At 38.5% G+C, this 72089-nt stretch overlaps 3 protein-coding genes across 11 annotated transcripts in view; 2 read left to right on the top strand and 1 right to left on the bottom strand.

Moving 5' to 3' along the window:
* The window catches only part of LOC121387840 (thyroid hormone receptor beta-A-like), an 18399-nt gene extending 12049 nt beyond the window's left edge, over positions 1–6350 (top strand). Inside the window, exon 6 of the mRNA XM_041519068.1 lies at positions 6100–6350. Within this exon, the coding sequence (XP_041375002.1) occupies positions 6100–6350 (251 nt within the window). The remainder of the gene's footprint in view (positions 1–6099) is intronic.
* Positions 6351–24294: 17944 nt separating this feature from the next.
* LOC121387324 (zinc finger protein 493-like) lies at positions 24295–44444 on the top strand. Of its 9 annotated transcripts, none has more exons than XM_041518349.1 (4): positions 24295–24334; positions 29946–30500; positions 32300–32600; positions 40616–44444. In XM_041518349.1, exon 4 carries the CDS (start codon positions 40641–40643, stop codon positions 43998–44000), a length of 3360 nt encoding a protein of 1119 aa, XP_041374283.1. In that variant the 5' UTR covers positions 24295–24334; positions 29946–30500; positions 32300–32600; positions 40616–40640; the 3' UTR covers positions 44001–44444. The 9 variants fall into 9 exon arrangements, with proteins under 9 accessions (XP_041374283.1, XP_041374288.1, XP_041374281.1 ...); XM_041518347.1 differs by lacking the exon at positions 24295–24334 and adding an exon at positions 24447–24562; XM_041518348.1 differs by lacking the exon at positions 24295–24334 and adding an exon at positions 24508–24557.
* A 17445-nt stretch (positions 44445–61889) lies between these two features.
* The window catches only part of LOC121387326 (zinc finger protein 11-like), a 13744-nt gene continuing 3544 nt past the window's right edge, over positions 61890–72089 (bottom strand). The window contains exon 2 of the mRNA XM_041518357.1: positions 61890–65241. Coding sequence (XP_041374291.1) covers positions 62025–65225 — 3201 coding nt within the window. The 5' untranslated portion in view covers positions 65226–65241 and the 3' untranslated portion in view covers positions 61890–62024. The remainder of the gene's footprint in view (positions 65242–72089) is intronic.

The raw sequence follows: 72089 nt of genomic DNA on the forward strand, positions 1-72089 counted from the left end.
AAACCTATTAACGAGTCCCTATTCTGAAAAAAGGTTCAGGCACGTCCGCCCTGGGCATAACATCTGACGTCGCCAGTGACTGAATCCATGGGCGGTAGTCTGCCAATGGACACTGCGGTTTTAAATGTTTATGCATTGATTATAACTGTTGTTAATCTTTTTATTTCAAAATCAAGTTACGTCCAGGTTTTGTGGTCAGAAATAATGGACATGTATGGAGCTGCGGTGTATGTTATTCAAACTATTAAAAACACGACCAAACAAAAAGTTAAAAAATATGTTTTGTTTAACAGTACCACTAGAGCACGTTGATTTATTAATCAAGTGCTATTGAATGTCAAACATTTGGTCATTTTGAAAAATAGTCTTTTATATGTACCATCCCACAGTCAGAATAACATATACCACGGCTTTTAATATACCATTCGTGGCCCACCGATGGGGATCGATCAAACATTGACCTAGAATTATTCATTCTTTCTTTCATTCATTTATTTTCAAACCAAGTTGCTTGTTGACATATACAGTCAATTGTACAATATTCCAATATTACTATGGCAACAGTTGCAATTAAAAGACCAACATGTCTTCATTAAAGCTATATGAGTACAAGTACATTTTTAAACAATAGGCCTACTTGGGATGGACACAATTGTTTGTAAAACATTAACGATAGAAACAAATAGTTGGAGTTATTGCAATTAAGGTGGCATCATTATAAACTGGCCAATTTTCTACGACTAATTAAGCAACCATCTGAAATGTATAGGCTATAATATATGCGATTGGTCGTATATAGACTATACAATGGACAGATATACATATACGTATAACAGAACTTATTTTTAAAACTTTTAAGAAGTTCTGATAATATAGTGATGTTCAAGGTAGTACTAAACCAAATAACTTCCGGCTGGGTCAAAGTTCGAGGTGCACCCAACTTTTGAATAAGAAGTGAACACCACAAGTCCTGTGATTGGTTATAAATGTGAGTGTGTTGGTTGTAAAATATAATAGTTCCATCTGGGTAAAACAAATATGCAATTTTATTTAATCTAGTACCAATGTGTCAAGTAGCCTTGTGCTTGAAACATGTATGGGGTACCTGTAAAAAAAAGTACTTGAATTTTGTGCGGAACTAGGGTAGTCATAGACGCTACCCGTTATCTCAGAAAGAAGCAATTTTTTCTGATTCACTACAAGTGTGAGGGGTGGTAGTATTTATATCCGTGGCGTTTATGTCGATTGATACGCTGCAGGTAGGAGTTTTAGCCACATATGTTACTATTGTCATCTATGGGATTTGATTTGGTAGTATACACCCTCAAGTGATCGATTATAATCGAAAATAGATTAGCTGGGCTTTGCCAATATGATGATAGGTTATAGATATCTATACTCGATTGTCGGGAAAATTGCCCCCATGGTTTAAATGATGGAATACACAATAATAGGCAAGGGTTTGGGTTAGCGCGAGTGTTCTCCAGCCCAGCCCTGTTTATATGTTATATGATGTAAACAGGGCAGGGCTTGAGGATATTCGATGTAGATTTGGGCTTGTTTCCATGTATGCATTGTATAATGATTTTTAGGTTCTCTCCCGGTAAAAGCCACATAATCCCAATGATGTGTTACACATTAGGCGTATCATTTTCATGTAATTCTAACCGAAAGTTGACTGGTTGTAGCAAAGCAGTTATAACCGATGATCGATCATGAAATATCACTAAGATATATATTTTCGTGTTGTTAATTCACAATTCTATATCTCAGGGATGTGAATTTTTAGCTTTTTATCCGATTTCAGCTTCATTGTTTTGTTTTGTTTTGGGGTTTTTTGGGGATGGGAGGGCTAAAGTACTTTTCAAAAAGTAGACTGGACAGGTCCGTATCAACTGGGGAGACCGATAGCCAGTGTGCCCCCCCCCCCCCCCCCCCCCCCCCCATATTTAAGGACGAACACTATTTTGCAATACTCTATAGATAAATATAAAAAGGTGGCTTGGGCCCCACCCCACTAAACGTTGTGCCCCTCTTCACTAGATAATCCCACCCCCCTCCATTCCGGATATCGTTCCTCCGGGCCTGCAGGTTATGAATTGAAATGCTGAAAAATTACCATTATTTGACTGTGGTTTATAGTTTTCAGCTTGTTGAAGGTCATTAAAGCGTGTTTTTAATGGGTATTATGGCACTCCTGACAAACGCCACTCGGATGTGTTTCTGTTTTGTTGTCGAGTTTGAACTCATCCTATATAATTTCAAAATCATTTGGTAATGTTCCCACGAACAGATCACAAATTATACACCATGTTCTTATTCAAAAGGACTGAGCTTGGCCAGTTCCGGTGGAATATTAGGTCACGCTTCTTTTGTACCCCCGTCCCTAACACCTGGCGCACTAAACTATTAGCAGGCTAGAGGGCATTGCTCTAGTTCGCAATCTGTAATGGTTTTCATCGAACGTTTCACAAGAAAGAAAGAAAAAACAACATTATAGTTGATTTATCTAGCTACGCGTCTGACGCTTTGCAGACAGATGCATTTTTGCCAAAAATCAATATGTCTAAAATTATTTTAGGATGTAAAAATATATTATTTAAAGGGACAGACCCTAGTTTCAACCCGTGAAAATTAAAAATTTAATCTACAAACCTGTAACACATTTGGATAAAGTTAAAATTGACTTTGATATGGTGAAATACCCTCTAAAACTCGACTTCATAAATGTTACTTCTTAGACGCAGGTGCGTTTTTAAAAATTATAAATGCATTTTGTGATATGCAGACCAAACACACTTCGAATGTACGGAAATTGATAATCTAAACCATTAAAACCTCAGTTATCAAAAACGGCTATAATAGTAAAAGAAATAAACTTTAGTGTTTAAAAACTGGGGTATGTCCCTTTTAGATGACGTATGACAAATCGTCAAAACGAGACTTTAAGTTGAACCAGGTTCTGGCAAATTGATTTTATTATTAGATCACCAAAATGTTAATTCGAAAATGAAGTTTTATAAAGTGACTTGATTGTGTTGTATTTGTTTTGCTAACTTAAACATTAATTTGGTTACAGAGTTTTATTATATTTTAGCTCAAATTTTTCAAACTGCTAAAAATATGTTTCACTCAGCGTAGGTTAAGTTGAGTCATAGGGGTTAACGTGCACATTCAAAGCAAGGTTTTGTAGCGCACGCCTGCCCTGGGCGCAAGTTCTTGCCTGAGCAGTCCCTTCCGTACAAGACAGGAAAGGGGTGGGGAAGGGGAATGCGGGACTCTCGTTTACGACTTTAGCAATTTAGGAGCACCACCCACCTTAAATCTCACACAAATTTACAGACAGCTTGCGAAATGTTTTAGTTGATTTGGTATGCAGTACAGGAAGTGTTGACTGTAATAATTAGTAACCTTTTTGTCAACTTTTTTTTTCCTGCGGTCAGCCTAAAAGTCGTTTATATGCTAACCGGAAGCTTCGTCGGCAGTCGTCTATACCAAACGAACAGCTACGGAATGAAATTCCATTAGCGACCATTCTAGCATTTACGTTTCTGATGGTAGACCTTTTTCCTTATTCCTAGTCAGCGGGTTGATAAAATCGTAATTATTGATCTTTTGTTGGTATTTTTGTACCATTCAGTGTATATGTTATGCAGCTAAATCAGGCAAACTGTATTTATTTGGAGTCCGATTGTGAGGTAGGCAATATTACAAGGATTACGAGGAACAAAAACTGTCAGTACGAATTCTTCTCTTTTGATTCACCGTTTGTTTTTATGATTTGATTTTTGCCATAAAATTGTATTCGTTAGGAACGTCGCATTACCTTTTGCCCTTGAATACTAAACAAAATGTATACTTATTTATAATAGTATTTAACCAAATAGAGTTATATAATTGAACCTAGGATAATATTAGTAGAAATGTATTGAAGAAGGTGTATATATATAATTATATATATATTCATGCCTCTCTCTCTCTCTCTCTCTCTCTCTCTCTCTCTCTCTCTCTCTCTCTCTCTCTCTCTCTCTCTCTCTGTATATATGCTCGCGAAAAAAATTTTCCAGTGCACTAAATAATTGCATATAGAGTATAATTTACTAGAAATCTGGTCATTAACAATTCAGTAAATAAACGTGTAACCACTTCCTTCCATATCCCAGCAGTGCCCAGTCAATTGCACGAGCTATTCATGCTTTGTGATCATAAGTTGCATTACTAGCATTCTCGGTCACGTGCTCCTCTTTGACGTCATTGTTCTTATTATTGGACTCTAAAACTATTGTATGGATTCTCATCACTCAGAAAAATACTTTTGTTGGTATCTGATCGTCGTCAGTGTGATGTCACGCCTCCAAGAAAATTAACTTCTTCGAAAGATGGGCATGATTGCAGTTAGAATGGCACAAACGTTGTTGCTAATCATTTTGGTGTTCATTGGTGTTCATCAGAAAACTATGCAGTGTCTCGACAGTTTAGGAATACTAGAAATCTTCCATGTTTAGTGAGTCGACACGTGACGTCACGTTAACTAATCGTCAATATCAAGCGGGTACACATGTGGAATCATTTGGAAATGACAAGTTTAACATCCCAATACATCCCTGTGTTAAGGCCAATCAGTGGAAGAACTATACGCAACCGATTAGGTGATCACAAAGTACGACCATGACATGACGTCAATACGTCACCGACGGCGCACCAAGCGTTGTAGGCTCAGAAGACAGGAGGATCACTGTACCTTTGATAGATAAATAGTACATCTATGTAAAACATAATATTTTAAAATTTTATAAATATACGTCTCACTGAAATTTTAATGATGCACAGGAACATTTTTCTGTAAGTTTATATATATATATATATATATATATATATATATATATATATATATATATATATATATATATATATATATTCGTACTTACCAATATACATATATATTTACCAATATACATAAGTATCTACCTACTAATATACTAACATAGAAACAAACATAAACAAAGATGCATACATACTGTATGATACATACTGTATGATACATACATACATACATACATACATACATACATACATACATACATACATACATACATACATGCATGCATACATACATAAATACATACCTGACTCGATAGCTCAGAACGTATCGTGGCAAGTCTGCAAGTTGCGGGCGATGCGATGTCACAGATTCGAGTCCCAGCAACGACATGAGACAAGTGCGTTAATATCTATGTAATAACCAAATCCGACATACATACAATATATAGATATCCATTCAACGCTAAATACACACACACACACACGCACGTACATATTATAGGTGTGCATGGGTACACACAATCTCTCTCTCTCTCTCTCTCTCTCTCTCTCTCTCTCTCTCTCTCTCTCTCTCTCTCTCTCTCTCTCTCTCTCTCTCTCTCTCTCTCTCTCTCTCTCTCTCTCTCTCTCTCTGAAACACACATACACATTTATAATCCTACAAACATTTGGCCGAATTTACGAAGCCTGTTTGCGAGGCAGGTGTGTTTATGCATAGTAAATGTATGTAGTTACACGCATGTATGACATAAACATCCTTTGTAAATTCGGCCGATAATATTTATTATTTTACGTGTAATAAAACTTAATAAAATAATATACCGGCCGTCGTGGTTAGGCCACCGGTCAACAGGCTAGTAGGTACTGGGTTCGGATCCCAGTCGAGGCATGGGATTTTTAATCCAGATACCGACTCCAAACCCTGAGTGAGTGCTCCGCAAGGCTTAATGGGTAGGTGTAAACCACTTGCACCGACCAGTGATCCATAAATGGTTCAACAAAGGCCATGGTTTGTGCTATCCTGCCTGTGGGAAGCGAAAACAAAAGGTCCCTTGCTGCTAATCGGAAAGAGTAGCCCATGAAGTGGCGACAGCGGGTTTCCTCTCAAAATCTGTGTGGTCCTTAACCATATATCTATAACCGTAAATAAAATGTGTTGAGTGCGTCGTTAAATGAAACATTTCATTCTTTCTAATAAAATAATAATAATAATAATAGTTTAATTTATAGTCGTACTCATTATGTTACGGTTGTTATATATATTTTTTTTCTTTTCAGATCGCTCTGGTCTCATGGAAGCAGAAAAAGTTGAGAAGCTTCAAGACGCCATCTTGGGGGCGTACAAGAGATACATTGCCGAGAACCGACCCCATCAGCCCGTGCATTGGGCCAAGGTGCTCATGAAGGTCACTGACCTCCGCACGATCAGCACGCGCCACGCGGAGCGTGTGCTGTGTGTGAGGCTGGACTCTACCGGTGAAATTCCTCCTCTGTTTCTCGAGATGTTTGGTGAAACTGGAAAGTCATAAAGTTTACTATGTTGATATCAATATTGTCAAATAGGACGTAATTTATAGAAATAAGTATTCCATGTTTTTTGTGCATGGTTCAGATATAACGTAGGTGAAACCGGTAATGGTTAGGCATGTTGCTTGAGAATATCCGTTAGCAGAAGTCAATTTGAAACGATATACTACTTTCATTAAAGAGATTACAATTAAATATAGCATGAAATATCTTCATGCATTACGTGGTATATTTAAAGTTTAATGAAGTCTGGTTTTTTTCCAGACAAAACCATTTGATAAACTGATGTATTCAGTGATCAATAATAGCTTTTATCCAGAAAAGAAACCGAACATTTCTAAATCATATTGATGTCTTCAACGGTCAGTAATATTTAGCCGTATTTAGACCAAACTATTCGATAAACTATAATATATATATAATTTTAGAACTATTTTTTCTTGCGACCGAAGTATGTTATATTTATGTTTATTCATGATCTCATTCACGGTGCAAGGATTTCCGAATGATCTCCCTTGCTAGGAACAAATTAACGTAATGTCCCAACATTGTGTATCCAACGAGTGTCTCCCTTGCTAGGAAAAGTTATCGTAATTTCCCACCATTGTGTATCCTATGATTGTGTGGTGATTGATAAAAAAAAGTATGTATCTATCCAGTTTGCTTGATGTGAAATCCCGATGTTGCCAAATGGTGAATACGATTGTGTGAAAAGCAAAACTACGGTTTGAAGTTCACTCGACCAATGCAAATGTTTGTATGTACAACCAGAAAAAGAAATACAAAACTGACAGTGATTGGGTAATTCCCACCAAAATCCCCGTGCCGCCTAATGGCGAATTAGAGATACTACATTCTAAAAACCGCCCAGATATAGCCTTGAAAAGTACAACCGGTGTCTTACGAAACGAATGAACAGTCATGTGCATGCGATATATTAATTGATATCTGACTTCTAGAAAATGGTACAAATGATAACTGTTTTATATATGTTGTAAGGACGTTTGTCATGAGGGTTGTTCACAAAATGATAACGCATTCTATACGGGTTTTTTTTTTCATTTAAAATACCCTCTAGAAAAATGGTTCAAATGATATTGATTTATTTATGTTGTATGGACTTTTGCCACGAGGTCTGTTTTTAAATTGAAAACACATGCTATGCTGGGGTTTTGTGTCATTTTAAAATACCCATCTAGTTTCCAACATGTGTACTGATGGAATGACATAAAGGAACACATAGTACGTCTGTATGTAATGTAATGTTATATGTAACGTGGAATTGAATGTCAGGACTGTGGAATTGACTGTCTGTAAAACGGTTAACTTCCTCAGGGCCTCTAGATTATGGTAGCCCCACTCCCATGGCTAGTGATATTTAATATTGGGCTAATAAATAATTACTATCGCCATACCCGATGGCTAGTGATTTTTTTAAAGTCAAATGCTGCATTTAAGTCTATTTTGCACATGTTAATATCCTACCCCTTCCTCCCCTCAAATCGAAGGCTTTCTAAGCTCTATCTCCTTTAGGTGACATATCCAATTATTCCTATTAGTAACATTGTATTTACTTAAAGTAGGTCTAGTGAATTTTTAATCATGGCTAGTAATTTTTTGTAATCACTGCTAGTGGATTGTTATAACAATTCTAGAAGCCATTTTTCCTGAATCTCAGGACTGTGGAATTGACTGTCTGTGAAACTGTTTAACTTCCTGATACTGTTTCCTGAATGCCAGGACTGGAATTGACTGTCTGTGAAACTGTTTAACTTCCTGATACTGTTTCCTGAATCTCAGGACTGTGGAATTGACTGTCTGTGAAACTGTTTAACTTCCTGATACTGTTTCCTGAATCTCAGGACTGTGGAATTGACTGTCTGTGAAACTGTTTAACTTCCTGATACTGTTTCCTGAATCTCAGGACTGTGGAATTGACTGTCTGTGAAACTGTTTAACTTCCTGATACTGTGCGTGAGTGTTTTAGTTAACTGGCACTATGTATGTGTTCCTTTCTTTCTGTCTGTCAGTATATTTACAAAATATAAATGCATTTTCTTCAGATTTATCAGGTAGACATTTTGTTAATGTATTAAACATTTTTTTAACGTATATTCTTTTTCTTTAAGTCGATGTCTCCTCACTATTATCCCATGCATTTAGATGTCATAATTTTAGAACAGTCAAAGGTGTGTGAAAAAAATATCACCTAAACATGTTATTAATTAATTTATCCTATATCACAATGCATGTAGTGTATAAACATATTATTAATTATCCTATACCACAATACATGTAATGCAGGTCTCTGAAAATTGCGAGAGCGATAGTTTCGTTCGCGCGTCGATCACGTATGTATAGTTTCGTTCGCGCGTCGATCACGTATGTATAGTTTGCGTAACCGATTTTTCGTTCGCGCATTAAATTTATGACATCATTTACATGGTCATGGTGGGTTACCTAAAAACAAAATGGGTTACTTGAATTTGTTTTTGCGTAACCGATAAATGGTTCACGCAAATTTACAATTCTCACAGGCCTGTAATGTTGTAACTGTGTGATTTTCACACACTCGTCATCAGTCTTTCTTGTAAATCAAGAAGGTGAATTTTGTGTCCTGATTGTTTTAAGTTTAATTATGGCAAAGCTAAAGACACCCAATTCTACCAGACTCTTCATTGTTCAATAAAAGATTTAAAACAAATTGAATAATATGAAAAAAACCCTCAGTGAGTTACTGTACTGTATAATTTCAAACATGGCGCCGTCATGAAAAACAGTAACAGACCAGCCCCGGTGGTTAACTTAAGGCATTGAACATAAGGTTTGTAGGTATTGGGTTAAATTCCTGGTACCAGTTCCCAACTAGACCAAGTTTAATGACTCGGTGGGTAGGTATAAGAGTTACAAAATATTTACCTTTTTTTTTGGCACCCAGTATATTTGTGTGTGTGAGTGTGTGTGAGTGTGGTGTGTGGTGCGTGCGTGCGTGTGTGTTTGTGTGTATGTGTGTGTGTGTTGTGCGCTGTGTTTGTGTGTTGTGTTTGTGTGTTGTGCGCTGTGTGTGTTGTGCGCTGTGTTTGTGTGTTTGCGTGTGTGTTTGTGTGCGTGGCTGGGATGTCGTTAAACATTCATTAATTTACTCATACATCAAAAAGATATTTGTCTGTTTTATGTTTAGTGCTTTAAGCAGTATTGTATTTAGAAATTGCTCTGGAAGGTTACCGTAAGTCTTGTTGGCAGTTTCAGTGAGTTTCTCCAAAATGGAAATATAGTCAGTTCTTGGTATATTAGACATTCATTCATTTATACTTATTTCTGTGCTTGTATCCAGTTACGGTTCAAGCACGCTGTCCTGGACATACAGCTCAGCTACCTGGGCTGTGGCCAGGACAATAAGTTAGTTGTTCGTGATTATTGAGAGAGATGTCGGTGTAGTGGCCTTAACACCTACCCATTGAGTCGTTAAACTCTTTCTATGGGGGGGGGGGGGGGGGGAGAGACGGTACCAGGATGCGAACCCAGTACCTGACGGCTTTAAATCCGATGTCTTAACCACTGCACCACTACTAATAGACACAAACTGTTACAGACAGTATGGCCAACTGAACTGTTTGTCACACTGACTGCATTCGATCTTTGAAGGGACATACCCTAGTTTTTAAACACTAAGGCATATTTTGTACTATTATATCTGTTTTTGATAACTGAAATCATACTTTACTTAGATTTTATTGTTTAGATTATCAATTTCCGTACATTCGAAGTGTTTTTGGTCATTCTGGTGTTTTTAATATCACAAAATGCATTTCTCATATTTTTAAAAACGCACGTCCGTCTGAAAAGTAACAGTTATGAAGTTGAGTTTTTAATCTATTTATACAGGGTATTTCACCATTTAAAAGTCACAGACTCATGTTTCACTCAGTTTGTAACGTTATCCAAATGTTTTACAGGTTTGTAGATTAACTAAACGTAGTGTTAATCTTCACGGGTTGAAACTAGGGTCTATCCCTTTAAAAGTCCACTAGGCTTATTTACCATAACGTAATGTCAGAAAAAAATATGGATTTTAAATGTCTGATTCCATTCAGAATGAGAATCACGTTATAAAAGAAACACATTAAAAAGGCGCTTCATTAAAACTAGTCAGCTGAAACAAATAAGCATATGTATATATAAGCATTGTTTACAAAAATAAATATTTTGTTTGTTATATTTTCACAATAGCTATGTGATACATGACACGTGAAAAGTCATACTTCAATCCAAAGACTTTTGTTCATAGATATAGAATGAATGGCATTTATTTGCGGTTGATGTAAATAGTAGTTACAAAATACTGTATGTGATATATATTTTTGATGCTATTTAAAATGTTCTATATTGTTCGGAAAGTATCTGTAAAACGATGCGCAATAGCAGGTCCGCGTTGAAAACGACAAATCCGAGCGCTGAGTTTGTACAACGCTGGCCTTTGCCATATTCAGAACTCCTCGGTTATGATTCGTGATACCCTAAATTCCATAATCGGTCGATGTGTTCCGAATTATAACGGATATAATCGCAATCGGCCGATGTGTTCCGAATGATACCGGATAAATCGTAATCGGCCGAAGTGTTCCGAATGACAGTTTTCATCTTTTTGTTTCGAACAAAGGGTGTGAGTCTGACTAAGGAACTACATACATGCTATATTTAGCAAAACCAAAATCAAAATTTTGAATTCTGGATTAGGCGAATCCGGAAGGTAATATAACTTAATATATATTTATGTGACGAGCACGGAAACATTTCAGTGTCCTTGTCTTTCAAACGCACACCAATTAGTCAAGTGTATAATCACAATTTTTTAACTTGGAATATGAGAGTACTGATCCGTGTTCAGGAGGCCGAATACTTGCGGACGCTTATTAGACCGGTGTTTGCGCCTAACGTTAAATGAATGTGATTTGATAACGTAAGACTGAAACCAGTTTAGTTGTTCGCCAAATTCGCACTCCTGAACACGCCACTGGTTAATTTAATTTAATTTGTTTATTTAAAAGCGGAGGCGAAATGAACTTTAAATGTTGTTTCTTGGTTTTTTTTTGCCTTTTATTGTATCATTTTATTTTTTAAAATGTGTTTATAGCCCCAATCTCATCTGCTGTACATTGATTATATTGATTACCTATACGGTCTTTATATATGCACCCCACCAAAAAGACACACAGACAGACAGGCACACACACACACACACACATAGACATATACAGACACAAACACCCACCACACACACACACACACACACACACATATATATGTATATATATATATATATATATAATATATATATATATATATATATATATATATATATATATACCTGTAAGTGTTGAGGAAGAAACGTTAGCGGATTGAGCTAGTCTAAACACTTAAAACATTAAGCTTATACTGGAGATTGGGGCTTTCAAAAATGTTTATCAAATTTCATTTTGTTTTCAATGTGTACCCAGTGACTAATGATTTTTTATTTATTAAATGTACAAGTATTTCGACAGTTTCAGTATTAAGTAGGTAACGTTGTGTCGATGTTGTAACAGTATCATATCAATACATGTACGTGTATGTAATAATTACAAATCATGTTTATGAAAAATAATATTTTACGATACCTTTTTGCTTTAATTAATATAATAAATACAACAGCGAATATCGATAGAGCGACAACAGGGGCGGATCCACTAATGTTCTTAGAGGGGGTGCTGCTAAAAAAAAAAAAGCGCACATGCCTGGTTATCATATCCTGCAAATTGATAATATAATATATTATTAATTGTGCGGTAGAGTATTTACAGCACTCGTAGGTCGTTGTAACAAGTTGTAAAATTCTGGTTGACAAAGCTTTGACGGACGCAGATTTACGGAAACCAAAGAACAAATTCAGCAATTTCTGATACAGTTCTATTGTTAAAACGTTTTTGTGTGTCAATTCCAAGATTAGCTAGAGAGGAAGAGGGGATGGGGGCAGAGGATTTGTTTTTACTAAATACGTTTTTCAAGTAACGAAAGCAAGCACTTGCGGCACGAGAAGTCATAAAATAATGTTTTAAAATATCCAAATTTCAATATATTTTGTTCTTATATCTTCACAGAAGGCACTTTGCTGCAGGCTTTCTCAATACACCTCAGTGGAAATACATTGCCGTCCCCAGAAATTTATTTTGCTCTCAACATTGATATCAGTGCATTTATTTAAGACTTCTTAATCTGTGTTTGAATATACCAAGCACTCTGTGCCGAATTTACAGTGTGCTTTGTCTCAAACGCATGTAACTACATATATTTACAATGCTTAAGCACGTCTGTTTAAGAAAAGCATGTTTCGTAAATGTGGCCCACATTTTGTAAAACAGAACGAGCAACAATCAAAACTTCGCATTTCGTTTCCGTGGGGATATAACAATCTTGTTTTTATATGTTATTGTTAATTCGTTTTGTGATGTAGTCGAAATGAAAGTTGTCTCTTACAATTAATTATGTATATAGCTGTCATTTTAACAAATTTGTATTCTTTGCATTAATATATACGTATAAATTGATGCCTATACATAATAATTTCTATTTTGTGCAGTTCGTTTCATACTAGATATGATAAAACTATACGCCGACTCTACCTCATACTGTACTTACGTGTGTGTGTGGTATGCATGTGAATGTATGTTTGTCAAGTCTAAAATGCGAAGAGTTTTGTGCAGATTACGTAATATTCATATCAAATATAGGTGGGGCTTGTTTATTGTGACCCTATTTAAATCACGTCGGTGCTATGTTCAGTATTTCCTGTCCTGGACAGAGGAGCCGACCAAGGCTGGCACCTGCGCCCATGACAGGCGTGCACTACAACAGCTTGTTCTGAATGTGCACGTAAAACCCTATGACCTGACCTGACCAATGTTCATTATTACCTGTCTTGAACAGAACTCCCAGGCGAAAAAACCCGGGCTTTTCGTTATTGTAACAGTAAATAAAACGTTATGTCCACTAGTATTAGAACATGAATATTAAGTGACTTAAAATAGAACATGCGAGTTTTTTTCACTTAATATTCATGTCACACATTACCGTGGCTTCCTTCGTGATTACATTACTAATTTAAAGTATTAGCTCATGAATATTAAGTGACCTACATGCCTCGTTGCCGTTTAGCAAGTACGATGTATGTGATGCTTGGCATCTGTTGTATATTAAATCGGATATATGTTGAATATTTGTGAACCTGTAATAAATTGTTATGTCAGTTCGTCAATTTCCGTATTGTGCCAACATTCGTGGTGGAACATAAATCAATACCGATGATGTTATTGATCTCTACTATGAAAACAGTAACTTACGAAAATGGTGAATTGACAGTATTATTTTTTTATGAACGCAAAAGTCAAATCTTTGTGGCCTTGGACCCGAATAATAATAATATGAGATTAAAAGAGAATAGTTGGTAATTGTCATAATTGCTTCAAACTACTAGTATTTTGAAATGGAGAAAACATAAATTTTGATGTCAAAACTGCACACCGATATTTAATACGGAGAAAAAGGCCTACATACTTTTAGATCGAATATTTCTAACGCACTATATAATGTTCTTTACAGAATTATATTTTTCTTTTATTTATGGACTTTAATGGACAGATTGAATGTCAGAATTTAATACATATATACAGAACTCTATGCTCTATGTCAATTTAATAATTTAGCAAAAAACTAATTATAGTTCTGTTGTTTGAGATCTTGTCCGTAATTTTACGGACCCAGGTTTCTTATTTAAATATATATGTTAACACCTTTGACTGCATAGTCAGTAGTCAATTGTGAATCCATAAATTTGAAATGGTGGTGGGCACCTTAGTACATTCCTCCTTTTGTTGGAGAACTCACTACTTTTAGTAGGTCTGTATTTCAGGAACAACAAAAGTCTGGCAGATATCTCAACCTACTCCAAATTCTCCAGTGGCATTGTCCTCACACCTTTGTCTTTTGCGTTCCTAGTGTATAAATGTATTTTGAATGTTGTAGGTAGCTAATCAAAAGTTCTTTACGGGTATGTGTGTCTGGACAACGTCTACCTCAGTACTAGTCGTTGGCAGGAAATAAATGTTTGTTTCTGTGATTGGAGTTTTGTTCCTCTTGTTTAGCGCACCAGTTCAAAGAACAGGCTGGGCTGGTTTTATAAAAGAAGTATTTTATTTAGCGACACACCACTCAATACATTTTTATTTACGGTTACATGTATATTGTGCTGGACATAATGGTTAAGGGCTACAGAGATAATGACAGGAAACCCGATACCTCCACCCCATCCAAGTTGTACTAATCTGTTCGAATAACAGCAGGAATTTGTTTTTTTACATGTACTATCCCACAGACAGGATAGTACATACCACGGCCTTTATTATCCCAATTATAGAGCATTGGTTGATTCGGTGCACTCGCCATATTCGCCATATATAAAATTTAAAAACAATTGGCTAATTTTATTTTAATTTGGCGAAATAAATTCATGTAGTAAGGGATATTTTGTTACAAAATAACTAGGATTCTGCGGCTTTTTGAGTCTAATAGATAATTTGGCGATGTTTTGTTTTTTCACCTAGAGCTTGCCCTGGCCATTCAATTTTTGGACCAGTATCATTTCAAGAAACACGCTTTATCACTGGGTTTCGTCCCGCACCCTTCGTTTAATAATATTGATGTCATTTCAGAATTGTTCAAACCTTCCCTGCTTGTATCCCATAAAGGTGCAAGCACGCGTGCCTTGGCACACACCTCTGCCATCTAAGCTGTTTGTGCAGGGAAGTGGCTAATGGCTAGTTGTTGGCTGGGATGCAAGACACATTACCTGTCAGCTTTAAGTTCAATGGCTTTACCAATGTCTGTCCCTCATTTGAAAAAAAACAAAGGATCAAAATATGACGTTGATTTAATAGTTTCGGTGGTTCTTTTTTTTTTGAATTTTTGGTGATTTGATTATTGGAAAATGATGACCTGGTATTTTAGTGTTTGATTGAAAACATATATATTTTATTGCATAAACAACAAGCCGCTACATTTCTCCATCTCCATCAGTAGTAAGAGATATTCTACATATACTTTCTCGCACAAGGGACAAAGCATATACAATAGCTTTTAGTGTGTATACCACCAAATCAAATTACATAGATGACAATAGTAACACGTGTGGCTAAAACTCCTACACACAGCGTATCAATTGACTTATACACCACGGATATAAATACAACCACTGCTCACCCTTAAACTAAATCAGAAAATAATGGGGGTTAAGCTGGTAATTTCAGACATAACAAAAACATGCAGTGTATCAATCAACAAGTGCACCATGTGTATAAATGCTACCAGCCATCACCATTAAAGTAAATCAGAAAATAATGGGGGTTAAGCTGGTAATTTCAGACATAACAGGTAGCGTCTATGACTACCTAGTTCCGCACAAAAACAGTCATGCTATTTTTAGTAGGACCCCGCACATGTTTCAAGCACAATGGCAGTTGGTACACTGACATTAGTTTAAATTAAATTACAAAGCTGCCCTCTCTTCTAAAACATAAGGCAAACCATATGGCCAGAAGAAAAGAGCATCAAAGAAAAACTATGGGGCAGCCCTGGTGAGTTCCAACTGACGATCCAGTTCATTGATGCAGCACATTTCAGGGTTTAGTGAGCATATGAAACCGAACGAGAAGAAGAAGAAATTAAACTTCAGCAATTTACTGGCCATATGAAGCAACACTTTATCACAACAAGCACTCTAACGTTTATCACCAATGGCAGGACTGATAGCCTCAACTGTGGGATCAAAAGTCGGATGCACCTCGATCTTTGACCCACTCAGATACTTTTGGTGTACGGCTACCTTTAACACATCCGTCGTCGCGTTCTGTTTGGGACGCGGGAAAATCCAGTTGGTCCGGCGAGGAGGACCGATCCTACAATTACGGCACCTCAGGCAATTCTATTAACGAAAGAAATGTTTTATTTAACGACGCACTCAACACATTTTATTTACGGTTATATGGCGTCAAGCATATGGTTAAGGACCACACAGATTTTGAGAGGAAACCCGCTGTCGCCATTACATGCGCTACTCTTCCGATTGGCAGCAAGGGATCTTTTATTTGCGCTTCCCACAGGCAGGATAGCACAAACCATGGCCTTTGTTGAACCAGTTATGGATCACTGGTCGGTGCAAGTGGTTTACACCTACCCATTGAGCCTTGCGGAGCACTCACTCAGTGTTTGGAGTCGGTATCTGGATTAAAAATCCCATGCCTCGACTGGGATCCGAACCCAGTACCTACCAGCCTGTAGACCGATGGCCTGCCACGACGCCACCGAGGCCGGTTTCTATTAACGTGCCCATATCCCCTAGGTTCAGGCACGCCCACCCCGATTTAATCTCTGACATCGCCAGTGACCAAAGCCGGGGCAAGCCGACCACTCTACAGACTGGCCTCGTGTTTTGGCGACTGAAGCTTTTAAACAAAACATTTCTTTATTTTCCTTTTCAATTTAGATTCCCTCACAGCTGGGATATAAATAATAAACAGTTTGGTGCAAAACAAACAGGCAGTAGACTCGAACTGGTTGAACTTTCGACCATTTCTGAAGTTAATCAAAACAAGACAGGTACGTGCCGCTGTGCACCAACAGCTTTTCGACATACACATAACAAAAACTAGGCCATTGTTGTGTACATCCAGCATCCTTCCCGACTCCACGCGAGACTGAGAGACATCGTAATCTTTGGGTTACAGTAGGGTCAGTGTATCTGGACGAGGAGAGAAAAGGGGCTTTATCGACACCTTAACACGTCTTAATCTACAACTGTTTGATGCGTAACAGTGGGAAGGAGGGAGGGAGGGACAGACAGACATACAGACAGACAGACAGAGAGAGAGAGAGAGAGAGAGAGAGAGAGAGAGAGAGAGAGAGAGAGAGAGAGAGAGAGAGAGAGAGAGAGAGAGAGAGAGAGAGAGAGAGAGACAGAGAGAGAGACAGACAAATAGACAGAGAGACAGACAGACAGACAGAGAGAGAGAGAGAGAGAGAGAGAGAGAGAGAGAGAAGAGAGAGAGAGAGAGAGAGAGACAGAGACAGAGACAGAGACAGAGATAAACAGACGACCAGAGAGAGACAGAGAGAGAGAGAGAGAGAGAGAGAGAGAGAGAGAGAGAGAAATAAACAGACAGACAGAGGTAGAGAGCCAGAGAGAGAAAAGGGGGGGGGGCGGTGAAAGAGATGTGGAGAGAGACACGAGGGGGAGAGGTGACAACAGGCAAAGAGGTGGAGAGAACGTGGGCCAGACATGGAGAAAAAGAAAGAGGAAAGAGAGACAGACAGAGTTAGTTTGTTTGTGCTGTTTAACGACACCACTAGAGCACATTGATTTATTAATAATCGGCTACGGGAGTAAGTGCATCCGAACAAATGCATGACGTTTTAAACTTAAAAGGGCCCGTATGATATTAATTTCAATAATACAGAATTATTCACACGAACCGCCCACATATCACTATTTGGTTGGCCGGGATTATATCCGCAGGAGTAGTGTGTTGTTTGCCTGTGATTACTTTATGGCAGACACCTTTGTAATGACAATCATTAGACTCAAGTTTGAATATGGGCACGTTAATAGAGCTCCCATTCCCATTAGACTCAAGTTGATAGGGTAAAGTGTGTAGTTGACAAACATGTAACTTGTTAGTTAACAGGGAATACTTCCTTTTGATTGTTCCATTCCGTGCAAATGTAGTAATTTTAGGTTACACACCACCTTTACCTACTCCGTGCAGTGCACCACGACTGGTACATCAAAGGCCGTGGTATGTGCTACCCTGTCTATGGGATGGTGCATATAACATAATCGAAAAGAGTAGCCCATGAAGTGGCGACAGCGGGTTTCCTCCCTCGATAGCTGTGTGGTCCTTAACCATATGTCCGACGCCATATAACCGTAAAGTGTTGAGTGCGTCGTTAAATAAAACATGTCCTTCCTTTCTTCCTTCCGTGCAGTTCAATTCAATTTCTATGGCAGAATATATTCTGTGAAAAATACACTATCGAGAGAAAGAAAGAAATGTTTTATTTAACGACGCACTCAACACATTTTGTTTACGGTTATATGGCGTCAGACATATGGTTAAAGGAATGCTAAAGCAAGGCTTTTGGACTGGTGTGCATAATCAACGATACATAATGCACAGTATTGCTTAATATCAACAAGTATAATCGTATAGTTAATTAATAAAACAGTTAAATATGACGGCTATTATATATAACGGGCGCAGCCATTTTGTACCATCCCAGTGAATACGCCCCCTGGCGAGCTGGTGGTTACGTCAAGTCGTGTCACGTCAGGAATTAGTCTTCGAACTGAAGAAACAAAACATACCTGATTTTTGCGGATAATAATATCCATCCCAGTAACACAGCAACGTGTATATGTGGTTTATTTTTCAAAACAAAATAAACCACCATTGTCAAAGTGTTGAAATAACTGTATTATATTTTGTATATAAATTAACCAACATACTGAAATAATAGTCGGAGTGTTTTCTTGCTTAATTGGTCTTTTCTTTCCGTGGCCTATACCTGTGGTTCTTGATTGGCAGGTGTATATTTAGACGGTCCCTAGACACTGTGTCTAGACACACTAAAAAGACGTGCCTCTTTATTAAGATCACAGGGTATTGTGTGATAACCTCAAATCGTAATGGACTTTACCAGCTTTATTACTGTAAGTAATTCTGTAAAATCCTTGATTAAGTGGACTTTCCCATCTAAAATCACAAAACTGACCAATTACGTAGTCCTAGAGAAAAGAAAATTATTACTTGTATTGTGAGTGGTCGTTTTTGCTCAAACGTATCCTACCAATAGGCCTAATAATATGCATTTTTACTTTGGATTTTTTAAAAGAAAAAAATACTATAACTCCATTTCGTTATATTGATGCAAATTGAAATATATTTAGTTAAATAGTTTATTACACTATCAAGTCATTTATGTTGTTTTACAAGTCAGGTTGATGAAAGCGAATCACCTTGTCGTAAATTAGAGTATTTGTTTACACTGTGCATAACAGAGAAGTTGGACCTGAGCTGACGTCACTTCGCCCCAAGCTATACCACCGGACATCACAAAAACGAAACACAATGGCTGCCTCCAGTTAGCAGGAATAATCATGTTTTTTTATTAATTCTAAAATTACGCGTTTTTCATTTGTTAAAATGTCAGTATGTGTTGGTGGTCCGGGTATGCATCTTTCCAACACATAATGCTCTTATTGGAGTTTAGTCTACCTTTAAGGACCACACAGATTTTGAGAGGAACCCCGCTATCGCCACTACATGGGCTACTCTTTCCGATTAGCAGCAAGGGATCATTTATTTGCGCTTCCCACGGGCAGGATAGCACAAACCATGGCCTTTGTTGAACCAGTTATGGATCACTGGTCGATGCAAGTGGTTTACACCTACCCATTGAGCCTTGCCGAGCACTCACTCAGGGTTTGGAGTCAGTATCTGGATTAAAAATTATATGTCTCGACTGGGATCCGAACCCAGTACCTACCAGCCTGTAGACCGATGGCCCAACCACGACGCCACCGAGGCCGGTCAATATCGAGAGGGTCATGTGATTACTAATTTTAGGGAGTGATCTCAACTGACAAGTACCGTGTAAAAGATCAACATAGGTCGAGCACGACGTTTTTCAGTTAACAGCCCCTATGTCTTGGTACCGCCTCGTGTTGCTGTTTTACAAGTGCTACTATACCACTTGCACAGTTGTTATCAATTAGTACTACATATAACAAGTAACTTCACGCCAATGGGTTACTTAAATACTACAGATGTCAACCTAAATGTAATCACCAAACAAATATTTCAAAAAGCATACCATAATTTTGTAGTAGGGGGAGGAATTACAAGCTATGGCTTTAAATTTCCGATAAAAAAAATTAAAAATTAATTAAAAATGAATAAAAAATACGTTCCGGAATTAGTCACTGGCGAAGTCAGAGGTTAAGTTCGGGACGGGCGTGCCTGAACCTTCAGTGGATATCGGCACGTTAATATCGTTCCCATCCCAATGAATAAAAAATAGATATACATGCATAACAAAAGAGAGAGGGAGGAGAGAGAGAGAGAGAGAGAGAGAGAGAGAGAGAGAGAGAGAGAGAGAGAGAGAGAGAGAGAGAGAGAGAGAGAGAGAGAGAGAGGAGAGAGAGAGAGAGAGAGAGAGAGAGAGAGAGAGAGAGAGAGAGAGAGAGAGAGAGAGAGAGAGAGAGAAAACTATGTGAGATACCCCTATACCACTAAGGTTTCGGGCATTGGGGGAAAAAAATGTTTTATTTAATGACGCACTCAACACATTTTATTTACGGTTATATGGCGTCAGACATGTGGTTAAGGACCACATAGATTTTGAGAGGAAACCCGCTGTCGCCACTACATGGGCTACTCTTTCCGATTAACAGCAAAGGATCTTTTATTTGTGCTTCCCACAGGCAGGATAGCACAAACCATGGCCTTTGTTGAACCAGTTATGGATCACTGTTCGGTGCAAGTGGTTTACACCTACCCATTGAGCCTTGCGGAGCACTCACTCAGGGTTTGGAGTCGGTATCTGGATTAAAAATTCCATGCCTCGACTGGGATCCGAACCCAGTACCTACCAGCCTGTAGACTGATGGTCTAACCACGACGCCACCGAGGCCGGTTCGCGCATTGGAGTTCTGGAGACTGTTCTAAAAGAGTTTTCAACAAATTCCAAGAAAAGCAAAATGAGAACATGTTTGGTCCCCATATTTAAAATGGGTGTATAATGTGTGGGTACGTTTTGGCATGTTTGCATGATAGAACTGGTCAAGTACGCCTGTCGTAGGCACAACCACTGACTTCGCCAGAGAGTTCTGTCCCAAGAAAGGGAGGGAAACAGGTGTACTCTGATCAGGTCTAATATGTGTATTTATTTAAACCGGAAACAACGCCTGCGCATGTCCGATCTCCTTTCTTTTTTTCAGGTCGAGTTGAGTTCGTCAACATGGGTTGTCATCAATTAGAAAGTGGTGATGACTACTAGACCGTGATCGGTGAAATATGCGACAGCCCTGCACGGTCGTTGCCTTCGGGGGCGTCACGCCTGGTATGGTGACCAAAGCGTGTCGGTCAATGTCCTGACTCCTGAGTTACAACAGCCGGTTTTTGGTAATCGGCTCAGGATAGAGATGGAGTTATCAAGGGTGTTGGAGAGTCACATTGGTGCAAACAGACGCACTGTAAGCGGGATCCTTAATATACAAGCTGTTCTTGAAATGTAGGTTACATCCAGCGTAATAAATTATATAACATACAAAATGAGAACAAGTTTAAGCTGGTGCGTTGGGTTCTCTGACACCGACCTTGTTGGAGCAATGGTCAAGTCATTGGCCTTATGTCTGATAGGTACTAGGTTCGTATCCCCGTACCGACTCAGGGGCGAGACGTAGCCTAGTGGTAAAGCGTTCGCTTGATGCGCGGTCGGTCTAGGATCGATCCCCGTTGGTGGACCCATTGGGCTATTTCTCAGCCAGTGCTCCACAACTGGTGTAACAAAGGCCGTGGTATGTACTATCATGTCCGTGGGATGGTCCATATAAAAGATCCCTTGCTGCTAATCGGAAAGAGTAGCCCATGAAGTGGCGACAGCGGGTTTCCTCTCTCAATATCTGTGTGGTTTTTAACCATATGTCCGACGCCATATAACCGTAAATAAAATATGTTGAGTGCGTCGTTAAATAAAACATTCCCTTCCTTCCCCGTACCAGCTCGAACCCAAAGTTTAAATATCTGACAGTGGATAGGTATAAAGCCACGATGCTGGGTTTACTGACACATGCCTTGTTGGAGCGATGGTCAAGACACGACTGGTTTTATTGCTGATAGGTACTGGGTTCGCATCCCCGTACAGTATCCATCCCAAAGTTTTAATGACAGTGAATAGGTATAAGGGCACTAAATCGACTTCTTGCATACACAAAAAAAACATACATTGTAGTAGTGGCAATTGCGATCTAGGGGATGTGCACCTCTCGTTCAAATTACCACGAAAAATGTAGTGTAGCAAACAAGTACAATGAATTTATTTATGTTTGGTGGGGGATGTATAGGCCGCATAGGCCTATAATGCATACTTTTTAGCATTGCACCCTCCCCCTGAATAGGCTACCGTAGACGCTCTTTTAAAAATAATACACCCGCCCTACTTCAACAACGTCAGCTCGACTGGAAAATATTTCTGGATGGTGCAATGACTGGACATGTTGACGTGTGTGGGGGCGGGGGGCGGGAAGTGGTGGTGGCAGTCGGGCGTTTGCGGTTTTGGTCGTAGGGATTAGCTAGGTTGAATTGGCTTCCTCTCCCCTCCCACCCATTTCGCAACACTGAAACCCCGAATACGATTGGTACTTATCATACTTTTGTCAGAACACCCCTTCCATCACTCCACGTCCAACTCTTTCAATCCTTAACCCGCATAAGGTAGATAAAATTACATTATTTTTAATCTAAATATAATTTTGTATTTATTTTTAGATCGTGGCTGATCAAAAGTTCGTATCCTAGTAATTGAATTGAAGCTATATATATATATATATATATATATATATATATATATATATATATATATATATATATATGTTTATTTTAAATACCCGTGTGTTTCATGTCCAGCCACTGGTCGTGCGAGAGACTGAGCGTGGGGTGGACGTACTTGACCCTTCATTGGATATAGGCACGTAAATAGAATTTATACTTTATAATTTATACATATGCGTTACGAAACGTTATGGGAGTGGAAAGAGAATTGGGTTGTTTGTTTGTTTTTGTATGTTTTTGTGTTGTGTTGTGTTGTTGTTGTTGTTGTTTTGTTTTTGGTGTGGAGTTTTTTTCAACTGACTGTTTTTATCTCGTTCCAACCATTGAACCACAATTGGTCAAAGACCGTGGTATGTGCTTTCCTGTTTGTGGGAAAGTGCATATAAAAGATCCCTTGCTTCTAATAGAAAAAATGTAGCGGGTTTCTTCTGATGACTACGATTCATAATTACCAAATGTTTGACATCCAATAGCCGACTTTTAATTAATCAATGTGCTCTAGTGGACCGGCCTCGGTGGCGTCGTGGTTAGGTTATCGGTCTACAGGCTGGTAGGTATTGGGTTCGGATCCCAGTCGAGGCGTGGGATTTTTAATCCAGGTACCAACTCCAAACCCTGAGTGAGTGCTCCGCAAGGCTCAGTGGGTACCCACACATACCCACACATGTACACCCATTTTAAATATGGGGACCAAACCGACAATTTGTTGAAAACTCCATAGAACAGTCTCCAGAACTCAATGCAACCGGCCATGGCGTCGTGGTGCCATCAGTCTGGCTGGTAGGTAAGGGTTCGGATCCCAGTCAGGCATGGAATTTTTAAAGATACCGACTCCAAACCCTGAGTGAGTGCTCCGCAAGGCTCAGTGGGTAAAACCACTTGCAGTCCATACCTAACAAAGGCCATGTGGCTATCCTGCCTGAGGGAAGCGCAAATAAAAGATTCCTTGCTGCCTGTCGTAAAAGAGTAACCTATGTGGCGACAGCGGGTTTCCTCTAAAAAACAGTGTCAGAATGACCATATGTTTGACGTCCAATAGCCGATGATAAGATAAAAAATCAATGTGCTCTAGTGGCGTCGTTAAATAAAACAAACTTTACTTTTTTATGTGCTCTATTGGTGTCGTTAAACAAAACAAACTTTGGATACGCCATACGCTCTTGTTGAAAATTCATCAAGTAAGGGAAGCAACTACAGTGGACATTTTGAACTAAAGATTTACAGAGTTATGCCAATGCATTACTCAGCTGATGTTTGCACTGTACGAAGTCAAAAAGGTTCGTGTGGAAGTAAGTTGAAAGTGAACTCTTAAATATTTACATAAATGAAACATGTTATTACTTTAGTAGTAAAACAACTTAAATTAATTTAATCTTATGCTCTGTTATGAACAAAACAACTGTTTCTATGGCTTGGGCAACTGGGGCTAGTTTCTACGATGCTCAAAAAAGGAGGGCGGAAAAGAAAACCTACGCTCACTTGATCATGAATGCAAACGAAGAGTTATCTACGGTACGGTAAGAGTTATTATTATGAAACTGTCACGCATATTTTGGATTTTTTTTCTTTTTTGTATTTCTACAAATATAAGATCTCCGCTCACCCTATCAGTCGCGGTTTTCACTTGGTTATAAAACGAATAGATCTACTGGGCACCGAGTGATTACAGTCGTTTCGACCCAAGCGAGTGTCGTCCCAAGTCTTTTCGCCCCATCCCTTCGGTTTGCGGGTTTGTCTTGATTGTCCCACATGTCCGTACGCCCGTAGCTATCTGTTTGACCAGGGCTTCTAGAGTATGGTAGCCCCACTACCATGGCTAATGATATTCAATGTTGAGCTAGTAAATAACTACTGTTGCCATGCCAGACAGGGCTTCTAGATTATGGTAGCTCCACTCCCATGGCTAGTGATATTTAATGTTGATGTTGAGCTAGTAAATAACTACTATTGCCATGCCTAACGGCTAGTAAAAAAACACAAAAAAACAGTCAAATGTTGTAGTTAAAGGGACATCCCTAGTTTTTAAACACTAACGCATATTTTTTACTATTATAACCGTTTTTTATAACTGAAATCATACTTTACTTAGATTTTATTGTTTAGATGATCAATTCCGTATATTCAAAGTGTTATTGGTCATTCTGGTGTTTTTAATATCACAAAATGTATTTCTCATATTTTTAAAATCGCACGTGCGTCTGAGAAGTAACACTTATGGGAGTTAAGTTTTAGTCTATTTTTAGAGAGTATTTCACCATTTCAAAGTCACAAACTTATGATTCATTCTATTGTAACTTTATCCAAATGTGTTATAGGTTTGTAGATTAACTAAACTTAGTGTTAATTTTCACAGGTTGAAATTAGGGTATGTCCCTTTAAGTCTGTTTGTAAATATGAATATCCTGCCCCCACCTCAATGCCCTAATGTGAGTGTTTTTAAGCTGTATCTCACCCTTTAGTGACATATCTGATTTTTACTATTATTTAGTAAAATTGTATTAACTAAGTTACTTAAAGTAAAGTAGGGCTATTGAATTTTTGGCTAGTAAATTTTTAAAATCACTAATCCCATGGCTAGTGGATTTTATGAAATTTTGTTGACTGCACACCTGTTAAATACAACTGATGTTGTCTGTCTTGACTGAAGCTATGGAAACGTGTTCTTAAAGGGACATTCCTGAGTTTGCTGCAATTTTTAAGATGTTATTGACTAACAGACTTTTTACAATAGTAATTACATATCGAATATATTTTTGTTTGCATAAAATACTAGTGGCTGTATATTAAATGTGTTTCTGATAGTTATAATATTTGTACTAGGTTAAATTTCATTTTATTTCCTAAAATATATTTTTTCGTACATACGAAATTATTTGAAGACAAAATCCATTTTGGGCTTCTTACAAATATTAAGATGACCAGAAACACATTGAATATACAGACACTGATATTGTAAACAAGAAAATATATTTAATATGTAAGTTTAAGCTAATTGTAAAAATATTTTATTAGTCAGAAACATCTTACAATGCAGCAAACTCAAGAATGTCCCTTTAAGCTGTTATTTCCGGAAGAAGAAAAAAAATGGACTCATGGATTTTGAGAATGGACTCATGGAAATGAGCCAATTCAGGAGCAAATGAGTCCACTGGAAAAAAAATGGATTCCTGGGAAAAAATCCTTAAAGGAAGGGACAATTATAGCATTTGGCCTGGTATGCATATTCAACAATATATAATGCACATTATTGCTTAATATCAACAAGTATAATCGTATAGTTAATTAATAAAACAGTTAAATGTGATGGCTATTATATATAACTGGTGCAGCCATTTTGTACCATCTCAGTGAGTACGCCTTCTGGCGAGCTGGTGGTTACATAATACTTAACGCGTAACATCAGGAATGAGCCTTAGAATTAGAGAAACATAATCTACCTGTTTTTTGCGGGATGATAAATAGTCATACATTGCAATGTTTTGTAATAATACACATCCCAGTAAGCCAGCAATAAGTATATCCAGCACTATATATATTATTTTTCATATACAAAATAAAATAACCATTGTCAAAGTGGCTACACAATAAGTCTAAATAATTAACAATGTTTTGTCCACGCATTAACCTACGTACTGAAATGATACATGGAGTGTTTTCTTAGTCAGCTGATTGTGTTTCTTCTCATTCTCATGCACCACAACTGGACAAAGGCCATTGTATATGTGCTTTTCTACCTGTGTGAAAGTGCATATATAAAAGACCCTTTGCTGCATTAGGAACAATATAGCGAGTTTTCTCTGATGACTACGTGTCAGAATCACCAAATGTTAGACATCCTGTAGTCCATGATTAGTTAATCAATGTACTCCAGTGGTGTCATTAAACAAGATAAACTTTTTTTTTTTTTAACTTGACGTACATTATACTGCGCTACATGGAATTAAATAATTAAATGCAACCACAGTCAACAGCTGGGGGGTATGGGGGGGGGGGGGCTCCCCAAGAAAGAAAATGATTTACGTTTAGCATTAGGGTTTTAAAAAGTAATTAATTTTGTCAAAAGGTTAACTTTAAAAAAAAAATCTGAAAAACAGTTTGGGTGTGGTGCCATAGCCATTTTACCTTCTGGCAGAAACCCTGGCTTCCTAGGCAAGTGTAGAGTTACAGGAAGCAAGGAAATGTTTTATTTAACGATACACTCAACACATTTTACTTACAGTTATATGGCATCGATCTGTAGAGTTGCAGATCAGCTTTGACGTTTATTGGGTTTCAGGGCGACCAACTTTCCGAGAGTTTTCATCCAGTATGATCTGGAAATCCAGATTTTTGTTTTCTTTACTATAAAATGTTAATATTTAGTACATCATATTCTGTGGACAACAGAGCTGTATTATGGAACTTTTTGGTTGTAGTTATTTTGTAAATATACTTTGTAAAATGTCATTTTCACGTGCTTTGAAATTAAGTTTGGGACAATGGTGCTTTCACACACTGTACCTTGTATATTTCTTTTGGTAACAATCAAGTGTTACTGTGTTTAAAACTGAAGATATCCTAAAATTTAGGATTTTTTTCTCCATTAAAGGGACATACCCTAGTTTCAACCCATGAAAATTAACACTAAGTTTAGTTAGTCTATAAACCTGTAACACATTTGTATACAGTTACAATTGAGTGAAACATGAGTCTGTGACTTTGAAATGGTGAAATACCCTCTAAAGATAGACTAAAACTCGACTCCATAACTGTTACTTCCTAGACGCACGTGCGTTTAAAAAAATACGAGCAATGCATTTTGTGATTATAAAAACACCAGGATGACCAAAACCACTTCGATTGTATGGAAATTGATAATCTAAACAATAAAAGTAAAGTATGATTTCAGTTATCAAATACGGTTATAATAGTCACAAATGTGTTAGTGTTCAAAAACTAGGGTATGTCCCTTTAAGAGAAAGAAGAAATGTTTTATTTAACGACGCACTCAACACATTTTATTTACGGTTATATGGCGTCGGACATATGGTTAAGGACCACACAGATATTGAGGGAGGAAACCCGCTGTCACCACTTCATGGTCTACTCTTTTCAATTAGCAGCAAGGGATCTTTTATATGCACCATCCCACAGACAGGATAGTACATACCACGGCCTTTGATATACCAGTCATGGTGCACTGCAGGGCTTCTAGATTATGGTAGCCCCACTCCCATGGCTATTCAATGTTGGGCTAGTAAATAACTACTATCGGCATGCCCAACGGCTAGTGAAATTGTTTTTGGGTCAGATGTTGCAGTTAAGTCTTTGTAAATATAAATATCCTGACCCCACCCCAACCCCCAATTTTAGTGTTTTTAAGCTCTAGCTCCCTCTTTAGGTGACATATCTGATTATTACTATTATTTAGTAAAATTGTATCAACTTAAAGTAAAGTAGGGCTAGTGAATTTTTAATCATGGCTAGTAAATTTTTTAAATCACTGATCCCATGGTTAGTGGATTTAAAAAAAAATTCTACAAGCGCTGCACTGGCTGGAATGAGAAATAGCCCAATGGGCCCACCGACGGGGATTGATCCCAGACCGACCGTGCATCGAGCGAGCACTGTACCACTGGGCTACATCCCACCTTTTTTTTTCTCCATTAAGTTAGTCGCCCTGGGGTTTTGACCCTGATTGACAGTTATAGCAAATATTGCCCTTTCAAAAATGATATATTCATATACATGATGATGTCCAGGGTTCACACACATCCTGGAAAACCCTGGAAAGTGCTTAAATTTTATTTTCATCCTGAAAAGTGCTTAAAATGCCTGGAAAAATGAATTAACCCCCAGGAAAGCCCTGGAATTTTACTCTCTGTTTTTTTTCATTTAATAATAATTATTTGGAAAATATATTTATAAATAATCGCATTTGACGTCTGGTTCCAAACTATATATTTCATGCAACAGTAATTATAAGAGGTTAACTGCCATTGGTCAACTGTTAAAATGTATACACAGTAAGAAGGCGTGGACGTAAATGAAAACAACTTGTGATTGGTTGGATAAATTATGTAACTGTATGCAGTCTTGTTTCTGACGTTTGTGAGTTCGAAACTACTGTCAAAGATAAATAATTTAGATAGCCGTAACCAGTGCCTTCCAACAAAACAAATACTCCTAAGGCTTATGTCTGCTATGCTTCTGTGCAGTGAGACACATGCAAAAGTTGACAACTTGTAGTTGACACATGTACTACATTCCCATGAATGTTGTTATTGTCAGGCAGAGGTTGTCTCACACACTATCTCTCCCCCTCCCTGTGTTTCTGTGGTGGGGGAGGTTGAGGTTAGAAATTATGATTATTTTTTCTTAGTAGATTATGCAAGACAACAAATCTGTCATTTTCCTCCCCTAGCCATTAAAATAGTATGATTTGATGCTGGATGTTGTTTCAAAATGGGGCAGGATGTAGCCCAGTGGTAAAGTGCTCGCTCAATGCGCGGTCAGTTTGGGATCAATCCCCGTCGGGCTATTTCTCGTTCCAGCCAGTGCACCATGACTGGTATATTAAATGCTGTGGTATGTGCTATCCTGTCTGTGGGATGGTGCATATAAAAGATCCCTTGCTACTAATGGTAAAACATAGCAGGTTTCGTTTCTAAGACTGTATATCAAAATAACCAAATGTTGGACATCCAATAGCTGATGATTAATAAATCAATCTGCTCTAGTGGTGCTGTTAAACTAAACAAAGAAACTTTGTTTTTAAATAGTATTTAAGAAATAAAATAAAAATTAGAATTATTTTAAACATCTTTTAAATTAAATTAATTAAATACTATATAATAATGGTTTAATAATTCTAACGAGCATTTTTAGTAATCAAATTAAAACATTTTTGTTTCTTTACAGACTTGAAAGATGTCGACACTGAACAATATGGCAGATATTACACTGGTAGCCACAGATCATAATTATTTTAATTTCGTAGATGCAAATACCACACAGCAAATTCAGGATGATATCAGTGTAGTCAAAACTTCGTCACAGACTGAGTACTCAGAAAATCCTGATGCTGTTGTAGGAGTTGATACAGTATCACAGACACAGACAAAAAATCAAGATGGTGACAATGATGATGCAGTGGATTTTGAAAATCATGTTACAACACTGGCTATTGATGAAGTCACAACAGTCGTTGCCTGTTATAGGAATAGCTTTGCAACCGATACAGTTTTGAAACCAGGAGCTGAAGTTGATGCAGATACACAGAACCCTTCCATAGAGATAGATTATGCGGAGCAAAATGGCGATGATGTCATGCAGCACAATCATCTGTTAGACTCCGAGACACCACTTGAGGAAGAGGACGAGAATGATGCTGAAGAAGTTAGCAGTGCTTTCGACCTGTTAAGGCAAGCAGCACTGGCAGAAGAAAAGAAAAATTCCAAGAACAGGACCAGAAAGGTATTCTTAATTTATTTGGTGTGATCCACAGTATTAGAATGGCAACCGGCCTCAGTGGTGTCGTGGTTAAGCCATCGGACTTAACTGATAAGGCTGGTAGGTACAGGGTTTGCAGCCCAGTATCGGCTCCCACCCAGAGTGAGTTTTAACGACTCAATGGGTAGGTGTAAGACCACTACACCCTGTTCTCTCTCACTAACCACTAACAACTATTAACTAACCAACTGTCCTGGACAGATAGCTGAGGTGTGTGCCCAGGACAGCGTACTTGAACCCCAATTGGATATAAGTATGAAAATAAGTTAGACGCACTCAACACATTTTATTTACGGTTATATGGCGTCAGACATATGGTTGAGGACCACACAGATATTGAGATAGGAAACCCGCTGTCGCCACTTCATGGGCTACTCTTTTCGATTAGCAGCAAGGGATCTTTTATATGCACCATCCCATAGACAGGATAACACATACCATGGCCTTTGATGTACCAGTCGTGGTGCACTGGCTGGAGCGAGAAAAAACTCAATGGGCCCACCGACGGGGATCGATCCCACACCAACCACACATCGCGCAGGAGCCTTACCACTTGGCTACGTCCCGCCCTTAAGAAAGAATAAAAGAAAGAATGGTAGCAAAGCCGATGAGGATATTGATGTTATAGTGATCAACTACAATTTAAAAAAAATGACTTATGAAAATATGATTATCGATTGAGAGATCCAGCCAGCCTTAAAAACAAGTAGATTATCTGTGGGAATGTGCTTATAAAATATCCCTTGCTGCTAATGTAAAACTAGCAGGTTTCCTCTGAAGAACTGGCCTTTGATACGTCAGTCGTGGTGCACTGGCTGAAATGAGAAGTAGCCCAATGGAACCCATAGTTGGAGATCAATCCTAGACTGACCGTGCATCAATCAAGTGCTTCACCACTGGGCTATATTTCAACATTGTCGAATCAAACTTTTGACTCAAGATTCTTTGTGCAAAGATACAGTTTTAAAAATGCTAAATAAGTTTTGTTAACACATTTATATCCGGAAGTTTTGGTGTTTGTTTGTTTTGGGGGTGGGGTTTTCATGTTTTTGTTGTTGTTTTTTGGTCAGAAGATTACCAACGGTTTATAGAACATATATATGAGAAATGCACCCCAACCTGAATTATACTTTTTAAAAATATAATAAAATAAAAATTACCATCAGATCACCAAACGTTAACAGTATTAATTTTGCAATTTAGCTGTCGGTTGAGTGCTTGCCTGAGGTGCTTGTGTCACAGGATCAAACCACCTCAGTGGATCCATTGACCTGATTCGTTTTTTTCTCGTTCCAACTAGTGCACCACAACTGGTCAAAGGTCGTGGTATGTGCTATCCTGTCTGTGGGAAAGTGCATATAAAAAATCCCTTTCTGCATTAGGAAAAATGTAGCGGGTATTCTCGGATGACTGAATTACCAAATGTTTGACATCCAATAGCCAGTGATTAATTAATCAGTGTGCTCCAGTGGTGTCGTTAAACAAAACAAACTTTTTTAATTAGTCAGTATTACCAAATGTTTGACATCCAATAGCCGATGATTAATTACTCAATGTGCTTTAGTGGTGTCGTTAAACAAAACAAACTTGTTTAACTAGTCAGAATTACCAAATATTTAACATCCAATAGCCGATCATAGATTAATTAACCAATGTGCTCCAGTGGTGTCATTAAACAAAACAAACTTTAACACTTTGGTAACCTCAAACATTTTTCCAACCTGATTTACACTGATCTTTTAATTCTTTTTCTGTTTTTTCAGAAGATCTCCAAAAGTTTTGAGTACAAATGTGACGAGTGCGACAGCGAAACGTATCCCAGCCTCATGCATCTAAAGCTGCACCTCCTCACCCACACCGGGGAAACCCCGTTCAGATGTCACCTGTGTAGTGAGCGCTACTCCACGTCCTCCGAACTCGGGCAACACGTTCTAGGCCACGTGGAAAGGACACCATTTCAGTGCGCCATCTGCTCGGATTCGTTCGCAACTGCCGGCGAGCTTGTGCAACATGTCACCAAACACAGACGACAAAAATCTGATAAAAGTTGATTTGCAAATAGATGTACATGTGTATTTGGTTCTTTCCAGTGGTATAGCGCTCGCCTGATGCGCAGTCAAGTCTCAGGGTTTCTAGATCATGGTAGCCCCACTCCCATGGCTTGTGATACTCAATTTTGGGCTAGTAAATAACTACTATCACCATGCCCGACGGCTAGTGAAATTAAAGTTTGCATTAAAGTCTTATTTTGTAAATATGAATACCCCACCCATCAATCTAAGGGATTTTAAGCTCTCTCTGTCTCTTTAGGTAACATATCTCATTACTACTAGTAGTAAAATTATATTTACTTAAAATAGGGCTAGTTCATTTTCAATCCTGGCTAGTAAATTTTTAAAATCTCTAATCCCATGGCTAGTGGATTTAAAAAAAATTCTAGAAGCCCTGTTCAACTCTAAGATCGATTCCTGTCTGTAGCCTACTGGAATTTAGACGATTTGGGCTATATCTTGTCACGGCCAGTGCACCACGACTGGCATATCAAAGGCTGTGGTATGTGCTACCCTGTCTATGGATTGGTGCATATTAAACATCCCTTGCTACTAATTTAAAAATGTAGCGGATTTCCTTGAAGAATTATATATCAAAACTACCAAATGTTTAACATTAATACATTAATTAATAAATCAATGTGCTCTAGTGGTGTCGTTAAACAAAAGCAAACTTTAAACTTGTTTCTTTTCTTTATGGGTGGGATCAAACTCAATCAGAGCCGTATTAGTGCACAGACCAACTAGGCCCAGGCCTAGGGTGCAAAATATGTTGGTGGTGGTGGTGGTGGTGGTGGTGGGGGGGGGGGGGGGTTGTCAGGATTTTATTAATCATGGTTAGGTTTTAACTAAAATATGGATATGTTCTTGTTTGTGCATTGCACTAGGTAAGTTATAGTATGAGTGCATTTCAGTTGGTGGTGGTTTAATTTAATGGGGAGCTGGTCAATATGATTGACTTTTAAGTTTGCGGTACCGTATGAAGTGACAAGTAAGCAAATAACAAAGTTATGTGTTGTCAAGTGTTTAAAACGGTTGCTGCTCAATTGGTAGTATGGTCATATCGATCTTACTCTTAGCCATTTCATACCTAATTTGTTTATGCAATCAGGCACGGCAGAGGCAAGTAGACATTTGGAGGGGGGGGGGGGGTGGCTGACTAAGCTCGAGGGCGCAAAGCAAACTTCCTAGGAGGTTTGGGGTATACTCCCCGTAAAATTTTGAAAACTAGATGTCCTGAAATGCAATTTCCTGCATTCTGCAAGTAAAATGCATCTCTGCCTTAAGAAGGAACAAGGAAGGAAATGTTTTGCACTCAGCACATTTTATTTACGGTTATATGGCATCAGACATATGGTTAAGGACCATACAGATATAGAGAGAGGAAACCTGCTGTCGCCACTTCATGGGCTACTCTTTTCAGTTAGCAACAAGGGATCTTTTATATGCACCATCCCACAAACAGGATAGTACATACCACGCCCTTTGTTTCACCAGTTGTGGAGCACTGGCTGGAATGAGAAATAGCCCAATGGGTCCACTGACGGGGATCGATCCTAGACCGGCCGCGCATCAAGCAAGCGCTTTACCACTGGGCCCCCTCTGTCTAAAGATTTACTACTAATAATATGTTTTATTCAGAATTATTGGGGGAAGGCTAGTGTCCCCCGCTAGCCCCCCTCCCCGTGGTGCACGGGGCACGTTATGCCAATACTTTTCTTAACGTGCACTGTGAGTTGCTTCCCTCTATGTGGCATATGTAAAATGACGGGGGACTTTTGACGGTTGTGGTTGGAAGATTTATTTTGTTAATAATGACACAAGTACTTCAATAGGTATTTAGTGAGTACGGTAGGTTATACATTTTTGGGATGTGTGTCTATTTGTTGCACTATTTCGGTTGAGAAACGTTTGAAATATGATGCCACACGTTTTGAATACGAGCTACATATACTACTATAGGGAATGTAACATGATTGATTGATTGAATGTTTGTTTAACGACACCCCAGCACAAAAATACATATCGGCTATTGGGTGTCACAAATGATAAGTATATGAAGGAATGTAACAAGTTCAAAACAAGGTCCGGACATAGAAGAAGCAAACATTCTACATCCCTTCGGACTACACTACTCCCTGCACCGCTGTGCATGACAATGAGTGCTAAGTGACAGCTAACATGACTATTTTACAATATTATGACTTTTCACGATAGTACGAAATAACTATGGTCGAACATACTATGGTACGAAAAGACTTTGCAGTACGAAAAGACTATGATTCTTTAAAACAAAAACAAGGCGCTATAGCTGGACTAAAATATCACGCACTATCTAGTAACTCTTGAATGATAAACATTAGGTGATGAAGATTTATGAACACGAACATAAATACCATCGACGTCACACGACACAACAAAAAAACAAAACAGAACGGTGCATTCGTTTTTTGTTTGTTTTGCGGGGGTTTTTGGGGTTTTTTTTGTTATTGTTGTTGGGGTTGGTTTTGTTTTTTTGTTGTTTTGTTTTTGTTTAGTTTTTTTTTGTTTCGGGGGGGGGGGGGGGGGGGGGGGGGGGGGGAGGGGGTGCATACGTGTTAACACATATACGTGATATAGCATCGTAAAAACAACATACAAAAGGCTGCTCCTAGGTGATGGTCAGGTCACGAATGCCATAATGATACCACCTAATGAAGAAAGAAAGAAAGAAAAAAGAACGGTGCAAGTAAACCTACAATTGACTTTTCTGTGACGCACGAGTTGACATAGCTCGCGTGTCCCCTACCGTTATCGTCCATGACATAATGCTAGACATTGTCTCACTTAAAGTAAGGGTACTCAAGTCCTGTGAACGGGCTCGAGTCTTGCTACACTCGGCCTGTTCCCGAGTAGGCCCTACTTGAATACTCGTGGATACCTAACTCGAGTGACATCTAGCCCTCCCCATTTTTTATGTCTCCCCTACAACATATAAACAAAGGAGAGGGGTAGACGTCACTCGAGCTAGTGGACACCCTAATTGTTATAAACATTATAGTACATTTAAATCTGGTACAAAGTACATTTCTCTGAATTTTATATTAATTAGTCTAAGCAAGCGTACTTTTGATCAAATAAGGATACGTTTTGGTTGATGCGTTTTGATGGGTATGTTTTAGTAAGGGTAAAACGTTGCCATAGTTTGACCCAAAATAGGTACGTTGTGGTTGGGTCGTTTGGATTTGGGTACGTTTTGACTTGTATCCGTATGGTGCCCTCAGTCAGTGAGCGGAAAATGCTAGACGCGAAAGACACAATAGTCTCGATTACGCATACTGTTCGAGAAGAAGTAATGTGCGTTTTTCATGAATATTTCTTTTTGATCAAAATCCATCTATTGGCTTGAGTACGGTAATAATTTTGCTCTAAAGACTAACCCTATTCCTAAAACTATCTTAACCTTGAAAGGGGGTACGGGTCGAAGAATCTATGACGTTTCACCCCAAAACAGTTCGCCCCCAGACTCCAGTCGGTTCGTTTCCAGTTTGACCTGTTCGCCCCAAGTCGATTCGCCAATAACTGTTTGACTTTTAGTCAGTTCGCCCCCAAATCCCAATTATTTGTTACTTTTAAACAATTATTGTATTGTTTCTTTAAAGGCATGTTAAAGTGTGTGTGTGTGTGTGTGTGTTTCGTTGTCTATCCACGATTTGGAAGAATCATGAATCAGTCCTGTCACTGATGATATAATCATCAGTTTAATTAATATATATAAAATATTTCATAAAATTAAAACGAGCACTTTTACACGTATAAACCACATCATCATCATTTATTAAAACAACCATTTCCTGCCAGAAATAGGATCTGTTTTACACATATAGGGTTGCACTAGAGGAAGCTCGGGACACACAGATGGGTCCAGACCACACGTTCACATTGACACAGTGGTAATAATACCGTATCTTTATGGGGGAGAACTAGTTATGCATGTGGGGGCGAACTGGCTTGGGGGCGAAACGTCTGATACCCTGGGTCGAACTCATGCCCACAATAATACTTTACCTTTCTCAAGTGACATTAGTTTATGGCGAGTACTTTATTCTTTTTTTGTAAATAATTTCAGTGTGGGGCATGAGTTCGACCCATACCCCTTATCAATGGTTAGGGTTTCTTTTAAGGTTAGTCTTAGAAACTTTAATATAGAGGGGTACGGGTTGAACTCTTTCTGATTCCAACTCAAATACAACCAAAATTCTAAGTTTGATGCTAAATACCTTTATATTGATAATTTTTAAGTTCACCAATAACACACTTTTTACATAGTAACCACCAATACACACACAACATGAAGAAACCTGACAGCACCCTGTTTCAGTAATGTTCTGGTTAAACACGTAGGTGCTGACGGGTTTCTTCCTGTAGTAAATATATTATTGATGAATACACAAATGTAGCATTCGTGTTAAATGGGGACTATCCACATTTAATATTGAAAGTTACTTTGTTTTGTTCAACGACATTGGATATTGCTGTATTGGATGTCAAACATTTGATCTAAAGAGCAAACCTGCTACGTTTCCATTAGCACTTTTGTCTGGTGAGTAACAATCCGATTTGCACTGTCAGTAGCTAAATTGACCTGTGCCTAATTTTAAAAAAAAGTTAATAAAATTTGGAAATGGCTAATTTTTGTCTAAGCCATTTTCTATCTTCTGATGTGAAGAGTTACATGATCTATCTGTTATCTCTTACATAATTGTATTACCAAATTAGCTATATCGCAACCAGTAACAAGAAACAATGTCATCCAGAATTCATCATAACAATGTTTGCTCCTTTTTAGTCATCACGGTTATTAATTTTAGTGCCGTGTCTTCAACACGTTTCACCGTGGTATGTACTATCCTGTCTGGGATGGTGCATATAAAAGATTGTTTGCTGCCAATCGAAAAGAGTAGCCCATGAAGTGGCAACAGCAGGTTTCCTCTCTCAATATCTTTATGGTCCTTAACCATATGTCTTAAACCATATAACCGTAAATAAAATGTGTTGAGGTCGTTGTTAAATAAAACATTTCCTTCCTTCCTTCAACACGTTTCAAAGCAAAGATCTGTAGCTTGTTATTCTATCTTTGTAAAGTCTTGTAAAGTAATAAAAGCTGATCTACGATACATGACAGTTACAATACACACATGCTAGTTCAGGGCCGAAAGACCTGCCCATGGTGTCATTGTGAATGTAGGTCATTCTTTACTATCAGCTGAGACTGCATACGTGTGTCAAGAGATATGGTTGCGGACATTAAATAATACAATTACGGTACACACAAGTAAAACTTGATGTAACTTTGAAAAAAACAACTAGTTGTTTGCATCAATGAATACTTAACTGCAGTTTCATTTACAATCTAATTAAAATTAGCTCCACTATTACATGTGGATCTAACAGCAGCCAGTTGGAGCTCATGTCCACCAATCAAAACCTTACTTGCAGAGTCATGCCAGTGATTTAAAAATAATTTCAAAACATTCCGAATTATCCTGAGGGTATACAACATGTTTCGTATGAATTACAAATGCCTTAAAACATGTTTTATTTTATAAAATAAATAATTTGTAATGTAAAACTGAAGACTGATTTATTTTTTTATTTTATTTTTATAAATAAATAAATAATTTTTAATGTAAAATTGAAGACTGATAACCCATCCCATACGTATTGGTATGGTTCGCTTTACTGCGGCCACTAAAATAGACTCGCCCAATATTTTTAGAATTTGTATGCTCCCAAATAACATCATAAAAGGCGAAGTGTGATTGGTCAATATTTAAATTATTATTTACAGACGAAATGTTACCTGGACATTGGAGACTATGCAGTGTTGTTAGCAATCTGATTAAAATTAGTTCTACTGGTCTAAATAAAGCATTCGTAATTCACACGAAATATATCGTATACTCTCAGGATAATTCGGAATGTTTTGAAATTATTTTTAAATCACTGGCATGATTCTGCAAGTAAGGTTTTGATTGGTTGACATGAGCTCCAACTGGCTGCTGTTAGATCCACATGTAATAGTGGAGCTAATTTTAATTAGATTGTTTCATTTATTTCCTTTGTTATTGTTAATTTTGCACTCCTGGTCGAGTCCATGCATGCAAATGGCAATACAAAATGCAATTAAACGTACACTGAATAATATTAGTTTACAATAATTATGACAATATATATAAATAGCTGTTTGGTAGTAATGCTAATATGATTAAATGTTGTTATGCAGATTCGGGCATTTTTTTTTAATTCGGGCATACGCCAGTCTGCCCCCCTACAAAAATACCATAGGAGCCCGTATGCCTATGTTGATGTTTATACATGTATGTCAACCGGTTTTAAACCATTTCTTCACCATTCTATGCCTTTAGTGTCCCTGAACTTTGCGGCACAGGATCAAACCACCTTGGTGGGTCCATTCAACTGATTTAGTTTTTTTCATTCTAACCAGTGCACCACAACTGATCAAGGGCTGTGGTATGTCTTATCCTGTCTGTGGGAAAGTGCAGGGGTGACAAATTGGTTGTCCGTGCACCCAGGACAAGCAAAATATGTTGTGGGCAAACATTCTTTGTCAAACAGTAGCCCGATGGGCAACCAAGAAAATCATAAAACAAATAAAATTAAAAACAATACTTCACGACACTCGGACAGTCACGGGCAATTTAAAAGTATCAGCACTGACAGCTTGACTGACAGGCGATATAAATCGCCACCCTAACACTGCCATGCACTCAGCGTCCATCGTGCATGATATTGGCAGGAGGCATTTGGAAAAGCCATATGCCAGATATTTCGTCCCCAAACTAGCTGGTTCCTCAGTTTCATTTTAATGACTGTTCAAAGTTATATTCATAAAACATTTATGAAATATGTGGGCAACCAAGAGATGATGTTGGGCAACCAAATTTCAGCTTCTGTTGCCCGTGGGCAACCATCACAATTTCACATTTGTGCACCCCTGAAGTGATCTCTTGCTGCATTAGGAAAAATATGGTGGGTTTCATCTGATGACACAGGTCTTAAAACGGCCTGTGGCCATGTCGCCAAATGTGACCAATATCCCATTTGGGCTACTTAAATATTTAAAAAATAAAGGTGTTATTCACCCAAATAATATGTGGGTGATCTTCTTTAGAGCTGTAACATATGAGGCACCATTAATATTTGTATTTCTCATTAAAATCTCGCTTGTGGTTCTTTTACCATAATTTGCCAACATCCATTATTATTTTTGGGGCCATCCTATATTTTGGCGAGTTTCGTGTGTTGTGACTAGATGTTAGAGTTACCAAATGTTTGATATCCAATAGCTGATGATTAATTAATTAATGTTCCCTAGTGGTGTCATTAAACAAAACAAACAGGGCCATATCATCAAAGTCTTGTTGCTTTCCTGTTGCATGGCCTATCACGTATGTGTATGCCTGCCTTTAATTTTCTTAACCACCAATCATGAGTGTAGCATTCATGTTTAAGTTACTCTGTTAAAGTTGACTTATGGCGGCTTAAAATGTAATGTGAAAAGTAGGCTTGTTACAGAGTACAGGGGTTAAAATACTGCCGGAACGACTAGTTTTTGCTGGTTAACATCACCTACTGTTCCATTGGACCAGATATTATTTTGCATTTATAGTCCTGTACACAGGCGGGACATAGCCCATTGATGTCAGTTGGTTTGGTATTGATCTCTGTCGGTGGGCTCATTGGGCTATTTCTCATTCAAACTAGAGCATCATGACAGGTATATCAAAAGCCATGATATGTGCTACCCTGTCTGTGGGATGGTGCATATAAAAGATCCCTTGCTACTATTGACTTATGTCAAAATTACCAAATATTGATATCCATTTTAGCAGATGATTAGTAAATCAATGTGCTTTAGTGGTGTCATTAAACTAAACAAACTTTTCCTTTCCTTGTATTCTTCTGTGTTTTACATCTGTTGTCTGGTGTTTTTTTTTTTCATTTCGTTTTATTGTTTGCTTACAGATAACATGATAACTTTATCATTAAGATGTCTTCCCATGGATCGACACCTACTAATTCCTCGCGGAAAACTCAGAATAATATGACACTAGTTAAATATGAAGAAGAGACTGATCATCCTCAACAAACTTGGAATGATATAACACTAATTAAATGTGAAGAAGAGATTGGTCAGACACAAGACACTCAGAATGATACAACGCTAGTTAACTATGAAGAAGAGATTTATCAGCTGCAAAAAACTGAGAATGATATAACACTAGTTAAATGTACAGCAGACATTTATCAACCACAACAAACTCAGAATGATATAACACTAGCTAACTATGGAGCAGAGATTTATCAACCACAACAAACTCAGGAGGATGTATTACTATATACGACAGATCATCCTCATCAAACTCGGGATAAGGCCATCCAGACTCAGATGAGTACTACACAATCCTCAACCCAGACAGATGTATCACTGGTGTTTGATCAGTCCCTGTCATTGAAAACTGTAAATCTGGACGAAATGCAACCTGAGGTGTGCCAGCTGATTACAAATCAGAATATTTTGATACAACAGCTGCAGCAGCATCATAGCAAGATGTGTCCATGTCTTCAACCCACCCAGTCTTCCAAGTGCAACAGTTCTGTTAAGAGTTTACCCACAAGCAAGAACTGTGATGTGGATGTGAGTCCAAGTCCTTCATCTCCACAGTTTGCAAACCATCAGCCATCAGGACAGGCCAGATATAAAGTGTTATCAGTTAAAACAAGAAATGTTAGATCAGATCAGAATAAAATTCAATGCACTTTAAAATCAGGATTGGCAAAAAGTGAGTTGACCTCAGATTCACCAAACAATTTCAGGTCAACAAAGGCCGACGTTAAAATCTCATCAAGACCAAAAAAGGACAACTGCAACAAACTGGCATTCCAGAACAGTCCACATAGATTAACATTTTCTGAAGTAGATATCTCTTACATTAACCAGGCAGGCCTAGACAGAGTGAGTTGTGACATTAATCAGTCAGACACTGAAATAGATGGCCATAACATTCATCTGGAAGACTATGATGTAGTTATGTCTGACATTAACCAGGTAGATATTGAAAGAGAGACTTATGACATTGATCAGCCAGTCATTGAAGTAGATAGCTATGCCATTAAACAGGTAGATCTTGAAAGGGAGACTTGTGACATTGATCAGCCAGACATTGAAGTAGATAGCTATGACATTAACCAGGTAAATCTTGAAAGAGCGACGTTTGACATTGATCAGCAAGTCATTGAAGTAGATAGATACAGCATTAACCAGGTAGATGTTGAAAGAGAGACTCGTGACATTGATCAGCCAGTCATTGACGTACATAGCTATGGCATTGAGCAGACAGATACAGAAGCAAACAGCTGTGACATCAGTCAATCGGACAAAAAAGGAAATGATCCTGACATTAACCAGACACGTGGGGAAGCAGATACTAACATTTTGCAAGGAATCGGAGAACCTGATGCCAATGACGTTAAACAAGCAGAAGTAGGAGACATTAAGACTGCATACGATTACAGTGTGGAGAAGCCATTTATGTGCAAGATATGTGCAGAACGTTTCTCAAACATTGAGCATCTTCAAAGACATATCATTGCCCATGTACAAACCTCTAATGTACAGTATCTCGAAAGATATATTTCTGCCTATGTTGGGGATGCTCCATTCGAGTGTGATATTTGTAAAAGGCATTATGCAACTACTATTCTGCTTGAGAGAGATGTTGCAGGACATCTTCGCAGAAAAGCAACTACCTGCAGGTTATGTTCAGCATCATTTGTATGTGACAAGACTCTACAGGCACATAAGCGAATCCATTGTGATGTCAGATCGTTTGAATGTCCAGTTTGTCACGAATGCTTTAAGTCGAAACATTACTTGAAAAACCATGAATTGAATCATTCAGATGAAACAAGTTTCAAGTGTGAAGTTTGTGACAAGCACTTTAAAACGATTGCTTCTTATAGAAAACATTTGGTCATTCATTCTGATAAGAAAAATCGTTACAAGTGTGGTCTGTGCTCTAAAACTTATGATAATAAAGCAAATTTCAAACTACATCAAACGGTGCATCACTTAAATGTGAAATTCCAGTGTGATCTTTGTCACAAAATTTTCCAAGCACCCTATTATCTAAAGAGGCACATCAGATATTTTCATACAAATGAAAAGCCTTTTAAATGTGAAGTTTGTTCAAGAGCTTTTAAGATAGCTGCCTCGTTAAGATGTCATATGCAGGTTCACAATAAGCCTGATATGAAATGTGAAGTCTGCTCAAAACATTTTAAGTTAGCTAAAGTGTTTGAGCGGCATAAGCTGGTTCACAATGCTGAAGGTGGAAAGTATTTTCAGTGTGACCAATGTCCTAAAAGCTATGATACAAGACATAGTCTCAAGGCACACCAGTCGGTGATTCATTTAAAGGTGAATTATACATGTGATGTTTGTTCAAAATCCTTCACATCATTATATTACATGAGGAATCACAGAACCATCCATTTCGATGAAGTAAAGATTGTCTGTGATATCTGTTCTAAGAGATTTATTAGCAAATCAGCTTTGCGACAACATATGTCTTACCATTCCAGTCAGAGATTCAAATGTCAGGAGTGCACAAAGACTTACAAGTCGAAGTGCGCTCTCGGGCTCCACACCATTATTCATAAGACAGGAAAGCCGTACAAGTGTGAAGTCTGCTCAACATGTTTCTTAGCGCGTTCCCAGTATCAACAGCACTTGAACATGCACACTGGACTAAAACCGTACACTTGCAAGATCTGTTCCCTTGACTTTTCAATGCGCCGTTACCTCACAACACATATGCATACTCACACAGACAAATACAAATGCGATGTTTGTTCCAAGTCGTTTTCCACCCGCGACAGTCTTAATACACATCAGTGGATCCACACTGGGGTGAAACCATTTTTGTGTGAAGTTTGTTCAGATGGTTTTACGTCTTCTACGGGTCTTAAATGTCATATGACGACTCATTTGAAAGAGAAAGAGTTTTTGTGTGAAGTTTGTTCAAAGAGTTTTGTTACTGCGCGGAATCTTAAAAATCATATGAAGACTCATTCGAAAGAAAAAGAGTTTTTGTGTAAAGTTTGTTCGAAGAGTTTTGTTGCTGTGCAGAATCTTAAAAATCATATGAAGACTCATTCTAAAGAAAAAGAGTTTTTGTGTAAAGTTTGTTCGAAGAGTTTTGTTGCTGCGCAGAATCTTAAAAATCATATGAAGACTCATTCTAAAGAAAAAGAATTTTTGTGTAAAGTTTGTTCGAAGAGTTTTGTTGATTCTAAGAATCTTAAATCTCATATGAAAACTCATCGTACAGTGAAAGAGTTTTCATGAGAAGTTTGTTCGAAGCGTTGTGTTAGTGCAAATGGTCTTAAATGTCATATGAAAATTCATGAGAAGTGAAGCAGTAATTATCATATTGGTTTATTGTGTTTTGCCTCCTTGGAATAGATATGAAACTTCATTCTAAACATTTCATTTGTAAAGTTGTAGTTTGTTTCATTGTAAATGCAAAAATGTTTGGTGTGAAGTCAACTCGAAGTGGTTTTAGTCTTGCTACACCTTAAATTCCATGGAAGTCATGAGAAGAAATCCTTTGGATGTGATATCCTAAAATGTTGTTGTTGGGTTGTTTTTTTATTCCACAACCGTGTACTTTAAAAAAAAAACCCAAACAAAACAAATTGGCAGTCCTTCCACGTATTAAGGTTTTCAAAAGTTTAAAGTGGCTATATACATGTATGTCATTCATTCAGAAGTAAAGTGTTAAATGTAAAATCTGTTGCTGGTCTTTTATGTAAGTAATTCATATATGAAATTGTATGCAACCAGGGTTTTGCCAGAGGGTAAAATGGGTATGGCGGCATACCCAAATTTCTTTACAGATGTGGGTTGGGTTCTTTTTACGTTAACGTTTTGACAAAATTAATTACGTACCGTAACTGTATGGTTTTCTTAACCCTAACACTAACCCTAAACTTAACCCATTTTCATTGTGCAGGAGGCTCCCATAGTCCATGTTGACTGGTTGCATTCAGTTCCATACCCAAAAATGGCATTCTGGCAGAAATACTGGCATGTTGCAACATATATGACACATGCCCAATCAAAAGGATAAGCTCTCTAGCTCTCTCTCTCTCTCTCTCTCTCTCTCTCTCCTCTCTCTCTCTCTCTCTCTCTCTCTCTCTCTCTCTCTCATTCACCTAGTACGTAAAATCGCCAACTACCCCCCCCCCCCCCCCACCCTTTTTCTATACATAGAGAAATGTAACACCACCCTTTGGAACGGGACATGGTCCAGCGGTAATGTTGGTGACACATTGCGTTATTTCCCTAATGGGGAACTATAGTTGTCCTTTCTAAGACTACATGTCAAAATTACCAAGTGTTTGACATCCAATAGAGAAGAAAGACCACCACATCTGCCCCTTCCCATAAAGTTGATCTGAAAGGCAGGACCCACAAACCCCCCCCCCCCCCCCCCCCCCCCCCCATAAACTATTGCTACCAATATCCGATGATTAAGAAATCTGTGTGGCCAAGTGGTGTCTGTTAACCAAACAAAATTTAGAACTTTTATAAGGTTATCAAGTTTACGACTATCCAAAGATAACATTTGTGTGATACTCCCAATCCCCAAAAATAGATTTTTTTCCATGTATAAACAAAAAGTTTGTTTAAGTTTAATGACATCACTAGAGAACATTGATTTATTAATCATCGGCTATTGGATGTCAAACATTTAGTCTTGGAGGAAACCCGCTACATTTCATTAGTAGCAAGGGATTTTTTATATGCACCATCCCACAGACAGGATATCACATACCACGGCCTTTGACATATCACTCGTGGTGCACTGGCAGGAACGAGAAATAGTCCAATTGGCCCACGGACTTTCACGGAGTTTTAAAATGACAAAACGTTTTTTTTTTTTTTTTTTTTTTTTTTTAATAAAGTTTTAAATACTGACACAGGCCGAGTATTAAATGTCTAACTAAAGTAGTGTCGGAAATAGAATAAAAATGATTTTCGTCAATTATTTCTTTCATATTAAACTGAGAAGTAAATATTTTGTAAATATCTGTTTAATGATACTTTACCTAATTTAGCATTTACTTGTTTTGGCTCTCATTGATGTACAAGGTGGTGTTTACTCTTGAAATAAAAGAAAGATGTCAGTAAACAGGATATTTGTGACCTTTATTGCAACAGAGTATAACACATTTTGATGGATATGTGTCAATTTCATTTACCCTTAAACAAACTTTTAGTTTAAAACTGCAAGTTAACTGATTATTTTGAATTGCAGCATAAATTATTAATTATGACCAGTATATTTAGTGAATACAAATTCAATACAAGTACATTAGAAATTTACACAATCTTGTAACCACTTAACGGTGCTATATCAGAAGTTATATGTGAGCATTTGTTTATGGTAAAAGATTCTCCAATAAAACTATTTTGTACTAGTAGATAAAATGATTTCCTATAATCATTTATGGACATAAAGTTAAAGGTGTAGTCTTGAAATTTTAAAGCAAAATTTAATAAAAACATTATTTGCAAAAGTTGTCATTATGCAACTTTGAGATAGCACCAGTATAATAGATCACAAACTCAGAATGGTTCTTGACAGTTTTCCTCAAAAGTTACCTATACATGGCTACACATATTTTGTGTTGAAGAGGGATAGGGGTAAACCGTCATCAGAAAGGGTCCCCTCACATATTGTAACAGCAATGAAATTAACACATGTTGACCAAAATTTGTTATAGTCTGTTCCAATAAAGTGCACAAATCACCTGTTTACTGACATCTTTCTTTTAATTTCAAGACACCACCCTGTACATCAATAAGAGCCAAAATAAGTAAATGCTAAATTAGGTAGACTATCATTAAATAGATATTAACAAAATATATACTTGTCTGTTTAATATGTAAGACATAATAGACGAAAATCATTTTTATTCTATTTCAGACAGTACTTTAGTAAATGATATCTAATGGACACCAATGTAGTGGTCTATTGTTCACATGTTCTCAGAAATCAACTCTTAATAACAACTAAAACTTATCGACGGCGCTTATGGTTAACTTAAAAACGTGGCACATATGCAGAACAATCTGTTTCATGTTAAATTTTACGTCACAGAGCTGTCAGTTTCTATTATTTCATTGGATGATATGGCTGTGTGATAACACTTATGTAGTATCTGTCCTCATCAACTGGTTTAAACTTTATCAAAAATATGTTCTTGCCTTCCTTTCATAAAGAAAAGGTGTGTGTTTTTATACGTCCGACTGTTAACGTTTTCTTGTCCGGACCATATCTTGCATACAGGATCATCAAACCTCACATGTAGGAACCACTTGGGATGCGGTTTGTCACGTATTTTAACTTGGTCAATGTGACATACTTTTCAGTCTACTGCACATAACAGTAAATCCTTGTCCGGACCATATTTTGCATACAAATGCATACAGGATCATCAAACCTCACATGTAGGAACAGCTTGGGATGGCGGTTTGTCACGTACTATTTGTGTCACTGTGACATACTTTTCACGGTCTACTGCACTGAACAAATCCTTGTCCAGATCATATCTTGCATACAGGACCATCAAACCACATGTAGGAACAACTTGGGATGGTGATGGGTCACATACTATTACTAGGTAACTGCGACCTACTTTTCACGGTCTTCACAACATTAATTCTTTGTCCAGGGACCATGTTCCCGAAGCTGTCGGTCGTTATGCCCTAGCGAAAGTACAATAACGACACCACAACGATACGTTGAGCGACAGTTGGTCGAACGTGCAGTTAAAGTATCGTTATACTGTCGTTAGAAGCATGTCGTAACATGGGAAATCTCTGTGTCGTTTGGTACAGAGGTGCGAAATAGATGTCAAACTGATCTCAGAAATTAAATTTTATATGACCTATTATATTACATTCAATTTTTATCGTACTTGGGCCGCTTTTAGTGGCTAGGTTAAACATGATAAAAGTCATATTGCCTACTTGTATATAAAGAAAGAAAGAAATATTTTATTTAGCGACACTCAACACATTTTATTTACGGTTATATCGCATCAGACATATGGTTAAGGACAACACGGGTATTGAGAGAGGAAACCCGCTGTTGCCACTTTATGGGCTATTCTTTTCGATTAGCAGCAATGGATATTTTATATGCACCATCCCACAGACAGGGTAGTGCATACCACATATACCTGTCGTGGTGCACTGGCTGGAACGAGAAATATCCCAATGGGCCCACCGACGGAGATCGATCCCAGACCGACCACGCATCAAGCGAGTGCTTTACCACTTGGCTACGTCCCGCCCCTATTTCATATGATTTATCACAATTGCATTTTTATATTACAGGAAACTGATTGAGCATAAATCTCTTGCGTCATCACCTAGAAAAACGGCCACTTTGCCTGATGACCCTGCTGTCGAACTCGTCACCATCAAAAGAGAAAGGCTGAAGACTGATCAACAAAGACTTGCGGTGGAAAAGGAACGTCTAGAAGTTGAAAAATGTCGCTTAGCTGTAGAAAAACAGAAACTGGCCTAAATAAAAAGGTATATCTCTGTAAAACAAGGAGGAGATGGGGGTGATTCTGAATCAGCTTTATCATATCTATTGTAAGCTTGATTCGTTACCAAAATGTCCATGCTACTTGTATTTATGGTAATTAATGAGATGTTCAGACAAAGCCACATTAGTTGTTGAAGTGCGCCAATAACAGTTGACTCCAGGTTGCTATTCCATCTCTTCGCAATTGATCGTCTCTAGCATCGTTGACTTCGTGATCTACCACCTCACCTTGTACGTCACTTGTGTCATCAATGAAGTCATTTGGGGGATCTGGGATCAACATATCTTTGGAAATGATCTCAAGAACAGCAGTTTCAACGATGACAAGGGCATATCACTCTGGAATAAGCATCATGCATCTAAACGACTTATGTAGGTAGTGCCATCTTGATTTCCACACACCAAATGCCCTCTCGCAGGAGCTTCTAGTGGTTTTATGGGCTCTGTTGTATGCTCTTTCTTGTCGTGATGCTGGCTGCAAGAACGGAGTCATTAGCCATGGTCTAATAAGGTATCCTGAATCCCCTAATAACATACCGCCATCAACTTGACCATTCTGAAACAATTCCACTATTTCTCCATATCAATGCATCATGTGTTGCACCAGGCCATTTTGCCAGGATGTCCAAGAAAACACCATTAGCTGACACTATGCACTGAACGTTGATAGCATGGTATCCTTTGTGGCTGAAACAAAAGTGTTCGTCACGTGAAGGACCATGCACTGGGATGAGAGTTCCATCTAAGGCCCCGAGAACGTTGGGGAAATTGGCCAATTCAAAGAAATCTTCTTTTGTGTTTCTCATTTCAGCATCAGTGTAAGGGAATTTTATATGTATGTTCTGCAATTTGGTGACAATAGACTTTGAAACTGCGTGTATGCACCTAGAAATGGAGTACAGGCTAATACCTTGTACCTCACACGTCATTGCCTGAAAATGTCCTGTAGCATAATAACGTAGGGCTGCTACAATTTGTATCAACACCGGTAACGCACCACTTCTGCGCATCTGTCTCTCGAGATCCATTTGCAATGTATTGCATAGATACAATATTCCTCTCCTATCCATTCTGTATCTGTCTTGTAATTCAATGTCATCTATGTAATTGAGACGATTATTTCTATCCCAGAAGACGCTTGGCACCGTCTGTCTTCTTCTATAAGGGCCATTCCAAAGCATTACAACCATCGCAGTTGTCATTGTGCAGGATGTCGAATGTTGACACCGAATCGTACGATTAAAACAATATTCCATGTTTTTCATGCTCAACTATGACAAACATTTTACTTTACGACACTCCAACAACAGGGTAGGAGCTGTTGTTAATATAACGATATCGCTAGTAACTGACACCTGGAACGACACCTTCTGGCACATCAACTGTTCCTCCACGATGCCTTAACGATGTCATTATATACAACGATAGCTTCGGGAACATGGCCCCAGGTCAATTTGGTATGGTCGTTGGTCTGAAATGAACTGTTCATCCATCCCATTGCAACAGTTTCTTATAATTAGACTTTAATCATACCTGTAATATATTCATTAATATAGATATGGTTTCCCATCAAACGCCTGATGGGCGTATCATGTACCTCACCGGCGCTCTTGTTTGTTTGTGTTTTGATTTTCGGGGTGGGTGGGGAGGGTTTTAGGGAACATTTATTTTAAATGTTATGGGGGGGGGGGGGGGGTGTTTTGTTTAATGACACCACTAGAGCACCTTGATTTATTAATCATCTGTTACTGGATGTCGAACAGTTGGTAGCAAGGGTTTATGGGGGAGGGGAAGGTGTGGTGGTCTTTGTTCTCTTTTTTTTGGGGGGGGTGTTTTTTGTTTGGGTTTTCTCTCCTTTTTTTTCTCTTTGGGGGGGGGGGGGAGTGGGGTTGAGGTGGTGGTCCTGATGTTTGTTTTGGCTGGTAGGGACCTTAAATTAGTGATAGGGTGATGCCAAGGTCCCCTCTTTGTTTTTCTTTCGGACGCTCTCGATCTGGACCACCGGCAGCCCTATGTTTCCCCAATCATCTTTTTAGCAGAACAATTTTTCTGACTTCTGTCCTTCAGCTTTTCCCTTTGAAGTTTATCGTCCTCAGGAGCACCTTCCACGAAATGTTTGAATTTTTATTAAATGTTTAACAAAAGTTAAATTGTAAGTTTATTATCTAGAGTTTTGATCAGATAATTCTGAAACTATGATTATCCTTGTGCAGTCTTCATAAACTAATAGATATGGTTTTTTTAAATTTCAATTTTAGGAATTTCAATAGAAATTTAACATTGAACATATATTCTCGAGTTTTGATTGGATAGTTCTGAAACTATTTACTATGATTCTCTGATAATTTAAAGTTTATTTCTTCTAGTTCTGATTGAATAAAAAAGAAAGGAAATGCTTTATTTAACGACGCACTCAACACATTTTATTTACGGTTATATGACATCATACATATGGTTACGGACAACACAGGTATTGAGAGAGGAAACCCGCTGTCGCCACTTCATGGATTACTCTTTTTGATTAGTGTTGTGTATTTGGGCTGTAGGGTCCAGTGGTGGTTGTTTACAGTGTTCTGTAAAAACCCTAGGTCATGCATACTGGGCATGCGTAGTAAAACTTTAATAAAAAGTACATGCTACCGGCCATTATTGGAATTCGTGTTGTTTTGTTAATTGTCAACAAATGACATGCAAACACAACATAAATGCGATGAGCCAAGAAGCTGGCAAAAACAGTAAACAGGGTTATTAGTGATGTGGTAAACAGAAATAAGGGGGAAACGTTTTTTGCTACCAAAAGAAAACTGGATTTGTGTCGTCCCAATCGTTGCGCCAAAAACCGCATGGGAGTCTGCACGTAGGTTCACACGGTAGGAAATTCAAACCCATAAGCAATGTCCGGTAGAATTGGTCGAATAGACGTATTTGACGATTGTCACGAATCTTGGGATTCATACGTAGAAAGATTGGAACAGTATTTCATCTGTAACGACATTCACAATGTTCCAGCGTTACTCAGTTTGATCGGTGGTAATACATGCTCACTGCTTCGTGGTTTGACGGCTCCAGTGAAACCTCATCTTCATAAATCAAGGCTAATATTCGTTCCTCGTATTCAGTCTTGATATATGTAGTCAAGATTACTGATATCCACTACTAGCGCCCTCTATTGGAAGAAAATTTGTAACACCGATTATGTCCCTTACACGATGACATCGCTGACCAATCACAGCATCGGTAACATGTGACAATCTTGAAAGCAATATCAAAAATTAACCCCCGAAACCTTTTTTTTAACATATCGTGACAAACACAACACGTTTCCACGGACGCTGACGCTGCCATCTTTGTTTACAATAACAAGGGAATCTATAAGGAGCGTTGCGATTCGTTGCAATCAGATCTCACCGCATCCAATGAAATTTAAGCATTTTGTGGCACGATTTCCTGACGACATGTATCAAGGCTGAATACGAGGAACGAATATTAGCCTTGATTTATGAAGATGGTGGAACCTACAGAGTTACGGTTTCCTGTTTTGATGAAAATATTGAAAGATTATTTCAATCCCAAACCCATCACAATAGCGGAACGTTTTCGTTTTCACAAGCGTGATCAACGAGAAAGGGAGACAATCCGTGAATACATAGCTAAAATAAGAACACTTTCAGAATATTGTGAGTTTGAGGGCTATCTGTATGATGCACTGAGGGACAAACTAAAGTAGTGTCGTAAATAGAATACAAATTATTTCCGTCATATTAAACTGACAAGTAAATATTTTGTAAATACCTATTTAATGATACTCTACCTAATTTAGAATTTACTTGTTTGGGCTCTCATTGATGTACAAGGTGGTGTTTACTCTTGAAATTAAAATAAAAATGTCGGTAAACAGGAGATTTGTGACCTTTATTGGAACAGACTATAACACATTTTGATCGTTATGTGTCAATTTCATTTACCCTTAAACAAACCTTTAATTTAAAACTGCAAGTTAACTGATTATTTTGAATTCCAGCATAAATTATTAATTATGACCAGCATATTTAGTGAATATAAATTCAATATAAGTACATTAGAAATTTACACAATGTTACAACCACTTAACGGTGCAATATCAGAAGTTATATGCGAGCATGTGTTTGTGATAAACATTCTCCAATAAAAATGTATTTTCTACTAGCAGATAAAATTATTTCCTATAATCATTGATGGGCATATAGTTAAAGGTGTAGTCTTTAAATGTTAAAGCAAAATTTAATAAAAACATGATTTGCAATAGTTGTCATTATGCAACTTTGAGATAGCGCCTTTAATACCAGTATAATAGATCACAAACTCAAAATGGTTCTTGACAGTTTTGCTAAAACGTTACTTATAAATGTCTACAAATATTTTGTTTTGGAGAGGAATATGGGTAAACCATCATCAGAAACGGTCCCTCACATATTGTAACAGCAATGAAATTGATATATGTTCATTACATTTTGTATAGTCTGTTCCAACAAAGAGCACAAATCACCTGCTTACTAACATATTTCTTTTAATTTCAAGAGTAAACACCATCTTGTGCATCAATGAGAGCCAAAACAAGTAAATACTAATTTAGATAGACTATCATTAAATAGATATTTACAAAATATTTACTTTAGTACGCAAGAAACAATGGACGAAAATAATTTTTATTCTATTTCCGGCAGCACTTTAGTGTGTGGGATGAACAATAGGTACACTCAAAAGAAACTGCTTTCAGAGGCAAATTTAACATTCCAGAAGTCTGTTGATATCGCAATTGCCATGAAGACCGCAGAGCGTGATGCTGTTGAACTGCAGTCAAAACATCACCAGGCTACCACCAATGCTGAAGTACATAAAATCAAGGCCAATGATTTAACAGTCAAACATCAAAGTCAAATGGCCGCAGATATAGAAAACCTTGTTATAGATGTCTTGGTACAAATAATGAACAACATGAATGCTACTGGAGAAATGAAATATGTCATGCATGTAATAAAAAGGGCCACATCAAGAAAGCATGTTTATCAAAGAAAACAAAGCAGTAGGTTCATAATACTCGAGCGGATAATGAAAACCTTTCTAGTTTGGTAAATCAAACCATGATGCTATTTGGATATCACCTATGGTTGAAGGTGTCAAACTTGACATGGAGCTTGACACGGGGTCAGCAGTGTCGGTTATTGCTGAGAAAGTGTTTCGTAAACACTTCCCAAAGAAGATAAAAGACACGAAAACCACAGATGTGTGTTTAAAAACATATTCTGGAGAAAAACTGAAACCAGTGGGAGTTGTCAGTGTACAAGTGGAATATGATAAACAGTGTAAGCAATTAAACCTCTATATCGTTCCAAAGGGAGATATAGCCTTATTTGGTCGAGACTGGCTGAAACACATCACTTTGGACTGGTTGTCAATTAAACCTCTACGTCGTTCCAAAGGGAGATATAACCTTATTTGGTCGAGACTGGCTGAAACACATCACTTTGGACTGGTTGTCAGTTAAACCTCTATGTCGTTCCAAAGGGAGATATAACCTTATTTGGTCGAGACTGGCTGAAACACATCACTTTGGACTGGTTTTCAATTAAACCTCTATGTCGTTCCAAAGGGAGATATAACCTTATTTGGTCGAGACTGGCTGAAACACATCACTTTGGACTGGTTGTCAGTTAAACCTCTGTCGTTCCAAAGGGAGATATAACCTTATTTGGTCGAGACTGGCTGAAACACATCACTTTGGACTGGTTTTCAATTAACCCTCTATGTCGTTCCAAAGGGAGATATAACCTTATTTGGTCGAGACTGGCTGAAAAAAGATCACTTTGGACTGGTTGTCAATTAACCCTCTATGTCGTTCCAAAGGGAGATATAACCTTATTTGGTCGAGACTGGCTGAAACACATCACTTTGGACTGGTTGTCAGTTAAACCTCTATGTCGTTCCAAAGGGAGATATAACCTTATTTGGTCGAGACTGGCTGAAACACATCACTTTGGACTGGTTTTCAATTAAACCTCTATGTCGTTCCAAAGGGAGATATAACCTTATTTGGTCGAGACTGGCTGAAACACATCACTTTGGACTGGTTGTCAATTAAACCTCTACGCCGTTCCAAAGGGAGATATAACCTTATTTGGTCGAGACTGGCTGAAACACATCACTTTGGACTGGTTGTCAGTTAAACCTCTATGTCGTTCCAAAGGGAGATATAACCTTATTTGGTCGAGACTGGCTGAAACACATCACTTTGGACTGGTTTTCAATTAAACCTCTATGTCGTTCCAAAGGGAGATATAACCTTATTTGGTCGAGACTGGCTGAAACACATCACTTTGGACTGGTTGTCAATTAAACCTCTACGCCGTTCCAAAGGGAGATATAACCTTATTTGGTCGAGACTGGCTGAAACACATCACTTTGGACTGGTTGTCAATTAAACCTCTACGTCGCTCCAAAGGGAGATGACCGTATTTGGTCGAGACTGGCTGAAACGGATCACTTTGGACTGGTTGTCAATTAAACCTCTACGTCGTTCCAAAGGGAGATATAACCTTATTTGGTCGAGACTCGCTGAAACACATCACTTTGGACTGGTTGTCAATTAAAATGTTGCAAGTCGCAAAATTGTCAAATGACAAACACAGTGTGACGTCAGATATAGACCTCATTGTAAATATACTAGTGGAAAAAAGTAACTGTGTAACCTAAAAAATCGGATGAAAATAAAACCACTCGATATTTTAGCCTGATGTTTTGTACATGTTACCAGTGAACGCACCGCCACACAATAGCTGGGTCAATGCCGTATTTGCACGTGCAGTTTTGCTTCTGGGACATGAACATGTTTTTCCAATTTTTTTCTCCCAACATGTTACTTTTCAAGTTTTTGTCGACTTTTCAACTGTCGGGTCATTGCATGCCAACCGGGGGTACAGAAAAGCAGGTTATTTCTGTTGAAAATTGTAGCAGAGCAATGCCCAAGCTAAACGAAAATGACCGCCTTCGCGCAATTGGCATGATCCAGGCTGGTATGCGCCATCGCGCTGTCGCTACGCAATTTGGTGTACACATAAACAGTATTCAGGCTTTGTGGAGACGTTATCAACATGTTGGTAATGTCAGAGACCAGCAACGTGCAGGCCGTCCACGCGTGACGTCACGACAGCAGGACAACCACATCAGACTCGTGCACCTCAGGAATCGATTCCAAACGGCAAGTCTGACAGCGCGGACCATTCCTGGATTGCGTGCCATTAATCCCAGAACTGTACGGAATCGATTACGTGAACATGGTATCCGTCCGCGACGCCCGGCTGTCCGTTCAGTTTTGCTAAGACGTCATCGTGTAGCACGTTTGGCTTGGTGTAGAAGACACTTGCACTTTAATCGCCGTGACTGGGCGGGTATACTGTTTACGGACGAGTCCAGGTTTCACTTGGACAGCAGTGACGGCCGTTCAAGAGTGTATCGTCGTGTTGGAGAACGTTTTAGCGACGCCTGTGTTGTGGAGCGACGTGCATTTGGCGGAGGCAGTGTCATGGTTTGGGGTGGCATCACGTCAACTGGACGAACACCTCTTGTGGTCATCGATGGCAATTTGAACGCTGTACGCTACCGTGACGACATTATTCAGGCTCACGTCATCCCATTTGTGCAAGGACAGCAACGTCACATCACGCTTCAGCATGACAATGCTAGACCTCACGTCGCCCGGGTGGTAATGGATTTTCTAGCACAGCAGAACATCGATGTGTTGCAGTGGCCTGCGGTCTCACCCGATCTTGCACCAATCGAGCACGTCTGGGATGAGATGCAACGTCGTGTACGTGCACTGCCTAACCAGCCACTGACGTTGAGAGCGCTTGGTCAGACGTTATTACAGATCTGGAACGGCATTCCCCAGGCATTCTTCAACAATTTGGTAGGCTCTATGAGGCGACGGTGCCAGGCCTGCATCGACGCAAACGGTGGCCATACGCGTTATTAACTTTGTGAACTGTTTTTTTTTACCCCCCCCCCCCCCCCCCCCCATGTCTTTCATCCCCAATACCGATGAAATGACGGATGCTGTGACATTTTAAATGAATTGACGTTTTGCTTAATTGCCTAATAAATAATGCTATATGATCATTTTATCGTTTTATGTCTTGAAATTATGTTTTTATCAACATGATAACCATACACAGTTACTTTTTTCCACTAGTATAGATACAAGATGGCTTTTTAAAGTGACCGAGGTACTTTGAAAGGTATTCAAGCAACGGTGAACTTGAAAGCTGATTCACAATCAAAGTTCATGAAAGCAAGGTCAGTTCCATATGCCATTAAACCAAAGGTGGAGGCAGAAATTGACGAGTTGGTAAATGACGGTATACTAACAAAAGTCGAACTACAGCGAATGGGCTACACCTGTTGTGCCTGTCATAAACAGGACGGATCCGTCAGATTGTGTGGTGACTTTAAAGTCACTGTTAACCCAGTTTTAGAAGTGGATCAGTATCCTTTGCCACGCATTGAGGATATATTCGCATCACTAGCTTGAAAGATGTGACTTTTTCAAAGATAAGGTTGCATTCTGTGGTCATGAAATTGACATGGAAGGGTTACATACAACTCAGGACAAAATTGAAGCAGTGGTAAACGCACCCAAACCAGGGTTGGTGAACTACTATAACCGATTTCTTGAAGATTTGTCGACAGTGCTTCACCCACTACATGAACTTTTTCAACGAAATAGAAAATGGATATGGAGTGCATAGTGTGAAGAGACATTTCGTAAAGTCAAAGATTTGATTATTTCACCGAAAGTGTGAACACACTACAATCCAAGCTTGCCTATTCGTCTTGCATGTGATGCATCACCATTTGGATTTGGAGCAGTTCTATCGCATGTAATGGATGACGGCACGGAGAGGTCAATTGCCTATGCTTCTCGAACTTTAATGAAAGCAGAAAAAATCTATTCCCAGATTGACAAGGAAGCTCTTGCACTTATCTGGGCTGTGAAAAGATTTCATATCTACCTTTTTGGAAGGGAGTTCACTCTTCTAACTGATCACCAGCCTCTGGTATCTATATTTCACCCAAGGGAAGGAATTCCAATGACTACAGCTGCACAGCTGCAGAGATATACATTATTTCTAGCAGGTCATAACTACCAGATTGAATATAAAAATACTAAAAAGCATGTGAATGCAGATTGTCTTTCACGTCTACTTGTTGACGATAGTGAAGAAGAGACTATCGATCAGTGTTGATATTTCACAATTTGGGACATTACCAGTTACTCATTCACTCGTACAGCGTGAGACAAGAAAAGATCCAGTGTTATCAAAAGTTTACAACATGGTTATGACTGGATGGCCTGAGAAATCATCTGATCCAGATTTTAATCCATATTTCCACCGCAGAACCGAATTAACAGTCCAGTAGGGATGTCTACTGTGGGGCATGAGTCATTATATTTGTTTTGACGGTGGTGATCGAGACACGTTCTACAACATATTTGTTATGACGAAGAAGACTGAATTTACGTAAAGTAGTAGTGAATTCGTTCCACAGGCTTTTTTGGTCCTTTAGTATATAGGCCTAACCACACAAGTTGTGTAGAAAACATATATAAACATACCTGGTATTCCATGCTCAGAGTCTATCTCTGCAAGACACATCTCCCTTTCAGCCTTGTTGTTATATTCAGGGGATGCAGTGTTAAAAAGACATGGCATTGTTTGCCACATTACCACCAATTCCTCTTCTTCTTTTTTGTAGATCACATGCTGCTGGAGGCTGCCATTTTGAGTCATGTGATCACTATATATCCGTTCATTGGCAGTTTAAATTATTGTGTCAACATTTTGTTGCATTGAAGGCGCACACGTTTGTGACAGCGTGCAATTAGATGCAATTGCATGCAATAAAATCAAACGTTTCATCAGAGCAATTTCAGTTCCATGCAACAAAAATTGCATCGAATGCTAGCGCACACGATGCAACGACGTACGATTTTAAAATTGCACCTTGTTGCAAAGGTCTGCGGTGGCTTTAAATGAACAAATGACACACCCAGAAACGGATGCTCGTCGACGTAGTGCCAAGAAACACTATTCAGCAGATTGTATTCCATTATGGTTTTTATAGTTGTTTGTTGTTGGGGTTTTTGGTGTGTTTTTTGTTTTGTTTCTTGTTTGTTTTACCAAACCAATAAGGTATACTGAGCACAGCGTTTAAAACCTCCGAGAGTGTAATTCGACCAGCGCAATATAATGATAAAGTAGGTCCTACACTAACCCTGTTGAAAAATGACCACTTGCATATGTAGTTAATGACACGAGGCGTTCGATAACTTCATTTGAAAATACACAACATAAGTATTTCAATGAGGGAAATTACAGCAGTTCATGAGCTGGCCTGTGCTCCATATTAAAATGCTTGGCAATTCGTTTCCAACCCTGGTATATAGCTGTTTAGCAGTAATGCTAATATCAATAGACATTGTAATCCAGATTCGGGCACTTTTGTTTAAAATAATCCATAAGGCTAATTTTGTGATTCAGATAGGAAGAAATCACGTTTTAAGCCATCCAATTAACAAAATTCACGGGAGAGCATATCCCCGGACCTCTCTATGGACGTCATGGAACCTGATGACCCCCCCCCCCCCCCCCCCCCCCCCACACACACACACACACACAACCCGTTGCGGTCTAATGCCTTTAAACATTCTTGGGTCAAAATAAAAAAAAATTCCCTGATGGAGCATGATCCCAAACCCGCCTACACGTCTCGGGTGCAGCGCACCCTCCGGCAAGGCAATTCCTTCGATACTTAATAACGACTCTGATCATCCCCCCCCCCCCCCCCCCCCCACACACACACAACCCTGCAATTATAAAAATGCTCCGACGGTCTAGTACTGATTTTTGAAAACCTTTACAGGTATCTTGGTTTCGTATCACTGTATATTTTGTATTTTTTTATTAAAATAAATTAAATTAATGTACATGTACTGCACATGTTTTATATGTTTTTAGGCATCTTACTTCAGGTGACTCGCAGATGTCTATTGGGTTTTCATGCAGACACTGAGAATAGATCCTTCTACCATATGCAACATACACGTCATTATCAGATGGTATGGAATTTAATTGGCTGGCAATACTAGCACACCATATGAACCCGGGACGATAACTGAAAGTTCTTGTTTGTTGTTGTTTTTGTTTGGGTTTTTTGGTGGTGTTTTTTGTTTTGAATTTCAGTGTTTGGGTTGCGAGAGAGAGAGGGGGGGGGGGAGGAGGGAGGGAGCGAGAGAGGGGGAGGGAGAGAGGGGGGGAGGGAGAGAGAGAGGGGGGGGGGAGGCAGCGAGAGAGATAGAGAAATATCATTTCCATTGAGTGTTATGTATATTCCATATGTGAATCACTGAAGTCTTAAAAAAAAAAAAAAAAAAAAATGAATTCTGAATGAATGTCTTATACAGCCACTTTAAACAACTTAACACATGGAAGGTTTGTGCCACTTTTGTTTTATTTTGTTTATGTACATGTACATCGCATCCAAAAAGACTTCTCTTCTCATGACTTCCATGAAATTTACCGCCTCGGTGGCGTCATGGCAGGCCATCGGTCTACAGGCTGGTAGGTACTGGGTTCGGATCCCAGTCGAGGCATGGGATTTTTAATCCAGATGCAGACTCCAAACCCTGAGTGAGTGCTCCGCAAGGCTCAATGGGTAGGTGTAAACCACTTGCACCGACCAGTGATCCATAACTGGTTCAACAAAGGCCATGGTTTGTGCTATCCTGCCTGTGGGAAGCGCAAATAAAAGATCCCTTGCTGCCAATCGGAAGAGTAACCCATGCAGTGGCGACAGCGGGTTTTCTCTCAAAATCTGTTTGGTCCTCAACCATATGTCTGACGTCATATAACCGTAAATAAAATGTGTTGAGTGCGTCGTTAAATAAAACATTTCTTTCTTTCTTTTTCCATGAAATTTAAGGTGTAACAAGACTAAAACCACTTCGAGTTAACTTCACACCAAACACGTATTTACAATGAAACAAACTTAAACTTCACTAATAAAGTATTTATACTACTCAAAAGAATTTAAGGGTCAAAAATTTATAACCAAATAAGTTTCAGAGCGTATTAGATTGATGATGTAAACTACACCAAAAACATTATTTATTGTTCCATATTTACAAAAAACCCACAAATAAACGTCACTGTATACAAGAAAGTCACATGACATGCTGTCAAAGTTGAAGGTTGTCAAACATGGATTTTACACATTAGAACATTCGTTTAATAGTGTGTGAATCCACCCCTGGCGCGAATACACTCGACACATCGTTGCCTCATGCTGTTGATCAGACGTCTGAAGAACTCTTGGGGAATGGCCTGCCACTCTGCCATAAGAAGTTGACCCAGATCATGAAGGTTGGCCGGAGGGGCATGGTTATCCCGAACTCTCCTGCCTAATTCGTCCCAGGCGTACTCTATTGGGGCCAAGTCAGGCGAATATGCTGGCCAATCCATCCTGGCAATACCTTGTTGTCTGAGAAAGTCCGTTACCACCCTGGCGCGGTGGGGTCTGGCATTGTCATCCTGCAGAACTGCCCCGCCGCCAATCTGCTGAAGGCCTGGGAGAACCAACGGCCGGATAATCTCATTCAGATAGTGGATTCCATTCAGATTGCCATCCACCACATAGAGGGGGGTCCTGTGGTGGATAGAGATGCGGCCCCACACCATGACGCTGCCACCACCGAAACGGTGACGTTGTCTAACGTTAACGTCAACGAAGCGCTCCCCAGGACGTCTGTAGACACGAACCCGACCGTCGTTGAACTGGAGACTAAACCTGGACTCATCAGTGAACATCACTCGACCCCACTAAACACGTTGCCACCGCAGATGAAGCGTGCACCAGTGACGTCTGGCCGTTCTGTGACGTGGTAGGGGTGGTGGTCGAACAGCCTGGCGACGGCAGCGTAGATTATTGGCTCTCAGACGATTGCGTATGGTTTGATCAGACACTCGAGTTCCAGTCGCAGTCCGCAGATTGTCACGTAATCGGCGTGCAGTGGTTGTGCGTTGACGTAGAGCCATATTGGTGATGTAGCGGTCCTCTCTATTTGTAGTGTTTCGGGGTCTTCCCGAACGTGGACGATTTCGAACAGAATTCGTTGCTTGGTACCGTTGCCACAGTCGGCCAACGACACTCTGACTGACACCAAGTCTCAGAGCAACATTTCTTTGCACTGCCATCCTGAAGCCAAGCAATAGCCCTTCCTCGATCTTCGATAGTCAGTTGACCTCGTACCATTGTCGAATTTGGAGTGTGCACCGTACACGAACGCAAGCTCCAATTATACGGAAATTCAGCATTGGGAACATGGAATACACGTGCAAAGCGTGCAAATGAAGCGCTTTGTGAAAAAGCAATATAGATTAGTTTGTTTTGTTTAACGACACCACTAGAGCACATTGATTTATTAATTATCTGCTATTGGATGTCAAACATATGGTCATTTTGACAGTCATAGAGAGAAAACATGCTACATTTTTCCATTGGTAGCAAGGGATCTTTTATATGCACCATCCCATAGACAGGAGAACATACCACGGCCTTTGATATACCAGTCGTGATGCAAAGAGGTTTAGAATGAAGTTCAACATCTATTCCAAGGAGGCAAAACAAAACGAACCAATCTCATAATTACTGCTTCACTTCTCATGAATTTTTATATGACATTTAAGACCATTTGCACTAACACAATGCTTCGAGCAAACTTCACATGAAAACTCTTTCACTGTACGATGAGTTTTCATATGAGATTTAAGATTCTTAGAATCAACAAAGCTCTCCAAACAAACTTTACACAAAAACTCTTTCTCTTTAGAATGAGTCTTCATATGATTTTTAAGATTCCGAGCAGCAATAAAACTCTTTGAACAAACTTCACACAAAAAATCTTTTTCTTTAGAATGAGTCTTCATATGATTTTTAAGATTCTGAGCAGCAATAAAACTCTTTGAACAAACTTCACACAAAAACTCTTTTTCTTTAGAATGAGTCTTCATATGATTTTTGAGATTCTGAGCAGCAATAAAACTCTTTGAACAAACTTCGCACAAAAACTCTTTCTCTGTCAAATGAGTTATCATATGACGTTTAAGACCCCGAGCACATGTAAAAGTATCTGAACAAAATTCACACAAAAATGGTTTCACCCCAGTGTGGACCCACTGATGTGTATTAAGACTGTCGCGGGACCTAAACGTCCTGGAACAAACATCACATTTGTACAGTTGCTTGTCTGTGTGAGTACTCAAGTGTCTTACAAGGTAACGACGCATTGAAAAGTCAAGGGAACATATCTTGCAAGTGTACGGTTTCAGTCCAGTGTGTATGTTCAAGTGCTGTTGATACTGGGAACGCGCTAAGAAACATGTTGAGCAGACTTCACACTTGTACGGCTTTCCTGTCTTATGAATAATGGTGTGGAGCCTGAGAGCGCACTTCGACTTGTAAGTCTTTGTGCACTCCTGACATTTGAATCTCTGACTGGAATGAATAGACATATGTTCTCGCAAAGATGACTTGCTAATAAATCTCTTAGAACAGACATCACAGACAATCTTTACTTCATCGAAATGGATGGCTCTGTGATTCTTCATGTAATGAAATGATGTGAAGGATTTCGAACAAACATCACATGTATAATTCACCTTTAAATGAATCACTGACTGGTGTGCATTGAGATTATATCTTGTATCATAACTTTTAGGACATTTGTCACACTGAAAGTATTTTCCACCTCCAGCATTGTGAACCAACTTATGCCGCTCAAACATTTTAGCAAACTTAAAACGTTTTGAGCAGACTTCACATTTTAGATCAGGCTTATTGTGAACCTGCATATGACATCTTAACGAGGCAGCTATCTTAAAAGCTCTTGAACAAACTTCACATTTAAAAGGCTTTTCATTCGTATGAAAATATCTGATGTGCCTCTTTAGATAATAGGGCGCTTGGAAGGTTTTGTGACAAAGATCACACTGGAATTTCACATTTAAGTGATGCACCGTTTGATGTAATTTGAGGTTTTCTTTAATAGCATAAGCTTTAGAGCACAGTCCACACTTGTAACGATTTTTCTTATCAGAATGAATGACCATGTGTTTTTTGTAGGAAGCAATCATTTTAAAGCGCTTGTCACAAACTTCACACTTGAATGTCGTTCCATCTGAATGATTCAACTGATGAATTTTAAAGTAATATTTTGACTTAAAGCATTTGTGACAAACTTGACATTCAAACGATCTGACATCACAATGGATTCGCTTATGTGCCTGTAGAGTCTTGTCACATACAAATGATGCTGAACATAACCCACAGGTAGCTGCTTTTCTGACAAGATGTCTTGCAACATCTGTCTCAAGCAGAATAGTAGTTGCATAATGCCTTTTACAAATATCACACTTGAATGGAGCATCCCCAACAAAGGCAGATACATATCTTTCGAGATACTGTGCATTAGAGGTTTGTGTATGGACAGTGATGTGACTTTGAAGATGCTCAATGTTTGAGAAACGTTCTGCACATATCTTGCACATAAATGGCTTCTTCGTACTGAAATCGAATCTAGCATTAATGTCTGTCATGTCTCCTACTTCTTCTTGTTTGATGTCATTTGCTTCTTTGCTGCTTGTTGATTTGTTGATATCACAGTTGTCTGTTTCCATGTCCGACTGTCTAATGTCAGAGATATCTGCTTCAATGTGTGATTGATTAATGTCACACGTATCTCTTTCAAGGTTTGCGTTTTTAATATAAGATATATCTATTTCAGTATCTTCCAGATGGATATCACAGCTATCTACTTCCATGCCTGATACGTTAATGTCACAACTCTGTACTTCTAGGTCAGCCACCTTGTTTTTTATCTCAGTTAATTCTTGAAGTCTGTGTACTTCAGTGACAGACGGAATCCCTTCATCGTGTTGTAACTGATGCAGGACTGAACCAGGTGAAAATCTATTTTTTGGTGGACTCTTCTGGAATGTAATTCTGTCGAAGTTGTCCTTTTCTGGTCTTGATGAGACTTTAATGTTGGCCTTTCCTGATCTCATATTATTTGCTGAACCCGCGGTCAACTCATTTGTGGCCAATCCAGATTTTAAAGTACATGGAATTTTAGCCTGTCCTGATCTAAAATTGCTTGTTGAATTAGATGACAATTTATATCTAACATGTTCTGATGACTTATGGTTTGAACACTGTTGAGATGAATGACTAGGACTTACGTCTACATCACAGTTCTTGTTTGTCGGTATACTCTCAACAGGACTGCTACACTTTGAAGACTGGGTGGGTTGAAGACATGGACGGATCTTGATAAGTTTCTGCAGATGAGCCTGCAACAGAGACTGCAGCTGCTGTATCAAAATATTCTGATTTGTAATCAGCTGGCACACCTCAGGTTGAATTTCGTCTAGCTTTACAGTTTTTAAAGATCGTGACTGATTAAACAGCAGCGATATATCTGTCTGGGTTGAGGATTGTGCAGTGCTGGTTTGAGTCTGGATGGCCGTATCTCGAGTTTGATGAGGCTGATCTGTCGTATCTAGTAATACGTCTTTCCGAGTCTGTTGTGGTTGACAACTTTCTGCTTCATAGTTAGCTAGCATTATATCATTCTGAGTTTGTTGCGGCTCATAAATATTTTCTTCATAGTTAACTAGTGTTATATCATTGTGAGTTTGTTGAGGCTGATAAATCTTTTTTTCATACTTAACTAGTGTTATATCATTCTGAGTTTGTTGCGGCTGATAAATCTGTTCTTCATAGTTAACTAGTGTTATATCATTCTGACTTTGCAGTGAGGAATCAGGTGTACGATGAAGGGAAGACATCTTGATCATCCAGTTATCATGGTATCTGTAAGCAAACAAGTACAACAGATAAAAATATGGAAACAATGCAAAACACGAAATGATGCAAGGAAAGGAAGGACATACTGGTTTCTAAACTTTGGCATATTTTAAACTATGACCAATTTGTTTTGTGTGTGACAGGGTTCATAGCATTCTAATGGTTTTGGGCGGGACGTAGCCCAGTGGAAAAGCGCTTGCTTGATGTAAGGTCGGTTAGGGATCGATCCCCATTGGTGGGGTCATTAGACTATTTCTCAGGTCCAGCCAGTACACCACGACTGGTATATCAAAGGTCATGGTATGTGCTAACCTGTCTGTGGGATGGTGCATATAAAAGATCCCTTGCTGCTAATCAAAACGAGTAGCTCATGAAGTGGCGACAGGTTTCCTCTCTCAATATCTGAGTGCTCCTTAACCATATATCTGATGCCATATAACCATAAATAAAATGTGTTGAGTGCATCGTTAAATACAACAGTTCCTTCCTTCCTTCCTCATAATGGTTTAATTTTCCAGGACTGGTGTATATGTGTGCATTTTTTGTTTTAAATTTGAAGTTTATTTTGTTTAACGACACCACTAGAGCACATTGATTTACTTATCATCAGTTATTGGATGGCAACATTTGGTAATTATGATATATAGTCTTAGAGAGGAAACCCACTATATTTTTCTATTAGTAGCAAGGGATCTTTTATATGCACCAACCCACGGACAGGATAGCACATACAATGGGTTTTGATATACCCGTTGTGACGCACTGGCTGGAACAAAAAATTGTGCCAAACATGCACCAGGCGAGCACTTTACCACTGGCTGTGCATGATTTTGTGTTCCACTACCGATCTTTATTAATTAATTATACTTAATTTATCTTTAGGAAAACACCCTCACAAAAGCTCCTTCCGGCCTCTATGGAAAACACTGGACTACCAGGCCTAATTTTGTATTAAAGGGACAAACCCTAGTTTTTAAACAGAACAGAATATTTTCACTATTATAACAGTTTATGATCACTGAAATTATACATTACATGGGCTCGAACTTACGAATTTGTCTCCCATGGCAATTTTTAAAAGAATTGCCATGAGTGAAAGTCAACCGATGGCAATTTTGAGCCTACCTATGGCAATTTGTTTTTTGAAGTGACATTTGCAGAAAATAAATGACTAAAAGGTTATTTTGCCATATGTAGACATATTTGAAATGTGAAAATGTTAAATCTTGGCAAATTATGTACACCAGGTGTATATATTTTGCCAATGTTGAGGAGTTTTACCGACGGCACCAAAGTGCCATCAGTAATGCGTTCTACATATGGAAATTTATATCTCAGTGACGACAGCTGCCGTCGTTATGTTCAAGCCCAGCATTACACATATTTTATTCTTTAAATTATCCATTTCCATAGAACCAAAGTGTTTTTGGTGATCCTGGTCTTTCTAATACAAAAAAAGAGAGAGCATTTTTCACATTTTTAAAAACGCGCATGCATCTGAGAGGTAGCAGTTTATTGATTCGAGTTCTAGTCTATTTTTAAGAATATTTCCTCTTTTCACTCTACTGTAAGTTGATGCAAATGAGTTACAGGTTTGTAAATTAACTAAAGTTAAGTGTTCAGTCTTAGTATAACACAACAGCACCCATTCAAAATAAATAAGTTTCATGCAAAATAAAGGAAAGAAAGAAAGGAATGTTTTATTTAATGACACACTCGACACATTTTCTTTACGGTTATATGGCGTCAGACATATGGTTATGGACCACGCAGATATTGAGAAAGGAAACCCGCTGTCGTCACTTCATGGGCTACTCTTTTCGATTAGCAGCAAGGGATCTTTTATATGCACCATCCCACAGACAGGGTAGTACATACCACAGCCTTTGATATTCCAGTTGTGCTGCACTGGCTGGAACGAGAAATAGCCCAATGGGCCCATCAATGGGGATCGATCCCAAACCGACCGCGCATCAAGCGAGCGCTTTACCACTGGGCTACGTCCCGCCCCACCATGCAAAATAAAGTAAAGTAAAGTTTGTTTTATTTAACGACACCTCTAGAGCACATTGATTTTTATCTTATCATCGTCTATTGGACGTCAAACATATGGCCATTCTGACATATTTCTTTAGAGGAAACCTACTGCTGCCACATAGGCTACTCTTTCCAATAAGCAGTAAGGGGTCTTTTATATCCACTTTCCCAGACAGGTTAGCACATACCATGGCCTTTGATGAATTAGTTGTGGACCACTGGTTGGAACAGAAAATAGCCCAAACTGCAAATGGGTCTATTATGCAAAATAATGCCCAGCCAGTTTGGCCGTAAGATTCTGCCTAATTTTCAGGGCATTGAAACATATGACTAGGACACTGCAAAAATTTGTCACATGGCTGCCATGTTAACTTGGACCCTATATTGGTAATTATCAAAATTAAACAGGGCTTCTAGAATTTTTATAAAATCCACTAGCCATGGGATTAGTGCTTTCAAAAATTTACTGGCCACGTTTAAAAATTCACTCGCCCTACTTGACTTTAAGTTAATATAATTTTACTAAATAATAGTAATAATCAGATATGTCACCTAAAGAGGGAGATAGAGCTTAAAAACACTAACATTGGGGTGTTGGGTGGCGCCAGGATATTCATGTTTACAAAATAGACAACTGCAATATTGGACCCAAAACAATTTCACTAGCCGTTGGGCATGGCAATAATAGTTATTTACTAGCCCAACATTGAATATCATTAGCCATGAGAGTCGGGCTACCATAATCTAGAAGCCCTGTTAAAGTTAGTTTGTTTTGTTTTATCAACATCACTAGAACAGTGATTTATTAAGCATCGGATATTGGATGTTAGATAGATTAGAATAGAATAGATGTTTAACGATGGATGTCAGATATGTTAATTTTAAAATATAGTCTTAGAGAGGAAACGAGTTACATTTTTTCATTAGTAGCAAGGGATATTTTATATGCACTATTCCATAGACAGGACTGCACATACCATGGCCTTGATATACTAGTCGCGGCACACTGGCTGGAACGAAAAATAGCTTAATGGTCCCACTGACGGGGATCGATCCCAAACCGACGGTCACCGTGCATCAAGCGAGCATTTTACCACTGAGCTATATCCCACCATAGTTATCACAATTAAAGTCTGAACCACAGATTTGTGACATGTCACAGCAATAGGCCATGCAACAATATTTTATGGTGTGGTCTTGAGTGCAAAACCAAAGTCATCCCACAACACATTACTTTGCTGTGACACACCCACAGGTAATACACTGCAGTATGCATGTCAAATTAATTGGAATCAGTTCCATTTAGCAGAACTGCTAGAATTTTTATAAAATCCATATGGGATCAGTGATTTTTTTTAATGTACTAGCAAATTAAAAATGACCTATCCTAACTTTACATAAGTTAATACAATTTTACTAAATAATAATAATAATCCAGTGTTCGAAATAAGCACTTATCCGTTTGTCTTGACAAGTGACAACCTGCTGGGACAAGCAAAATGAACCTCAATGATTGTCCAGTGGACAAGTAAAAATTTATAATGCTGTTTCATTTTGAGCAATCAAAAACATTGCTAATTCTTTAATAAAACTAACAACTTATTTGGACAAGTAAAAATAATGATGGACAAGTACAGATGTACTTGTCCGGTGGACTAGTGAAAATTCTTCTTATTTCTATCACTGTAATCGGATGTCACTTAAAAAGGGAGGTAGAGCTTAAAAACACTAACCTGCGGGGGGGGGGGGGGGGGGGCAAGATATTCATATTTACAAATTAGACTTAACGGCAACATTTGATTTGACAACTAGCCCTAATTTACTTCTAGATTATGGTAGCCCCACTCCCATGTCTAATGATAATCACTGTTGGGCTGGTAATGAACTACTATTACCATGCCTGATGGCTAGTGAAAACGAAAGTTGTCAAATGCTGCATTTAAGTCCATTTTGTAAATATGAATATCCTGTCCCCACTCCTGCTTCCCCATTCTTAGAGTTTTTAAGCTCCGTCTCCCTCTTTTGGTGACATATTAGATTAAAAAAACAAAAAACAAAACCCAAACAAACAAAAGAAACAAGAACCTTTATTAGCATAAATTGTATATTATTATGTATCACAGTTTACAGCATTCAAACCCCCACCCCACCCCAAATTAGTAATTTTTCAATGTAGATACTTTGTTAAACTTATCTATTGTGTATTTAATTTTATTTTATTTTTAAATTATTTTTTACAATTTATGAGATCCAATGGTTAGTGTGTATTTTATAAAGATTCTAGAAGCCCTGATTTACTCATTCAATGGCTAGTGGATTTCATGAAAATTGTAGAAGCCCTCAATTACTCATCCAATGTCTAGTGGATTTTATAAAATTTCTAAAAGCCCTGAATTACTGATCCTATATCTAGTGGATTTTATAAAAATTCTAGAAGCCCTTGTTTGAAAATTAACGTGAAAAACCAAGGTCGTCAGCAGGGCCAGTTAAAGAAAAATCATTCTGGCCCTTCTCAAATTCAAATAGCCCGCCAATTATCACATTGGAATTTAACTGTACAAGTAAAATAAAACTACAGTGTTTTGTGTTGAATAATAACTGTTTGCGTTAAAGAAAACCGATGAATTGACACAGGGCTTCTAGATTATGGTAGCCCCATGCTCCCATGGCTAGTGATATTCAGTGTTGGGCTGATAAATAACTACTGTTGCCATGCTCGACGGCTAGTGAAAAACATTTGTCAAATTTTGCAGTTAAGTCTATTTTGTAAATATGATTATCCTGCCCCCATACCTAGTGTAAGTGTTTTTATGCTCTTTATCCCTCTTTATATCCCTAATCTATATCTGATTATTACTATTATTTAGTAAAATTGTATTAACTTAAAGTAAAGTAAAGTAGAGCTAGTGAATTTTTTATTGTGGCTACTAAATTTTTAAATCATTGATCCCATGGCTAGTGGATTTTATAAAAAAATTTAGAAGCCCTGTGACGTTTAACTTCATAATGAATAAAGTAAAAATTTATATAAAAACATGTTAAGTTTTGAACCCATACCAACTCAAATAATAAAAACAAAATTGATATAGAAATCCAGTATAAATAAACATGTTTCTTTACAAAGTACCATTAAATTAAACATATTAAATCTCATTTTCAATACAGGGTAAAATATAATGCAGTAGAAACAAGACTAAATGTAGAACTGCGAGTGATAATATCAGTGGCAGTCCTCTTTGTGGCGATGCCAGAGGGATGGAATAACCTTTGTGGTGATACAAAAGGGGTGAAATTCCCAGCAAATGCAGACCTTGCGTTTTAAGGTACGCGGGTGCAATCGCGCTCGTAATTTCAATCTGACGTGTGAAAAACAGTGCATGTTACATTAAAAAAAACGGTGCACGTAAAATAGATGGGTATATTTATTTCCACTGTTTACAAAAATCAACAGTTTTCATAGCTCATTTAGCTGATAGGAAGGTTCCTTTATTAAAACAATAAACATTTTAAAAAGTGCAGTTTGTTTTATTTAACGACTCCACTAGAGCACATTGATTTTTTTTTTTATCTTATCGGCTATTGGACGTAAAACATATGCCACATAGGCTACTCTTTTATGACAACCGGCCTCGGTGGCGTCGTGGCAGGCCATCGGTCTACAGGCTGGTAGGTACTGGGTTCGGATCCCAGTCGAGGCATGGGATTTTTAATCGAGATACCGACTCCAAACCCTGAGTGAGTGCTCCGCAAGGCTCAATGGGTAGGTGTAAACCACTTGCACCGACCAGTGATCCATAACTGGTTCAACAAAGGCCATGGTTTGTGCTATCCTGCCTGTGGGAAGCGCAAATAAAAGATCCCTTGCTGCCTGTCGTAAAAAGAGTAGCCTATGTGGCGACAGCGGGTTTCCTCTAAAAACAGTGTCAGAATGACCATATGTTTGACGTCCAATAGCCGATGATAAGATAAAAAATCAATGTGCTCTAGCGGCGTCGTTAAATAAAACAAACTTTACTTTACTTTACTTTTATGACAGGCAGCAAGGGATCTTTTATTTGCGCTTCCCACAGGCAGGATAGCACAAAGCATGGCCTTTGTTGAACCAGTTATGGATCACTGGTCGGTGCAAGTGGTTTACACCTACCCATTGAGCCTTGCGGAGCACTCACTCAGGGTTTGGAGTCGGTATCTGGATAAAAAAATCCCATGCCTCGACTGGGATCCGAACCCAGTACCTACCAGCCTGTAGACCGATGGCCTAACCATGATGCCGGTCAATAAAAAATTTAAAATATGGCAATGGATTCCATGCCATCATTAAACTGTTATTTCTTTGTTGAACAAATCGGGAAATACTGGTTTAATAAACAAGTTTGTAGATGTACCAGTCAAAATTCAATCGGAGATACACTCCCTATTTTATTTATTTTGGAGAGTGATTTTTCACTCGCCTTAGCATATTGAGGTGTGCGATTTTCCACTCGCCTATAATTTTTAAAAAAAAGGACTGCAAATGATTTCCTCGGGAGTGGCTGTTGTCCTAGATAGAGATCCATGGTATCATCCACTGTTTTGCCAGATGACCATTCGACTGCTTTGTGCAGCGATCATGTATTACGGTTGTGTCACTCAGATTACCTTGGATGTTCCATCAATTGCCTTAAAACTTGTATCATAAAAACTAAAAAAAAGTCAACCTATGCAGTTCGATAGTAATTTGTAAAGAATTTAAAACTTAATAAATTAATATGTTTTTATATGAATTTTATCTTTATTCATTATGTTGGTGCTGCCAACATATAAAACCTGTTCTAGGT

This window comes from Gigantopelta aegis, chromosome 13 (genome assembly GCF_016097555.1).
Source record: "Gigantopelta aegis isolate Gae_Host chromosome 13, Gae_host_genome, whole genome shotgun sequence".
Classification (NCBI taxonomy): Eukaryota; Metazoa; Mollusca; class Gastropoda; order Neomphalida; family Peltospiridae; genus Gigantopelta; species Gigantopelta aegis.

Excerpts from the sequence above, each read along its gene's own strand:
- LOC121387324 (XM_041518349.1), top strand. The coding sequence starts at position 40,641 with ATGTCTTCCCATGGATCGACACCTACTAATTCCTCGCGGAAAACTCAG.